Source organism: Botryllus schlosseri, chromosome 2 (genome assembly GCF_051294905.1).
Source record: "Botryllus schlosseri isolate E-star chromosome 2, Bs_hap1, whole genome shotgun sequence".
Taxonomy (NCBI): Eukaryota; Metazoa; Chordata; class Ascidiacea; order Stolidobranchia; family Styelidae; genus Botryllus; species Botryllus schlosseri.
The window spans coordinates 3,193,072-3,254,019 of NC_137237.1; the positions used below are offsets into that span (position 1 = coordinate 3,193,072).

At 39.7% G+C, this 60,948-nt stretch overlaps 4 protein-coding genes across 5 annotated transcripts; 3 read left to right on the plus strand and 1 right to left on the minus strand.

The window, feature by feature from the left end:
- Nucleotides 1–2,049: 2,049 nt before the first annotated feature.
- On the plus strand, nucleotides 2,050–2,481 carry LOC145460009 (adrenodoxin-like). Its single transcript, XM_080338433.1, has one exon. The coding sequence runs from the start codon at nucleotides 2,050–2,052 to the stop codon at nucleotides 2,479–2,481; it is 432 nt and encodes a 143-aa protein (XP_080194559.1).
- A 1,169-nt stretch (nucleotides 2,482–3,650) lies between these two features.
- On the plus strand, nucleotides 3,651–12,937 carry LOC145433040 (uncharacterized). 2 transcript variants are annotated; one of them, XM_080309938.1, is made up of 7 exons: nucleotides 3,651–4,555; nucleotides 5,256–5,312; nucleotides 5,373–5,471; nucleotides 7,456–7,521; nucleotides 8,048–8,128; nucleotides 10,902–10,967; nucleotides 12,707–12,937. In XM_080309938.1, exons 1-7 carry the CDS (start codon nucleotides 4,547–4,549, stop codon nucleotides 12,770–12,772), a joined length of 444 nt encoding a protein of 147 aa, XP_080166064.1. In that variant the 5' UTR covers nucleotides 3,651–4,546; the 3' UTR covers nucleotides 12,773–12,937. The 2 variants fall into 2 exon arrangements, with proteins under 2 accessions (XP_080166064.1, XP_080166065.1); XM_080309939.1 differs by lacking the exon at nucleotides 8,048–8,128 and having other exon boundaries at nucleotides 3,667–4,555.
- A 17,691-nt stretch (nucleotides 12,938–30,628) lies between these two features.
- Nucleotides 30,629–44,747, minus strand: LOC145433038 (protein rolling stone-like). The gene is made up of 3 exons (XM_080309936.1): nucleotides 37,980–44,747; nucleotides 35,664–35,886; nucleotides 30,629–32,400 (listed from the first exon to the last, which is right to left on the minus strand). The coding sequence occupies exons 1-3, from the start codon at nucleotides 38,064–38,066 to the stop codon at nucleotides 31,877–31,879; spliced, it is 834 nt and encodes a 277-aa protein (XP_080166062.1). The 5' UTR covers nucleotides 38,067–44,747; the 3' UTR covers nucleotides 30,629–31,876.
- Nucleotides 44,748–53,044: 8,297 nt separating this feature from the next.
- Nucleotides 53,045–58,945, plus strand: LOC145433025 (charged multivesicular body protein 5-like). The gene is made up of 6 exons (XM_080309901.1): nucleotides 53,045–53,203; nucleotides 53,487–53,638; nucleotides 54,150–54,315; nucleotides 56,999–57,107; nucleotides 57,734–57,843; nucleotides 58,234–58,945. The coding sequence occupies exons 1-6, from the start codon at nucleotides 53,135–53,137 to the stop codon at nucleotides 58,282–58,284; spliced, it is 657 nt and encodes a 218-aa protein (XP_080166027.1). The 5' UTR covers nucleotides 53,045–53,134; the 3' UTR covers nucleotides 58,285–58,945.
- The last annotated feature ends 2,003 nt before the right edge of the window (nucleotides 58,946–60,948 follow it).

The following is a 60,948-nucleotide window of genomic DNA, read 5'->3' on the forward strand; positions in this document are numbered from 1 at the left end:
TTAAGAAATGAGGATGATTTGGTCTCATTTTCAGCAATTTTGGTCTCACTGATGAATTGAGGTCTTAAAATTGAGACCGATTCAGCTTTTTAAGACCATATATAATTGTCACAATTATTTGGTCTTAAAAATAAGACCAATAAAACGCATCTTATAAGACATATTGTGCTTATTAAGACAATTTTTGCTGTGTCAGTATTTTTGGTCTTAAAATTGAGACCGATTCAGCTTTTTAAGACCAAATATAATTGTCACAATTATTTGGTCCTAAAAATAAGACCAATAAAACGCATCAAGACCAATAAAACGCATCGTATAAGACATATTGTGCTTATTACGACAGTTTTTGCTGTGTCAGTATTTTTGGTCTTGTTTTCAAGACAAATTTCGCTAATCAAGAAACGACATGATTTGTGGTCTTAAAAATGAGACCGGAAAGTTGACATGGGCCAGGAGTTCTAAGACGTAACTAGCTTATTGAGACAGTTTATGATGTCTAGCATATTGAGACAGTTTATGACGCATCAGTTTTTCTGGTCTTGTTTTCAAGACGAACTTTGCTAATCAAGAAACATCATGGTCCGTAGTCTTATAAATCAGAATGGAAATTGTCATGAGCCCTGAGCACAAGACGTAGTTAGGTTTATTTGACAAATTTTGATCCGTCAAAGGTCATTGCAAATACAATCTAGCAGTGACTTGAGATCGGAGAGCCAAAACGTATTTGGTGGTGCCATGTTTGTCCATTTCTCGTTGATCACATGTCACACTTCAAATAAGTCAAATACAGGATGCATTTGCACCAGAACAAAAATTCAAAGTACTGTACCTTGTCACTTTTCACTGACACAATGGTGTTGGCACGTCGCACTCACCACAAATACTATTATATACTCAAACTACACTATATATTGTTTGGAGGATTGTATACAAATTGGTAAGTGTTATATAGAATGATAATGATATATAATGGGTAGGCTATATAATGAACTACGAATTCTGGTATATGTTATGCTTCCCTTCATGCAGAACCTAATAATGACATGAATACCCACACAGCACTCGTGGGCGACAATGGTCTTATTTTTCAGCATTTTCAGTCTCAATTTTGAGACGAAAAATCATTGTTAAGACCGATCAGTCTTTAAGACCGATTGGTCTTTAAGACATTTTTTTTCTAAAAAGTCACTTTAAGACCATAAGACCAAATTTGTCTAATTATTTTTTGTAGTGTGGTTTTCCTGAAAATGCTACCGGACTCAGAGTCCGGGACTCTTATATGAGAACCGAGCCAAGGTGGCTGTACATAGTACGGACATTCACCATCATCATGCTTATGATATGATAATGAACTCTCGTTTGGTATGGTATGAAGTATGAACTGAAATTGGTTTCGCAAACTCGGTAATTCTAATCTATTTCAGAAAGAGTTGTGTAGCTATAATTTTAATTCTAATCTGTGTGGCTATGTTTCTAATTTTAATATATATACAATAATTTGAAATCTGGAAAGGCTGAAAATCTTTCAGCTGTCCAACTCTTATTCTAACCCTATTTCCCCTACTGGTCTCAACAAAATTTAGTAGGCCTACAATTGAAGTTCTTTAATGCAGCTACGTCATGTGTAATTGTCAAATGTCCGCTATAGAATCGTTTTCACGTTATCTGATATGAATCCAGCCGCGTCTAATGCAGTATTTACTAGCTTCTAGAGTTCTAGCTAAAGTTTTGAGGGTGGCTAGTAGCTTGAACCCAACAATTACCGGTATGCAATGCCTGTTATTCAAGTCTGTAAGATCAATTGAGCGAGATTTACTAGTAGGGCCTATAGTAGATTCCGAAAAAGATTAATTCCTTTCCTTGATGATGTGTTAATAATCTCTGAGATTGCATCTCTGTTCGCAGCGTAGAAGACTCCTCTATCCATCAATCTATATCCAATCTTATAGCAATATGTTAGCACCACGGATTATGCACTGTCGCGCACTCAACTTTTTGTCCCAGAGAAGTATAACTCAAACCCTTCACAGATGCAAGAATTTTTCGTCGATGAACTCTCCTTTTAGCGCCTTCACGCTCAAAAATCAACTTCCACATAGCAATATTCCTCGAAGAAGATGCTACTCTACGGAGAAAATTGAAATCAATTTAATCAACCGTAAAGGAGAGAGGCTAGTTTTACAAGCTGCCCCCGATGATACCATCCTGGACGCTGTCATTGATAGTGGGATGGATATTGAATCTTTCGGAGTATGCGAGGGAACTTTGGGTTGTTCAACTTGCCACGTGATATTGGACCAACCAATTTTCGAAATCATGGAGAAAATATGTCCGCCTACTGCCGAGGAATTTGATATGCTTGATATGGCTTGTGGTTTGACGGAGACTTCCAGATTGGGTTGTCAACTGGAAGTTTCAAAAGACATAAACGGTTGCACGATTAGAATACCTCAGGAGGTGTCAGATGCGAGAAACCTCTAGCTTCAGCGATACACAATGTTGTATCGTTCACTTATGCAATTGCATCTGTTCAAAGCGGCGAATTTTACTATTTTTAGTAATATATTGAATTGCATTGTGTTAACATATTACTAGGAATTTAATGATTCCAGTGTAGTAGTGAGAGATGATTTTTTTCCAGTTTCGTTAGTGAGATTGTACGTTCCGTGCCAGGAAGAGTAAATTTATCAACAATTATAGTTTCTACACTATTTTGTAATGTTGAACGCTGTAAACCTCAATTTGTTGTATCGCAGTATATGAAACTCTACAAAGCTACACATGTTTCTGGAAATGACATATCTGTGAAGTTGTCATCAACCCACAAAATTGTCATGGAGTGCAATGAAATAGGTATGGTCGAACAAATACCAAATAATCTTTGATGTGATGTGGAACTGTTGTCGGATATAAGGCATATATTTGAATATTGAACTTTCTGCATCATTCATACCGTTGCACTGTTATATTGAGCAGTGTTGGGATGACTCGAGTCACCTTTTTCGTATGACTTGACTTGACTTGGCGTATCATAAATGAGGATTGACTCGTGACTCTGTGCAAAATTCACGAGCCAATTCGAAGTCGTAAAGTAATCGGCCTAGATAAAATCACTGTATCTTGCATATGTTCGGATCGTTCGCAAAATGCTGGTGTAACCCGTGAGTGTGATCAATCATTCAATGATCGTTTTATTGAGGCTCCTTTGTTCTCTCACAAATAAATTGACCACAAACGAAGTGTTCGAAGCTTACAGTTAACGTTGTCGTAAACAAGTAGTAAAGTAATTTAATAGCAAAATATCTATTTCTGTTCTCTGTTCTTACCTTAACCAAACCTCTTGTTTTATTGCAAAGGAATTCGAATGTAGTTTATATACTCCTCAACCATTGGCGCAGACTCGAATTGTATCATATCAATATGTATAAATGGATGGGTAATGTAGGCCTATTGCATCTTATCAATTCGTTTCTCTATTCTCTATTTTGGCAGGTAACTAAACTGAAGCTATGCAATTACGTAGTTTAACGGTTCTACGTATATGTGAGCGATACAACACATTCTTGGGTGTATATTTAACTCAATTTTCGTTCATCGGATTGACTTGACTCGAATCTAAATGTGCAAGGACTCGTGACTCGAAGGTAGTGACTTGATCCCAACACTGATATTGAGTGATGCCCGAATACTCAACTTCAAAGCCTAATATTCCATTCAGAATTGAATCATTCGGGGACTGGATTTTGTGCAGCCTTACTTATTACGTGAGGTCATGATTAGATTGAGAAATTGCTCCAAGCAATATATTCCGCGCATGTCAAATGGCAATATGAATCTGTCTTCTGTTACGTCTTTGAAGCGTAATTGATCAAATTAATAGCCCTTTGCTACAAATCCTCATCTCGGTTTGCACGATTTCATTGTAAAATAATGAATCACAACTGATATTTGTTTTATATGCCGTGCGACTTATTTTGTGGACTTCTGTAAACTCGTTTGCCCACCAATGCTAATGCTTTGTTTGCTGATACCACTCCACTTTTAGATATTAGATAAATAGCTGAAAGATGAATGTTTCCCTAATTTGCCATGAATCACCATATTGCTTTGTCAGTGTGATGTAACTAAAAATCTGCACTGTCATCTCCACTTTTACAAAGTAGTATTGATAGCTTGAAGATTGGCAGTGTTTGCTTTATAGACGAGGTATCTTGGGAGGATTGGCTTAGTTTTTGAGCTGTTGGATGTATTTTAGTTGTCTGTAGTACAGCATTATCAGTAGCCTACTGACTTGCTTAATATTAGGCGGTAGACTTGAGCTGATATATCAAGATCGACGCATGAATTTTGTTGCAATTTTATCAATGCATGCATGAATTCGGTTGTAATGGGATCATTTACGTCAGATTGTCGAATATTTATACGGTATGCAGCTCATTTTGTTGGACTACTCTCCTAATACCTGGTATGATTTTGCATTTGTAACGTGATGATTTTGAAACACAATAACCACTTCAACGCATAATTGTAGTATAACAAAGACCATATGGTGAAGGTGATATATTGTATTGTGTTATTAATTCTCAGTAAATATTAAACCTTTGATTCGGAGATTACATATTCACCAATGGTAGTGTGTTAATTTTCAAAATCAGTTACCTTCTTGGAGACAATGAATGGATGTGTTTTAACATTTAGAAATCTAGTCTGTTAGCTTATATTGTTACTTTACGTCAACCTTGTACAATGCACATAGGTTTCCTATTTAATTAATACACAGCATGTTCTTTTAGGTTATTGTGCTGATACACATTTAGTCCATTGTGCCATCCTGTGATTGATTATTGACACAAACAATTTAGCAAGACGATGCATTGGAATATTCTTTGTCATAACTCATAAGCAGCATTGTTTTCTTCATTACTATCGTATACATATTCATGTCTAGTGCCTTCTGTTTGCGTGTTGTGATGATTGGTGCTTGGTGGGTTTATTTTTGCAATGCCATATATAATACGGTAATTGTGTGTGGTTCTGTGATTGGTAAATAGCCGTTCCCTGTAAAAATAGTCCGATGTTTCCTGTATATTGCGAATGTTACCATAGTGAAACTATTGGCTGTTATATTGAATTGAGATAACGTTTTTGGAAAGTCGGTTCATAACAAATTGATTTAGATAATGGAAATATAGCTACCTTTCTTGATGAATTATCTTTTTTCATACCGTATGTAATACTCTTTTTATCTCATATAGACATCTCATATATTTCTGTCAATATCATCAATAATGGTGAAAGAAATCCAAACCAAGGTAATGCTAATGCGATCTGCAAGTCATTCAAAAACAATTACGTTTCTGTTACTTGTTCAGGCTGAATATGAAGAAGCACTCGCGAGCAACGATATAGTCGTCATTGACTTCTCTGCTACTTGGTGTGGGCCGTGCAAAATGATTGGCCCAAAGTTCGAAGTAAGTGCGGATCACGGTACCTGGGAAATGTTCCAAAGTCTTCCCGTGTCGATTTGATGCCAGCTGATGAATTGATCGCAACTCGCAATTTAGTTCTGGTCGACTAAAAAGTGCTATAGCATTGCCCTATGCGTTTTTGAAATAATGCTAGTAATTTAACTTCATGTCTAGGAATTAGGTTTGGAACAAACAGTGCCTACTTTGAACAATGCTAAACAATAAACGAAGCAGTGTCAACTTGGAGAAAGGTGGCGCAACTAGCCCAGCAACGAGAAGTCAAAATAAACATTGTTTAGACCAGGGGCTGCCAACCTGTGGCCCGCGAGAAGGTTTCAAGTGGCTCGCGAGGTAACTCTCGAAATTAGTCATATTTGTAGAAAATAAATTACCCAGGTAATTTATTTTGAACTTGCAAGGACAACCAAAAATTTGATTAACCTGACTGCGAAATTTGGGATGTTGATAACTAAAATACCGGTTCTGACGCATTGGCGTAGCCAAGGGGCCAGCGATATACAGACGTGACCAGCAATATATATTCAATTAGCAATATCATTGACCAAATTCATTCATTGATTTCGAAAAATACCCGGGCCTTGCGCGAAATGTTCGCACACCGAGTTTTCATCACATAATTGTTAACGATTTTGTTGATGCGTAGTCAGGTAAGTCTAGTTTTCACCGTCCCCTAATCTGGTTCGCTTCTATCGGACAACTACAAATGGTCATCAACATTCAAATGGTGGCCCGTACAATGATTCGTAAATCTCATGTGGTCCTTTGACCGAAAAGGTCGGCCACCCCTGGTTTAGACCAATGGTTTCTCACCCTGGTGACCGTGGAACCCCTTGTCGGTTTGTGGACTAGTTCTAAGGGGTCTATGAGAGGCCAATGTTAAAACTACTATAAAACTACATTGTCCTTTGTATGTGAACTGTGACTATTTCTGACATACGTCGTGGTGAAATCAAAGCAGCCGATGTCCACTTCTTCCAATTGATAGAAAATTAATTTTTTATGAAATTTAATCTGTTTTCGGCCATATTTATGTTTGGCTCATTGTTTCAAAGTTCACCATAGACATTGGACAAGATACAGCCGAAAGAAAATGAAAGCTTTATATAAAGTTAATTTTCTCGAAATCTCAAAAATGGACATACTTGCTTTGATTCCATAGTGACAATTTTGTCTAATTTTCAATGCTCACCGTTGGTCACAAGTGGAGGTGATCGCTACGCTAGTAAAAAGGTTGAAACATGGGTTTATGCCTTTATGCAAAGAAGAATAATTGTTTCAAGACAACTTCCATTGCAAAAATACATTTATTATAACTCAAAGACTTTCCGGGTACCGCAGAGCACAGCATGCAACATTTGAGTGGGAATCTTTCTTGCGCGGAAAGCTATAATGATGAAATGTTCGCTGTCATTGAGAGAGGGGTAATCCATAATTCATTGAAAAGTGTCGGAATCAACATTTATTCAGTTGACTAATCCCAGATTATGCAAGCGAAATGGTTTTCCGTTCAACTTACAAATCTCCCATTAGTTTGCTTTGTTTTATGTTGTCTGTTGATATATCTTCAGTTTGCTGTTATGATACCTTATGCTTCAAAGTATGTTGTTGCGATTGTTATAAGGCAAATTCCATGATCCATAATTGTGATTGTATGCTCATACTTTGCCATATTGATTTCACTTCTGAATCAGTTTGAATCGTTCCAGTGTTCCAATAACTATCGATAAGAGACAACCGAAAGTTTTTGAGTTAAAATATATGAAAGCAATCTTCAATATATTTTTTCCGGAGCCGTTTTTGGGATATTCGTATCCAAATCTGGACTTTTTGAATCCAGAATTAGGTAGAGATTTGTTGGGTTCATAAGTCTATACTTACCTTAGGTTTCAATATGACCCTTATATTCATTTGTTTCCCTGCACAAGCTAAATGAAGATACTGTAACTGCGTATTATCTCATCTGCAGGCAATGTCGCAAGAAGCTGAGTTTTCAAAGATCAAGTGCTTCAAAGTAGATGTTGATGAAGTTTCGGTAAGTGGGCCCGAATCTCTATAGGCAGGGGTCGGCAACCTTTTGCTAGTCGCGGGCCAAATCTCGGGTGAACAACCTTTTGGCGGGCCGGATTTTTTCTTAGTACTATATTTTACGCTCACTTCGGTATATTATCCTACATTGCTGCAATCTCAATCATACCAATCCGAAGACACCTGTATTTACACTTCAACGACACAGAATAATTGTAACAATTGACGCAGCTTGCTTTGTGAAAGGTTTTCAACTTCTGGTAACAAGTTAGATGAAACAAGAATCAGACCCTATTCAAAATGGACGTCCGAAATACGTGATCTTAGCTTGCTATTCGTGAACTATTGTTCACATGCGTACGTGCTTCCAAAAATTGATGCAATTTCTTTTGCATTGCTGGTCAAGCTGGGATAAAGACCAATTTCAAGAACGTACTCTTTGTCAAAGTCATGCAGCGATATGCTCTTTGTATGAAATTTGTCATTCAATTCAACTGCATCGCATTTCAGAAAGGCCCATTTAAAATTTTCAGGCAATGGTATTGGCGTCCACATCGAACAGAGTACTGAATAGTAAGAATTCATTTTGTAGAGAAGGAATGTCGGGAAAGCGGGTGAATATTCAGTAGTTAATTTTCGTATCACAGTTACAAATGTAGTGTTGGTACTAGGTTTTCTCTCCTCCAGTATAGAAAAGTGAGTATAATTTTCTTTGTACTGTTGACATTTCCAGAGTCACAGATTTGTTTTGAATGCGCCTCAACATCTCATGTATGAAGTTGTTTTCCCCTGAAGTTGCAAGTTCAATTTGTTCAGATGTGACGTTAAATGTACCAGGAAAGCAAGATGAGATACCCATTTTCGATTACAAAATTATGAGTCGGCGATATTTGTGTTTTCGAGGAAAGTTGCAATTTCATTTCTCAATTCATACACTCGTGTAAGCATAGCTGCTCCACTCAATGAGCGAACATGACAGATATAGGCCTACATGACATCGCCATATTGATTCTCTGCTTCTAATAATATCTGGCGTAACTGATTCAGTTGATGAGACAGTTTTCACCATTGTTGCCAAAACACTATTCAGGTTTTTTGTCTTGGCACACAATGCCTTCTGGAAAATCAAACTATAGACAGGCTAACTAACATACGGAGGCTAGTTATCTATAATTTAATAGTTCGAGATTCCGTCATTGCGTCTGAGATGCTCCAAGTGTTTTTTGAAGCAAAGGAAGAACACCTTTATTGTCACACCCCGTTAGAGTGATTAACCCTTTAAAAAAACATGGAACACCTTCGGTTGCGAGATACACCCGATTGAAATAAGCACTGGTCCAGTCTAGTCCATCTCCATCTCCTACTTCAACCATCTTCGTTTTATGGCGTAACAATAGACTAATACGATGTAGGCTACTATTATATCGTAGCAATGCCGCATTTTTTTCATGCAGCGCTGCACTGCAGATTGAAACTCATTATGAAGCGGCGGGCCGTATTCTTGTGATAACTAACTATTATGTCGCGGGCCGGACGATTTCGCTTGGCGGGCCGGATCTGGCCCGCGGGCCGTAGGTTGCCGACCCTTGTCTATAGGCAACAAGTTATTGTAGTGAAGTCAAAGGCATAATTGTTTTATACTAGGTCATGTAGATTTCATCATAGAATGGAGCTAGGTTAGAAAAGTTTTGAATGATATATTCGTATTCAAATAAACAGGATTATTTTCGGCTGACACTCCTCAAGGGTAACCATCAGCAACTACTAGGGGATAATGTGATGTATCTTTTACCGGACTTGGGACGACTAAATATTTCTAGTTGTGGAGTAGGGTTATCATGTCCTCCTTTTTGACAATTTGTCCTCTTTTTTAGCCTAAAATGCCCCAAAATACCACGAAAAAACACGAAATATTGGTCTAAAAAATCTGAAAAATTACCTTTTTTTTGTCGACACTGATAATATAAGGCAGGGGTGGGCAAACTTTTGAGCTCGCGGGCCGCATTCAACATCGGAATCCATTCGCGGGCCGCACTATATAAAACAGGGATTTTAAACAAAAACGCAATACTGGAATTTGATTATATAGTGAGGACATAGAGATGATATGTATGCTTATTTAAAACAAACCAAACATTGCTCTGATGATATCGTACACGCGTCAGAAACAGTGGCGAGATTTCATAGGCTGGTCGACCTCAATGACCAATTTGTCAAAACTACAGAGATGAAGATCGGCTGTCCCGATTCTTAGAATAGGATTGAAATTTAGATCTCTGAGCATCGATCTGTTCATAGATTAACTCAATTCACTTTTAATTCAGTTCCAGGACACACAATGCTGACGGCATCATAACCATGTTGGCTTCAAACACGCTTCTACTATATGTGTATATAAAATATAAATGCCCTAATTCTACGAGAACGAATATACCTAAGTCGGGCGCGAATCGTTTTTATAAGCACATCACTGAAACAATTAAAACTGGAGTGGCTAATCTGAAATCACACTCGCGATCCGAATTATCTCTACCTCGTTTAGGATTTCTGTGTTGTTTAGCAATTGAAACCTTTCAAACTGCCTGGGCCTTGAGATCGAGCTGTGGCACCAGAAATTAAACATAAAAAATATAGGAAGTATTTACCTTAGAACAGTGGCTCTCAAACTTTTCAAGACACGCCCCCTCCTTGTGAAGATGAAAGATTTCGTGCCCCCCTTATCGTCATATCACAAAACGCAACCAGGATGCTAGCAAACCTAACGGATAGTTTGATGGCATGGAAGGTTACGACTGTGGATGATAGATTTTTAAATATGAAATTTATGCTAAATACATAGCAACCATTATGAATTGGATGTAAATCGCGCGTAGCGCAAATTTCTTTTTCAGTTTGACTCAGATTCGCACCCCTTTTCACGTGCTTTCACGCCCCCAGTTTGAGAACCACTGCCTTAGAATCACCAGTTTAATCAAGTCCCTGCATTAATTTGATTTTAGTACATATTTTATCAATATTTTAAATAATTTTCATTAGACTCTCGCGGGCCGCACAGAACGGTGTTGTGGGCCGTAGTTTGCCCACCCCTGATATAAGGTGAAAGCAGGTATTTCCGTAGTCGAATCGAAAAAATGTAAATATTCCGAAATCAGCTGTTTTCAATTTCGGTAAACAAACTTTTCTGATTTGATAAAAGAATAGACATTATCAGATTGAACTCTGATTTGATGGAAGTGAATTGGATTTTTGTCGTATTTCTTTCCAATTCGGAATATATTCAATTTTCATTCCCACATTCGCTAATTATTTATTATCATTCTGATTTGGAAAAGCTGAAAAGTTTCTAGTCGTCCGACCCTCTCGTTTACACTGTTTCTCCGCTCGCAGGAACTCAGCGAGGATTGCAACGTGGTTTCCCTTCCGACATTTATCGTCTTCAAAGCGGGTAAAGAGGTGGGTTGACGAATAGCTGAGCTGGCGATGTACATCGCTATCGATGGTTTGTTTTCTGTCTTCTGGAGATTCGCTGATTAAATTGTTGCGTTGCTTAACAAAATGCTGCCCACCAAATTTGGCTCGGTTCCAACTGTTCGACGTGAACGCACAGGATTTAAATATTTTAAATTTATTTTTAAAAAATTTCAAATTTTACCGTCAACCCCATGAAATTGTTTGGTTGTCTAGAAAAACGATGCAAAACAAATTTGACGTGATTCCAACCCGTGGAAGAGAAGTGATTTGAATTTTGCGTTCGTAATTCTGGAAGTACCCACTGTCCAGGTTATTTTTGCGAATCCAAAAATTTTCAACTGCAATAACTTTGCTTCTACCGGTCAGAGGTGAGAAAGAAATTGGTAAGCATCGTTCTTTTAGACAACTTGACAATTTCGTGGGGTTGAAAGTAGAATACGAAAGAAAAATAATTTTACTATAAATCAAAATTTTTTCAACTTCACGTTCACATCTACTAGTTCAGTGGTTCCCAACCGGGGGGGGGAATCCCCCCCTTGAGGGAATTTTGGAATTTTTAGAGGGAATCTGGCTTTGGCATTGTATCGGAAGATACACTGGGTTCACAAAGGTTTTTAGATATTTATGGTATAGAATTGTTAAGTAGAAATTAGTTCTTTACAATTGTTTAAATGCCTTCCGTAGTTATTACACCCCCTGATAAAGTGTGGCTCACGAGACAATTTCGTTGGGTCCGCGACAGCCTCTCGACCGAATTGCTACTAAGCAAGAAAACGTCAAGTCAAATTCAGCACAAGGCCGCTAGTGAAATTGTTTGACTTTTTGAGTCAACATATGAGCTAACGTGAAAAACATACCAAATTCATCGATTCAATTCAAGTCCATAGCAAGCGGACTTGGTGATTTTTTTTTCGTCAGCGGCTACCCGGCCGGTCAAAAACAGGTCAAATTTGAGTGTACTTTACCAAAGTTTAGTGTGGTCCGCATTCGCCATAGTTCGGACATATCTGAATATGTTTGGCCATTAATTGCTCAGTCAACAAATGGTTGCGCGTTAAAAAGCACAGTTTTTTAGTCACAGGCCACTTTTTCATTGGGGGGAATTTTAGCTCAAATATCGGCAAAGGGGGACACGAGACGGAAAAGGTTGGGAACCACTGTACTAACTAAAACCGAGTCAAATCTGGTGTGCAGCGTTTTTGAGGCGACCTAACAATTTCATCGTTGATCCATGGAATCCGAAAAAAATAAACTTGGAATCGAGATCCAGGCCTACATTATTGTTGTACTAGAGATAGAGCGGATTATGCACTGATCAAGGATAATCCCATAATTATCAAAGAAAAACTCAAATAACTCCGCTTCTACGTTTTGCAATTGAGTCAAATTTGTTTTGCATCGTTTTTGAAGACAGCACAACAATTCCATGGGGTTGACAGAAAAATTTGAAAAAAAAACAAACTAATTTTGCATTTTTTAATTAGTTAAAAATTTTCAAACTGTACGAAATCCGCGATAACCGTTTGGAATGAATTCAAATTTGGTGTGAGTCGATTTTCAAGGCAACCTAACGATTTAATCACCTAGCCAGCAAGATTCAGGAAAAACAGTTTTTTTCGAACAGCCGTACTGAACAAGAATAAGCCGTGTCGATAACTGTGAAATGGGCCGATTTCAATTTTGCGTCCGTCTGGCACTCGTTATAACTGTTCCCGGTTTAGGCCAACAGAATGATCGGAGCGAGCGAGAGCAAATTACGGGTCACGCTGACGAAGGCTTTGGAATAGCATGTACGTCAAGGCGCAACACTATCGATAGGATCGCGGTAGAACATTTCAAGAAGAGTTATGCATGCATTAATGATGTGTCCTGCAGCAATTTCTGTTTGTTATTTTTTAAGGATTTGATGTCAATGTACTATCATCATAACGAATCGTCCGAATCTCACCGTATGTTGAGTGTCTTAACTTAGAGCAGCCGTTTGTCAGATAGACGAGTCAGATAGACGCAGTGTATCCTCCTATACGACATTTCGTATCTAGAATATGACAGTGCACCTCATTGCGTACGTTGGAAGGGAAACTCTTTCGGTGCAGTACTACCGGTCTTGTGGTGATCAAGCGCCCACGTTGTGATCACGTTTATAAGTGTATTGCTTCAAGCTGTTGCTCAGCGTGCGTCCTCGTCGGGTTACCATATGTTCACCACTGATTACAAGTAGTACAGAAGTCTTTCAAACGGCCCTCCATGGGAGACTAGCGGTACCCTTGAGGTCAATACGCATAGGCTTACCATTAGGGCTGGGCACAATGATTCGAGTACTCGAATCTGAATCGAGTATTAATTTTAATGATTCGAGTCGAGTAGTAAAAGACGATTTTTTCGAGTACTGAAATTGCACGCTCCTCGCAACTGAAAGTTAATGAACCAGCGAGAATTACAGTTTTGATAATATTTCCCACTGAGGAAGCCTTGAAACCTTGATTGGCCGTGTCGTAGCATGATAGACATAGTACAAAGCTACGCACGTTACTGGAAATAACACATTTCCGAAGTCATGATCGTTCCACAACATTGTCAAGAAGTGCAATGAAGTCGGTATGGTCGAAAACATACCGAAGTATCATTAATGTGACGGGTAACAGGCATTATGTTCTTCTCGGTGGCATAAAAGGTACATCTTTGAACTTTGACTTAGTACATTCTGTTGTGACGTCATAATGGGTGATACTCGAATACTCGACTCGACTCGAAGCATTTTACGTGATTCAGAATCGAATCACTCAGGTACTCGATTTTGCCCAGCCCTACTTACCATACGTCCTCTTTTAAGAGAATTTGTCCTCTTTTTTGACTTTTTTGAAAGTGTCCTCGGAGGACGGCCTTTTGTCCTCTTTTTTGAGATTTTGTCCTCTTTTTTGAAAATTTTGGTCAGATTTAGAGCAAATTGCGAGTGATATGCCGTAAGTTGGTACAGAAGTGACGCTCCGGAGGGTTTTTCGGAGCGAAAAACGCTATATTGAGCTCCGAGCGGAAAGATGACCTTTTTTTTTAGTCAACCGGTCACAAAGTGGGAAAAATTCACCGGTTTTTGAGAATTCTACTCCAGTTTTGCAAGTCTCAAATTTCTGAAAAAGTGTCCTCTTTTTAGATTTCCAAAATATGGTAAGCCTAAATACGCATACTCAAGTTGAGTAACTCAACTGATACAAATGATTTGTGATCATACGCCCGTCTTGCTCATCATTGGTTACAGTATAGAATGTAAACGTTTACATTCCATAGTTACAGGTAATTTGGCCCGTACAGTAATTATACAGGGAGGCTTGGGTACGAAACCGAATCCCCTTCCTTCTGAAATTCAAATTCTATCTTCGATCTTTATGAGATAATTTGTGAAAGAAATTGGCGTCGCACTGTTCCTTTCGACCGGATAATACGATTAGTATCAGTTTAATAATATTTTCATCATCGCATAACTGCGATACAATGAAAAGATGGAAGGTGTCGAAACGACTTGGAGTAGTCTTTGAGGTCAGACACCCACCTTGGCCTAGGGCAGGGGTTCTCAAAGGGTGGGCCACAAGAGCATTTGGAAATAATGTAAGTTAAGTGAAATTTGTTGTGTTAATCGCTAAAAAATAAATTCATACTAGTTGATTAGGCTACATAAAGCTTTTCATCCGACTCTGATGAGACGTAGTGGTACGTTTGGAGTCAGCATTTCAAGTCAAAAATGGGAGGCAGAAACGGCGGCTTTTTCCACTGGCTATGACTACCTATGGCTATAACAGCAACTGAAATAATTTCACGTATAATACCTGGAAGGTAATGCTGAAGTAACCAAGTAATCCGGCAGGGTCATAATGTCGTATGCCGTTGAAAGGGGTGTGCAATAAACTCGGAATGAAGTGTAATTGATGTATAGATTTACTGTACTTCGGCAGGTCATATTATTGTAAGTTAAAAATGGCCATAATTGCAAATTATTAGCAACTTCTGGTGGAGGTATACTGCACCACCGCAACGATTAGTGCTGGATTGAGGATTCAGCGGGGCGCATTAGTATTTGGAGACTGTTTAAAATGTCATGCCTGGAAATCAATGTACATAATGTAAGAGTCACATGAATTGATAGTATCACTGGATTGAATATTCCGAATCGCAACTTCAGTTGGTTCAGTACGGGACATACAATGTGCATTGTACAGCATGCACAATAAGAAAATCTTTCTCCACTACTCTGTAGTACCCCATTCACCAATGAATTGTTTGAAGCTGGTCCAGAATGATTAGGCTATATACTATTCCCTCAATAGTGGAACTGAAATCCCAATTACACAGTGTATGCGGGAATTCGATCATTGTGTTTCGCGAAGCGAATGGAGCAGCGGACGATCATAAAATACTCAGAAGTTTTAGCATATGATCTACCAGAGCCGTAACTGCCGCACCCAAACCCCCAAATTTCGGGGAGCTAGAAGGGGCCCAAGATTATTTCGTTGGTCGTTTGTTGGAAGATATTCATTCAACTTGAAAATTCCTGCCCCGAGTTGTCTATAGTTTCATCAGTCAATTGGGAGAAAAATGCGCATATTTTAGAGAAATAGGCATATCAGCGCCATCAATTACCACGCATTGAACAGGATTATGACTTTAAGATTATGGGGGGGGGGGGCTGAGAAACCCTGGCCTAGGCCTAGTAGGGTTCTGGTTTAAATCAGGCCGATTTAAATCATTGTGATTTAAATCAGGTTTTTTTTCTTGATTTTTGATTTTAATTTCACCAATATTGATTTTAATGATTTTTTTGATTTTTTCAAATTTTCTGACGAGATGCGTGAATGTGGTTTATTATAGGACAATCATGTGCGTTTTATATAAACCGGACGTAATATTTCGTCACCGGCACCGTTATGGTTCAGCTATTTGACAGACAGGCGGGTAAAGAGCAAAGAGCAGTAGTCAATCAATTACTTCGTTTCCATGCTCGGCCGACGGTCGGCCGAAAGGCCATGACGCATGCGTTGTACATGTCGGCCGTGTTTCCATGACCAGGCGTAATCCGACCGTGACTTGACCGAACTAGGTGGGCGAAGCGATCGCAATGACGTTTTTGGATTACTTTATGTAATAATTTCATAATAATCACAAGATTGCGATAAAATGACTCGGTAGGAATGAGCCGAGATGATTTGTAGCGGTCATTCAGTCGAACAACACGCTTTGACCTTGAACACGTAGGCCTAAATCCATCCAACATGTAAAATGGTCATGATGAACCAATTGCTTAAAACTAACAGAAGATAAAATAAAATGGAAAAAAGGTGAAAATTGGTGGCATATCTTAGTATGTGGGGGATATGGATATGGGATATCGTGGTCCAATAATTTCGAGCGCAGAATAGTAACTTGTCCAGTAGTCTACCGGACTGTTTCTAGACTGTTTCGTCGTCATGATTCAGACTTGAACTTCCAGTGTCCTGTTGATGATTTGCTTACAAGGGGAATGTGAATAAGTTCACCTAGTTTGTGGTCAAACGGTATAGTTTGTATTGTACCCATGCACCAGAACACAAACCCTCGAATTGTGGCAGCAGCGTATGTAATAAGATCGCGAAGATTTCGGTAGCCTACGAGTAATTCGTAGCAGTACCGGTACTACTAAATTCCATTGCAATGGTAATTAAATTCCGGGTTTTTCAAGGCGTCCAAGATCCGTCCGGAGTGCAGCCATAGTTAATTTGATACGAAAAGTGTATTGTAAGTAGCGAATACCAATTCGCTAATCCAAGACACAGCGCAAGCATGGCCGAAGGGCTAAGCCGAAGGGTTCACTCGATGGCCGACGAGTCGGCCGACGTGGGTGTGCAATCTGTAAATGCGCAACAAAATTCTCTCGTTCGTCGGCCGAATCTCTCCAAAATGGGCCCATCGGCCGTGCATCGAAACGCAGTAATTATGTTAGTGGTTTGCAGTGGATACTGGATAGTTAGTTGTCTACGACATGCTGCTGCTATTTCTGAGGCACTCGTGCGATACCGAAAAGGAAGCACAATCCGGGGTCTCTATCGAAAGATTCCCTAATCTCTGATGCCTAAGCGTTGCAAAAATCAGTTTGCAGTCATTGCAGACTGGAGCGATGGGCCAACTAGCTGTGGAATGTGAACACAAGTAAGATACTATGTCATTATGTGTGATTCATATTTATGTAGCTGCTTGAATACTGGTTATGGATTGAAATAGAAATGAATCTGTGTGTACCGTAAACAGGAACGCATACCGTAAAACACCATATCCCTAGATTTATCAGAACACGCGCATGACGTTCGGTGAAAATCTCACCCTCGACTCATCCCCTCAAGCTCGATGCTGAAGCAATCAAGGGCCATAACTTTGCCATTGGCAAACATCTATTGGGCAATCCCGCTTGTATATGTTAACCAAAAATATGGTAGCTCGTAAGATTGCCATTTACGTTTAATTTTACTTCAGAAAAAGGGAGACAATACGGCACTTGGTTTTTGACTTAAACATGCATGCTGTGCTCAGAACAAGCAAGCTCCAATTACATAGAATAACTGTAAGCAATGATAGCGACATCAAAACATATAGAAAGAAAAGATTTAGACCAGTGGCTTCAAAACTTTTTTTGACTAATCGCATGTCTGAATTAAAAATCTTGCATTTTTGCAGCGATCTCTGGACAATACCTCTGCTGCCCTTCTTTTATCAAGCTGGATGTGGCTCAAGCTCGAGATTAAAAAGACTATTGCTCTTTGTGCGGACAATAAAGTCTAATGTTGTCAAAGATGCATCTACAAGAGCAATAACTCATGTCGGGGACCATCATTTAGTTTCATGGATTCTAGATCCTCGAGTTATAGGATGTAGCTTGGACAATGGACATTAATCGCAAAAGAGTTGATTGAGACCTGGCAAAATGAATATTTTCAAAGATGGAACCAAAATGCAATGATTAGTCTGCTGGTAACCTATAATCGAACAATGAATTGGATTGATTATGATTGTAAAGTTGGTGAGTATAATTGTGTACACTCCACACACACTGAATGTCCCTTATCTTCCCTTGATTTTTAGGAATTTTCGATGCAGAATCGAGTATCTCGGTACCATATCTAATTCATCAGCCAGCATTATTCTGGATGGATCATGCTGGTGTTCTCCAAAGCTTTCAAGACTCGCCTTTCGTCCGTTGCACATGCTGCATCTTGCGAGGGGCATCAGGCATGTGCAGCCGCAACTGCAAACAAGAGTCGTGATTGCCTGCCACTGGCAAATCTTGAAGTGATGCTGCGAGTGAACGATCACTTCATGGACTATGCTACTAACAAAGCAGATGAAGAGTTCAGGAAGATCAACAGTTTGCTGGCAGAGACCAATCCATCAATCAAGATGAAGATGCAACTATAATGGATGTTCCCGAGATAAATCAACATGTTCCTCGCTACTAGATCAGATCAGTAATGATTCCAACGACCCATCATTACCACATAGGTTAAACGTTTTCAGCTATGTGGGTGATGATTCACAGCCCCACATTATGAAAGTTTAAGCGTTATCCTTCATCACCTTGATTGACAGTGTCGTCATTCATCGCATTTTCTTTTATTCGTGTTGTCGTTGTTATTATGAGTAAAAAAACCAAAAAAATCATGATTTGAATTAATTATTCGATTAAAATCGATTTTAATCAGAGGCAAAATGATTTAAACCGGAACCCTAGGGCCTAGGAGAATTAGAGAAGAGGCATGCACTTGCACACTGAATGAAAAGTAAAGCAGAGGATAAAAGGCAAGCGACAAAATGATGGGGCATGTGGTGGAAGGCGAGATCGATGTTAAATCGTGGTCCGGTAATCCTGATGGCTGACTAGTATTCATTTAGAAGAAATTGCTTGTATTTCGACTTGAATGCGGACATGCTCGACGACAGTGGGATAGCCGGTGAGATGCTGTTCCACAATTGAGGTCCGGTAGGCTATACTTGATAGACTGATAGAGCAATGCGTTTTCTTGTATTCCGTCCTGATAATATGGTAGTTGTTCTTCGTTGACGAACGTGTGCCGTAGGCCTATACTTGTGCGCTTTTGACTCGGTTTTCGGTTTATTAGCAATTTTTATCAGTTCAATACACCACACAAAAAATACGATACAATGAAAAGATAGTCAGGTGTCGAAACGGCTTGGAGTATTCTTTGGAATCAAACACCCACCTTGGCCCAGGCCCAGGGTCGGCAACCTACGGCCCGCCACGCGAAATCGTCCGGCCCGCGACATCATAATTAGTTGTCGCAAGAATGCGGCCCGCCGTTTCTTGTTGAGTTTTAAACTTCAGTGCCAGCACTGTTTATTTAGACAAATTGTAGCATTGCTAAGATATAAGTACGTTTGCTCTATTGTTACGGCCTAAAACTGGTGCGTAGGCGGAATTCTAGTATAATATATCGTACTAACCACAGTGCGAGATTGTCCGTAGAGTTAACGATAGTTGCCAAGAAGAATGCTCTTCAACCGAGTGCGTACACCCAATGGTGTAACATATATTTTAAAGCGTGTACCAATGTTAGGGTGACCATATTTTGGAAATCTGAAAAGAGGACACTTTTTCAGAATTTTCAGACTTGCAAAACCGGAGGAAAATTCTCAGAAAATGGTAAATTTTTCCCAGTTTGTGGCCGGTTGACTAAAAATTTAAAAAGGTCAACTTTCTCGCTCAGCGCCCAACAGTTTTTTCCTCCACATTGTCAGGTGATTGACTAAAAAAAGGTCAACTTTCCACTCAGGTCCCGAAATACCCGCCGGAGCGTCACTTCTGTGCTGATTTACGGCATCTCAGTCGAATTTTGCTATAAATATGACCAAAATTCTCAAAAAAGAGGACAAAATCTCAAAAAAAGGGGATAAAAGGGCGTACTCTGAGGACACATTCAAAAAAGAGGACAAGTCCTCTTAAAAGAGGACGCATGGTAACCCTAATCAATGTAGCATGTACCACTCTGATGGGTTGTACCAGATATCGCATTACATTCGGCCGATGACTATAGCTATCACAACAATGCATATGCAGGCTTTCAGAAAAAGGTCGACTGGATGTAGAATACGGTATAATCATAGTGTCCTATATGGTGTGGACACAAGCAAATCTCACGGCTCAGTGAAAACGGTCTTCGACACACTTTCCATTTGGTCAAACGCAAGTTTATGGCCATTTTTGACCTGCTGGCCGAGCCCGAGCGAGATAGTGTAATGGTTATGCGAACATGCGTCCGGCTTCTCGAGCGGTAGGTCGTGGGTTCGATCCCCGGCCGGGTCATACCAAAGACTCGAAAATTGGTATCCGCAGCTATCCTGCTATAGGCGCTCAGCAATCACGGATAGCATGAAGGAGAAAAAAACGGGGGCGCAGACTAGATGACCTCATGGGGCCGTATCGCAACTCCGTCGTCAAAGCATCTCGATGGTGCAGGTGAAAAAGAATGCCATATCTCTCTCTCTCTCTCCTAAATTCCATAAAACGGGTATTAATGGAAAGCTGCTGCTATACTCATTACGAAAATATAAATTTTATTCTGCTCACGGTCCTGGACCCCCCCCCCCCATAACCAGCCTCGAATCTCGCATTGTGATCTAGTTTTGAATTGTGACGCAACAATACTGCCTGATTCTTTTTTCATAGCTTCAATCTCGTTTTGCCAGACAGAATTGTTGCGTCACAATGTTAAAACTCGATCACAATGCAAAATTCGAGGCTGATTTTGAGGGGTTCCAGGACCATGAGCAGAATAGAATTTATATTTACGTAATTGGTACAGAAGCAGCTTTCCATTGATACCCGTTTTATCGAATTTAGCGCTCGGCAAGCGGGCCAAAAATGACCGTAAAGTTGCCTTGGACCAATGGAAAATGTGACGTAGAACAATTTAACTGAGTCGTGAGTGGGGAAGCGAGTGGCGCAGTTGGTTAAGCACCAGCGTCGCGACACCAATGGCAGTGGTTCGAATCCCGGCTCGGACCAACTTCTATGTGTCGGAGGTTTCTCTGGGCTCCTCATCGCCGACCTCACTGCAGTCGCCTTGATATAGGTGAGCCGCGCCAAAAGTCGGCAGTAAAGATGAAGATATACGGGCATGAAAATCGAGGGAGGCCGATGGTGAAAGAGTGCGAGTGTGAAAAGTCGCCCGGAAGATGACGATAAATCAAAGACAATGAAATATTACAAATGTTACTGTCGTGGCGCACATGCCCTTACTAGGCGAAAAGCACCACTGTTGTTATGTCAATAAAACAAACAAACAAACTGAGCCGTGAGATTTTCTTGCGTCTTCACCATATAGGACACAATGGTATAATGTTCGCAACTTGTAAATTACATTCTATTCGGCATGCCATTAATGGCTCCTTTTGGAGTAGTTGTTTGTAGTATTTGTGGTGTTTTCCGACTGCAATGGTCATTTACACCAGGCCGATATTCCTTATTTTGGTTCTGTAGAAGCCGACTTGTAGCACGGACCACTAATTTTATTATTGAATTTTCTCACGCTTTCCGACATTCGTTCTCTACGAAATAAATTCAGGCTATTCGGTACTCCGTTTGCTTTGAACGTCAATACCATACCCACAAAATTTCAAATGGACCTTATGTAAATGCAATGCAGTGATGAATTGAAGGAAAAATTCCATACAAAGAGCATATCGCTGCTTGACTTTTACAAAAAGTACCTCCTTGAAAGTGGTCTTCATTCCAGCTTGACCACTGACCAGTGACCAGCCATGCAAAAGAAACTAAGAGTTAACTAAGATCACGCATTTCCTACGCCTATTTAGAAAACGTTCTGGTTCTTGCATCATCTGACTTGGTACTAGATATTGAACAACTTTCAAAAGAGAAGCAGCATCAAGTGCCACATTAATGCTGTGCTGTTGAAGTGTGAATGCATTTGCTCTTTTTGTGATTGGTATGGTTGAGATTGCAGCAATGTAGCGTAATAAACTGAAGTAAGCGTGAATTGTAGTATGAGAAGTCCGGCCCGCCTGTGAGTTGTACAAATGTACACTCGATATTTGGCCCGCGAGTAGCAAAAGGTTGCCGAACCCTGGCATATACGATGTAAAGAGGAGGCATGCACACTGAATGAAAAGTAAAAGAAGATAGTATAGAAAAAGCAAGCGACAAAAATGGGGTGGCATGTCACGGAAAGCGAGATCGATAGGTAAAGTCCTGGTCAGGTAATCTTGTGGGCGGACTAGTATTTATTTAGTAGATATTGCTTGCATTTTGACTTGAATGTGGACAATGGACAATTGGACATGCTCGTCGACTGTCGGATGGCCAGCGGGATACTGTTCCACGTCGGGTCCAGCATATTTGATAGAGCGCTATGATCTTTTCGGTCGATCATATATGATATTTGGACGACGTGGACGCGCGTGTGTTGTACACTTGTACATGTGCGCTTTTGATTTCGACGTAAAGAAGTCTTAAACACATTCGGGTCAATGACCGCAGTGGAACTGATACATAAACTTGGCAATTTCCAGTTTCCTCATATCTTCTATGTTTAGAACACCAAATTTTTGAGTGTGATGACTTGGGCCATTTTTATATGACCTTAAAAATAAATCATATAACTTTATTTTTTGGAAAATATGACTTTATGTGAAAATTGTGTATTTTTACATGCGAACAACGTCACTCACGGAATTAAAGAGTAAAACATACGCAACATAACAGTAATACACATCCACTTTTGATTTAAACCACTGTTGTAGTATATAGTTTCATGTAGTGTTGAATGTTATAGTCTTTGAAGTTACGATTTGGACGAAAAATGACTGAAGTAAGGAAAATGAGCGCTCCACAGACGCTGATGTGGGTTGACACCTCTGCAGTTTTGCATAATGCGCTGGTGAAATGTCTTGTGTTTGTAGCTCCATAATTTGCTTCACATCGTTTTTGTTGAATCGCTTCATAATGTAATTTCTGAGCTCAAGCGGACCTTTTCCGAAATCAAGGGCATTTAGCTCAGCATGGGCCTCTTTGATGGTGTACGTACAACTTTCCATTTTGAGTATTGCGGTAAGTTTGAAATGTTGTTACAGTGGAGGCATATTTCTGTTAACTGACTAGTCAACTTTGGATCGTTGACTTAATTTTCGACGATCTTTACAATAACTCCTTGACCTTCCTATGCATTCAGTATTTCGTCAACTTGTTGCGAGATAGTGTAATGGTTATGTGTCCGGCTTCTCGAGCGGTAGGTCGTGTGTTCGATCCCCGGCCGGGTCATACCAAAGACTTGAAAATTGGTATCCGCAGCTATCCTGCTAGGCGCTCAGCAATCACGGATAGCATGGAGGAGAAAAAAAACGGGGGCGCAGACTAGATGACCTCATGGGGCCGTATCGCAACTCCGTCGTCAAAGCATCTCGATGGTGCAGGCGAAAAAGAAGATCATCTCTCTCTCTCTCTGTTGAGGTCTCTCGTCATCATATTGAGCAGCATTCGACCAGCTACCCCAACGAGTAACTACCTTACTTCCCTGGTATCAATTGCTTCACCGCTTAAATTAATCTTTTATATTAAAGTATACAACGATATGACTTTTTAACTCAAAACTATGACTATATAACTTAAAAAACTGATTTATGACCACACCAGGAAAATATGACTTTATAACTTTCTTGATATACCTCATAGGGATGCGGTTTTTGCGTTGAAATTGATTTCAAGACTTACTGATGCATAGAATAAAATATGACTTTAATGACTTTAAATGGCCCCAATGATGACATTGATGACACTTTCCAAGGTGAAGCCTCGCATTTCTGAGCTGGTAACTGCAGAGGTGGTCAAAGTAGTTACTCAAGTAGAAGTAGAAGTAGCGACGCAAAAATCTACTCAAGTACGAGTAGAAGTACTTATTTTAGGAGCAACCTAAAACTACTTGAAGTTGAAGTAGAATTGAGTGACTTTGAATCTACTCAAGTAAGTAAGTAGTTGTAAAAACGGTCGTAAGTCGTTCGCATGGACTGTCAAAAGCTGCAAATGGGGCAATGCGGAAGGTGTAGAGAGCTTGATTCATATTGATGCATGCCAGGAGGTATCAATTTTTTGACAGCATAACCATTCGTCCGCATCATGTGATGCAAATGATAGTGTTGATATGGAAATGCCATACTAATCCTTTGTTTACTCGAACACCCCGTTTTAGAACATATCACGGCATGGCGCCCTCCCCATATTATAAGGCCCGTAGTTTAGTCGAAGAGCAATACGGAGAAGTTGTATCGGATACGGTGTTAACACTTTGAGCGATTGGTAAACGTTAATAAAAATATATCAGATCGCAAAAATGTCATATAGTGTAGCTGTATTTTCGAAAAATAGAGGCATTACTACACTTGCTTTTATACTTCATCATGCATGACCTCCAGAAAAAAAGAACTGGGAATTGTAAGAGAAATATCAATACTACGTCCAAAAAGCGGAAAATATATTTTATGTCTTTTGTCCAGAAAGTTTCATCGGTGTTCTGCTAAAACAAGTCTAACGCACAAAAAAGTCAGAGTCAGCACGTTTCCAGATTAGGACACACGCCATGCCCTGCTAGATTATGATATGATAAGTAATTGCTAGATTACGAAACGGTAGTTTCAAACGTATGGGCCATATTTACTATGATGGAATATTTCATATAGGCGACAATGCGGCGTGAACGGAACCACACAACCCGCTACCTAAAGTATATTCACCGGTACTTTCGTGAAAACATATTTGTCACTCCATATATGTACCGTGCGCGAAGCGCGACGAAAATTCTGGATTATACACTACTTCTACTTGACAAACTGAAAATAGCGAGAAGTAAGTAGATCACAAACTTTTACGAAGTAGAAGTAGCGTAAATTAGATTTACTTGAGTAAGTATCGCAAGTAGCGGAAAACTACTCGGGTACTTCAAAAAAGTAGAAGTTCTTCGTTACTGACCACCTCTGCTGAAAGGTAACATCAGGAGTCGCACTGATTTGCAATAAATATTCATCATAATGTTTTCGTTTCGTCTGGAGACTATATTTCATTGTTTTTAACAGTATGTTGATGCGCAATTCATTTTGTGCACCAGTATTCTATAGTAAATAATATATTAGATGTGGATTTGTGGTAGCCATATACACATTTGTTTTCATAAATGAGCGAAAGTTAGGGGTTCCTCGAATACTTGTCGATTAGAGCAAGCGATTTCCCCAGGTTGGTAAAGGTCGAGAACCACCTGATCTAGTATGACGGACAAAGACTATGGAACATTAATTCGCCGCCAATCAGACACTCGTAGAGCATGTCATGTCCGCATTCAAGTCGGAATACAGGCAGATTCTACGAAATAAATACTGGTGTGCGGTCAAGGTGACCGTAACACACGATCTGATATTTCTTTTTCGTCTCCCGACAGATGCCACTTCACCACACAACTTTAGCGCATTGTCGATTCACATCTAAAATACGAGCTAGCATCGTAGCATGTATGAATAATGAATATAGGGCACCGAACTGCTATAATGTCACATGGAAAGGAAAGTAAAATCACTTAACTTGAATACGGCAGAAGTAAATGCGATTGATATTCAAGACAGAAGACTGAAAATACAAGGGTAATAGACTATCATCATGTTTTAGAGTTAGACCATGATATAAGGTTGATCTGCCTCTACGGCACTTGCTATTCTTGAAACATGAATTGAATGGATTTTCTGAAGTAGAAGACCTGGTACGGTTAGTATGGCCATCGCTAGATGGCGAGAATATATTACTAAGCAAACTTGGATGTTCGACTCGAGTCGGGCAGGAAGATTTTTTTTAACAGTGTTGGGTTTATACGCCCCTTCCCACCACGAGTAATTTTATCAACGAGAACCGTAGTTCACAAACTTCCCTCTTGCCGTAGCAACCTTGAAACCAACATAGCGTCAAAATCGTGCTTCACAAGGCTGCGCAGTGCGCACGTTGGCACGTAACAATTCCTATAACTGAAGCGATTTTTTTTACATGTCAAAGTAAGTCAAAATTTTGTCAAATTTATAGCATTAGGTCAAAAAATTGTCAGAATTGTTTACAAAGTCAAATTTTTTTCCAACCTGCATTTCGTTTGTATCGTAGATGTTTGCACTGTCGATGAACCATGCCTATATAAAGGTTATGGATGAACTTATGATTTAATATTTTACAGCTTGTAGCCTACTCTATAGGTCGTTGTAGACGGCCCACTGTCTGTTTATTGTAAATCACAAACCGTCGAATGAACCAAATAGGTTGACATTGTGCTATGCTCCACGTATCGCAATATCCTAACTAAAGCAAGACTGAGTGGGCATTGGTTCTTACATCGAGAAGCGCATGATGAAAAATTGTGATGTACACAACATTGTCACAATGCAGCAACACGGTGTGTCACCAGCAGTGTACGCACAACTTCAGTGTTGCCAGCCAATAACTGCTGCTGTTGAACGTTCTTTCTTCATTCTTGGCAAACTGCTTAGTAAGGACAGACAATCTCTACCCGATAATGTAGGAAATTATCTTTTGTTAATACTACAACAAATTTTAATTATTTCTACCATAATGCGTGATGTAACTATTGGAATTCTTCATAGGTCCAGATTTCGTTAAACTACCGTAAAGTTTTTTCATGTAAAAAATTTGTCAGTATTCAATTCAAAAAAGATTTTTCAGGCCAGACTACTTCGTAAGGACAGACAGTTCCAACCAGAAATGAAGATATAGATTAAGTAGTAAAATTCTAACATTATGTGGGAAAACACCTAATTGGCATACATGAGGTCGAACTTCAGTCAAAATTAAGTTTTTTAATGTCAAAAATTTGATTTAGTAGGTCAAAATCTTCCGTTTTAGTTAAAAAAATCGCCCTACTTATAACTTATAGTAGGCCTGGTGGGTGTTTTATTGAAAGACATCTCCAAGTTGTTTAGACTCCTTTGTGATCATTTTATCGCAATCCTGTGGTGTTTTGAAATGATAACATTACTAACAAACTGCAATTATTTTCCTCCGCGGGCCAAATGAGAAAAATAAATACGTTGGCGGGCCGAGTGAAAAAATTTAGCTATATTCTGCAGCGTTCTCAGACGTTTATAAGGCACGCCTCCCTTCATGATAGTGAACAATTTCGCGCCAAGATATCATGATATCACAAAATATTAAAAAGTGCAACCAGAATGATAGCAATTCCAACGGATAGTTTGATGGCATGGAATGGCATGGATTTTGGCTGTTTCTGAGAGAATTGTGAAATATCAAAGTCGGACAATATATAGAGCAACAAGTACAAGCTGGGGTATGTCGCGCATAGCGCTAAAAAAAAATCAATAAACTTCGGCCTTGCGCCACCCTTGTGATGCTTTCACGTCTCCCAGTTCGAGAACTACTGCACTGAAGTGTACTTGTACAAGTACATGCATCTAGAGGCCGCCGCCGCTCTTGTTGGCCTCCAGATCAACGCTAAGAAGACTGAGGTTCTGGCCATACCAGCTCTACCGGAGAACGCGACACCAATTCGACTGGGAGGTATCGATCTCAAGTATGTAACGAGTTTTGTATACCTCGGTATTGACGTCGCTGACTCTGGAAAAGCGCTCAAGGCGAGGCGAGCAAAGGCCTGGGGCGCGGCAAGACGGCTACATAGCCTCTTCCATTCAAGTGCCTCAACCCAGCTCAAGACCCGCATCTTCCGTGTCACTGTCGAGCAGGTTCTTCTCTACGGAATAGAGGCACTCACGCTGACAGAGAAGCTGGCTAAGACGCTCAACGCTAACTATGACGCACTCCTCCGCTATGCACTCGGCATTCACCATCCGGAGCATATATCCACGAACGCATTGCGAGAACTCACAGGAACGGCCCCATGCCGTCTACTGGCAGCTGAACGACGCTTCCGTCTAATCGGCCATCTAGTGCGGCACCAAGACGAGCAACCAGCCGCCGCCATCATTAATCACATTCCCACGGAGCCCTGGCGCTGAGGTGGCTGGAATCGGAGAACATGGCGCTCGACAATGGAGACTGATCTAGCGCAACGCGGGCTTTCGCTTGAAGGCGTCCACGACCGCCCACGTTGGAGACGCTTAACACGAGCCCAAAACTGATTATCTTATGTTCTTTTTGTCTCCTGTTTTCTTTTGCCCTTTTTTATTTTATCTAATTGAAAAGTCGATATATATATATATATATATATATATATGTACATGCAATATAGTACAAATCTTCTATTCTTCGTCGCTGCCTTGCGAGAAGTGTGCAGGTTAAATAACCTTATGTTGAGCGAAGCTTGCAGTTTATCTGAACTTCGCCCTCCCTTGACCGAGAGTTTCGTGCTTTTTTCATAAGACCGACTTTAATTAAAATCCTTAATCTCGGCGACATGGTCGGCAAACCCTAAAAAGATGGGTCGGACTCCAGTATGCGAATATTTAGTGCTCTAAATTCTAAACCTAAACCTTCTTCGAATTTCAGTTTTCGGCTTTCTTTTTTTGGCATGTCCGTTAATCCTTTGTGGGTGATAGAGTCATATAGTAATTGCGAGCACTGATTGATTTGTTTTACGAATTATAGGGATTTGGTAACATATCACGTCACAAATTGAAACACATACCGCGTATAATGCGTAATGTGGCAGTTTCAACAAGAAAGGTTTGAACTAAACTATATGGAAAGAGTGATTTCATGTGACTTCAATTGCTACTCATACTTTGCCACATTGCCTTTATTTTGAATCTGGATTACGCACGCCAGGTACGAGCGTAATCGTGGCATATTAATGAACAGGCTTCAAAGTAAACGAATTTCATGTTCATTAGAGGTCGACCGATATTGATTTTAACAGGCCGATACCGATACCGATATATCGGCCCCCTACAAGGCCGATAACCGATATCATAGGCCGATATTAATACGGAAGGAGCAGAGAACAATTTCACCCAAAATGCCGATAATTGGGAAAAGCTCTAAATATCGGCCTCGATAATCGGCCATTTCGATTATCGGTCGACCTCTAATGTTCATTTGATACAGCCTATGGTTTAGTCATTCAAAAATCAAGTGTTACGTTTTCAATTCCAAGCAATCTTTCGCGGGCCGCCCAGAAGAGCTTCGCGGGCCGCATTTGGCCCGCGGGCCGCACTTTGCCCAGGTCTGAAGTAACCTATACTGCCTAGTTCTTGTTCTGGCACGATTCAACAGGTCCACGAGATGTGTCCTAGTTAAAAAACTCTATATGCGAAGAACATCATATCGATATAGCGGTAGTGGCTGTCTAATGCTTCAAGTAAAACAGGGGTCACCAACACGCGGCCCACGAGGTCATATTTTGCGGCCCACGATTTGATTTGAGATAAGAAAGCATGAAAAAAACACATTTTGGAATGCTGAAATTGATCACAGTTTCAACACATCGTTATTGCTGTTTCAAAATAAACTATTCTCCTGTCCCTAACATCACTATTCGTCACTAGCTAAAACGGGTTTGGCGATGGCAACAGCATTCCATCGAGGGAGAATAATCAGCTGACATGAATGGGCTGGGCATATTGCCTTGACGTGCAATGGCCCAAACACTGCCAAGACCGAGACGCTTAGAAAGCGGCATAATATGGCAGTGGTTTTCAAACTGGGGGCGCGCCCCTCTTGTGGGAGCGTGAAAGCATCTGAAGGGGACGCGGAGCTGCGGTCAACTTAAAATTTTCTCGCGCTCCGCGCGATTTACGTCGAGTTCCAATTTTGTGTATAGTCCGAAATACACATTATAAAATTCTTTCATCAACAGTCATAACCTTCCATGCCATCAAACTATCCGTTGGCATTGCTAGCATTCTGGTTGCATTTTGTGATATGACGATAAGCGTGGAGCGAAGGTTTTCGGTATCATAAAGGGGGGCATTAGGGGCATGTCCAAAACTTTTTTAAAACGACTGGCTTAGAGCTTCCCCACCAGATCAAGCTTTACGTGGAGATGGTCGTTCAGCTAGTAACGTATCTCGCAAGCCCAAATATCGATTCCTTACTCCCTGAAAAGCGTTTCCAGATATCGTGCACAGCTCAGAGTTCAAAATAAAATGAAATTGAGGATAATGATTTTTTGTTGTATTTGTATTTCTTTAATAAAATATTACTTCTATTGTGGTCACTATGCCCATCGCCTATGTTAGGTAGCACGGCGTTGCACTGACGTAGAGTTTTATACGGTGGTTGCCTAGTTTATATCGATATTGAATTCATGCGGCCCGAGGCCGCTACGAAATTTGAAAAGTGGCCCGCGACTCGTTTTGAGTTGACGACCCCTGAAGTAAAAAGACACTCAGGTAATAACTTGCATTCACAGCGACTTATGCATCATCGCTGAGAATATAGAACTAGATCATGAAGAATGGCGACATGCAGCGTGCAACTCGTGAGCATGTGGGTTAAGCTTAACGTACGGGTTGCCTTCGATTCTATCTATAAAGTCACGTAGCTGTGTTGCTCAACTTACAAGGAACATCCACTCAAAAGAGATAGGTCGACTTTTGATCACTTGATTGCATGCCAGTAAATGAGCATAGTTGAACAACAGGAACGTGTACGAGAGTTTATTTTTTGAACGATGAAATAGGCCTACATAATTTGAGAAAATATAAGAATATATAAGCGAAATTGCTCGATGCATGGAAACAATGACTTAATTCAGATGGTTCTCAACCTTTTTTGTCTTCATGGACCTTTGGATCGTCACGGAGCCCCGCGGACCCTTCCCCCAGTGTTAATTTCAAAGTTAGCTCAATCATCGTGCAACCGTCATCTGTCCTGTGGAGATATCAACTGTAGGTTTGTGATAAACAGCAACAAAATGAGTTTTCCTGACAATAACATCATACTATGTATGTAGAAATTGGGAAGACTTTTATTATTTCAAAGCGAATTTTGTAGCTGCATTTCTTTAAATAGGCGGTCGTGTCTTGAAAATCCGCGTCATTGATTTGACATGAACGAGTGCCGAAAATCCATTTCTACAAAGTTACATGACACCATAATTAAGAAACAGATTTTTATCGAACATATAACGCCCAGCCTCTTCACTTCTATCACGCAGCTAATATTGAAGTCATTCTGGAATATTCTGTAAATATTCTGTAATGTCTATCTCAGGAGAATATGGATTATTGAAAACCTCAACAAAACATCTCCAATCGGCAATATATTTGCATCAGTAGACTCTTGGCAATTTGCCAATAAAAATAAGTTCGCGCAGTATAATATTTCATTTCAGATAGCCATTCTGTTAATGTCAGTCCTGAAGTTTTAGCAGTTTTGAAGGGAGTCTTCCTAGTGACTTCTCTAATGCAAATTTGGTTATCAATCATTTTGCAAATTTGGAGATTTCGCGGACCCCCTGAAAATGCTTCGTGGACCCCCGATTGAGAACCGCTGACTTAATGATACGCGTCGAAATCGAAATGACATTTCGCGTGGTGATTGCTATTCTCTGTACAACCATATATCTTTATTTTAAGTAGACAGACCGTTCTACCTATCTCCAAATATCGATACTACTCTATAATTGGTCAAAGACATATATCAGAAACACAGGGAAAACTCAAATTGAACGATATCGCGTCTGTCGATACAAGCCTTCAGGTCAATCCCCGATTCGCTGGCGGATTTATTCAATTAAATGCGCCCACATCTTACAAGATGGCTTGCCAGTGATAAATAATGTTCGTGAGGTGCACGGTGATATTCTGCACAGCGAATTATACCCCTGCGCTATTCTCTCAAGACTAAGGATGTATAAATGATCACATCCCGATATATTTACAAGTCATCATACATTGCTATCGCAACTACTCCGACCATCTTTTATATCGTCCTCAGACGGAACATCCGAAACGATTCTTCCTCGGCCAAATTCTGATACGAGCCCCACTTTGGAAGCGAGGTAAATTCGTATGTGATATAACAAAAAAGCGATGGAATGTAACAATGGGGATATTATTACCACGACGCTAGTAAACACTGCGATCGATATAGCGGGATTCATTTCCCAGTCGACAACCTTGTGATAAATGCAAGATGTCACCCCGGACCAATGCAATACGAGAGTAAATACTGCATAAATGACAAAATATAGAGACGGGTATAAAAAATGCAACAATCGCACCGGAACTTTCGATAAAAACAAGTCCACCGTGTGTAAGACAGAACATATGGCGTGGCGATGTACGCTTGACGCGAGACTGGTTCGACTCTGCACTCCAACGCTATAGAACATGATAGTCACCAGGTAGCTTGACACGATGGATGCGTCCCGTATCATCCACGAAGCCTTGTACCACCACGGTAATCGACCTATGACAAAGGCAACACTAAGTCCTTAACGCTTCGGTGGGGTTCATTCTGTAATAGGTCGTACGATTATTTGTTTTTACATAAAAAAACGGAAGATTTTGACATTTTTTCACCATAAACTTAATTTTGACAAAATTATGACCGCACGTATGTAAATTGGGTGTTTTCGCACATAATGTTAGAATTGTACTACTTGTCTTCATTTCTGGGTGGAACTGTCTTTCCTTCAGAAAAAGTTTGGCCTGAAAAACTTTTTGACTTAACAATTGACAAATTTTTACGCGAATTTTTTTTAATTTTAACATAATCTGGACCGAATTCCAGCAGTTACATCTCGCATTATGGTAGAAATTATTTAAATTTGTTGTAGCACAACAACGAAATATACTTTCCTACATTCTCTAATTGAAAGTGTCTGTCCCAACGCCTAAGTAGCTTGACAAGAATGGAGAAAGAACGTTAACAGTAACAGTTGTTGGCTGGCAGCACTGGTCACTGGTGAGTGGTGACACACCGTGTTGCTTCATTCTGACAATGTTGTCTACATCACAATTTTTCATCATGCGCTTCTTGATAGAAAAACCAATGTACATTCAGTCTTGCTTCAGTTAGGATATTGCGGTACGTTGAGCAGAGCATAACATACCATGGCAACCTATTTCTTTCATTTGACCGTTTATGATTAACAATGGGAAGACGATGGGCCGTCTGTAACGGTGGGCCTGTGAAGTAGGCTACAAGATGTAAAATGTCAAATGATAAGTTCATCGACAGTGCAAACATCTACGATACAAACGAAATGCAAGTTGCAATCAAATTTTGACTTTGTAGTTAATTTTGACAATTTTATGACCTAACGCTACACCTTTGACGAAATTTTCTCTTTTTGTGACCTGTTAAACAATCGCCCCAGTAACAAGGTGTTGTAGGCTACGCCAGTTTACAGTTTACTAAATCCGAAGAGTGAAAATTAACTAGTTTTGCCTAAAAACTGTCAAGCGGAAGAGGGAATAATAAAAAACCATTACCATTTGATCAAGTAAGTATAGGAAAAACCGACTTGAGCATACGGAAACAGAGTACTTCGCTATTGGCCCATCTAAAGCAGTGCACAGCAGTATGGCTGTTATGTGCAGCGGTAACACAGTACACAGACGAGTAGGTCTACAAACCAACGGTCAATCTTTTGCGTCAACGAGATTAATCGATAGATAATCAGAGTGCACACTAGCTTATCACATCAATTCGTCGTGCACGGATTATCCTCCGATTCCGGAAGGTTTTCGGGTATCAATGCTACTCAATTGGCCCATTTTCAGAATCTCTGTATTCAGATCGCTGTCGCTTACGTAAATCTCAAATCTAACGAAAAACATTACAACAACTTTGAAGGTGCATATCTGGACTATCAAACTACAACGATTACAGATACGGTTAAGATTTTCCGTAAAACACATGGCCAATATAGCGTAGCTTGACAACTAGATAATTCTAACTGTCTAATTAAACTAATTAGAGTGAAATGCCAGTAATCTAATTAATTCGTGAAAGGTTTGTTTGCTCTACTTCGAATTGTAATCTGATTTGTGAAATGTTTCTAGGCTCTGATTACAACCTAATTTTTAGTTTTACTGAATATGCTACACGAGAGCTGAATAGTGCGAAACAAGCCAATTTTGCTCTACAGAGATTTGCAATTCTCGTGCTTATGGGAATGAACTATGATTTCATAAGAACTGAACTTCATGCAATTTCAAGTCATTCTAATTTTAATCTAATTTTGCAAAACCTGGTAATCTAATTTGAAATGCAAACAGTGTAAGTATAATTCCAATTCTAATCGAATATAGAAAAGCTGAATTTATTCAGTAGTCCATGTCTGGCTTAGTGTAAATCAATATAGTCACTAATATTTACTCGACAATGATCAGTCAAGTCGCGATATCAATTAATGTCAGTCTCTAAAGACGACCCAACCAAATGCTTGCGCGACATAGTCTTTTCCCAACGAACCACAATCTTTCGCCACGGAATTGATTTTTATAAGAACTGTTACTTTCAACTAGTGCTATCCCGCATAGACTCCACATCTGACTTAGATGCATAATTTACGGTTGGCCTAGGGGGCGGGAACCGTTTTCCTCAAAAGAGCCATATTGGTCCAATATTTCCAATTGCAATTCCCAAAGAGCCATACGGCGAAGCAAAACAACTGTGACGTCACAATTGAAAATTCGTGATGTCATGATGGCTCGATATCGAAGTTCACTACGTGGGACTTGAGGTTATTACACCCACACCCGCACTAATCAAGCCGGTTGCCAAAGATTTTAGCATGCAATAAGTTAGCTTAGCTATATAGGGGTCGGGAATCCTTTGGAGGCTATATATTTTAATTTGCATTCCCTTGAGAGCTATATGATATTATTCGAAACTAATTTGACTTTCTAATTGGGAATGTCACCTCCAAGGAAGTTCATTTCTCGCCGATTAACATGAAGAAAATCGGGCTTTCAAAACTGCATTGTCTCTCCCATCAATCAACACATCGCGCAATCCAATATTTAAAAGCGTGAGGCGATGGGTCTCCGGATTCGCGTGTGGCTTGCAAGTATACAAACTTTGTAGCGAACTCGACGGATTAAATTTTCCCGCTGTAGACCAATAAATAGCTTGAAGTTATCGTTGTTTCCCTATTATAGAAAACAAAGATCATATTGAACTAATTCAGCGGGCAATATTGGACACAAATTTGAGGAAATTGAGAAGGGGTGGTTCCGAGCCCCCCTCCTATGGATACGCCACTGTCTCGACCTCACATATACTTGTCGATGTCATCATAAGAAAAATGACTCGGGCCGTTGTGAAAATTTACGAAAAGGTTCGGGCAAAATCTACGAACAAAATGCGAATCAACTGCAAAATTGTAAATTTATCAAATAGTCATATCATATCATCAAAAGAGCCATATATGGCTCGTGAGCCATAGATTCCCGACCCCTAGCCTACAGTCTACACGTTATTTAGGATCTGTTGGGCTAAATGAAATTGAACAGCTTCAATTACAGCCTACAGCCTTTGAGATGATTTTAGTTGACTCATAACGCAACTACAAATACAATAATATCTGATTTGCATTCATGGTATGCGCTTTTTACATCAGCAAGCTTTTCTCCAAGTAATTCGTACCTCATTAGCTCGAAAGACCTCATCAGGTGCGTGCTACTATATGTAAATCTTCAGACAATATTGACCAGCCTTACCGAGAATTGGCATATTTCCGTTCTTCCATCCATGTATTGCCACGAAGGCAGACGCAATAAGGTAGATTGACAAAGCCCAATCATTCCAATGCGATAAGTACACGTAATACAGGTGACCGGTGTCAAGGTTGCTATACTCTACGACGCCTTCAATAGCCCACGCGGTCCAGTAGACGCAAACGATGATCCTGTACAACGCGAATTTCCATCTGCTCGTACACCACTGAAATATGAGTGCGCGAGTAAATATTAAGCCGATTGTATATATTCGATCCAACGAAATGACTGTTTTACGTACGGGCGAGAAGTTGCATAACAGGGTGGAGTGAAAAATCAAAAATTTTGAATTTCAAAACGGACACTTGATATGTGGTGCCAAACTTCAAAAAAATTATTTCTATAATAATTTTGGGCTCGTGCACCCTCTAGTGGTCGTGCAATTTCGCCGAACGAGTCAAAAATAGCTAATTTCGCTATTTATTGATGACCGCCTGTGCTAGAAAGATGATTTTGGGCTTAAAAGATGCGGAAGCAACAAGTTTCTATCTCACTTCCATAGAACTTTGTTTTAAAAATGAACAGAAAAAAAGTAACAAGCAAATTATTGATTTTTAGACCATTTTTCAGTAAAATTAGGCACTGAAGCAGTGGGTACGGTGCCAAAAGCGTGTAGTGATTGATCTTATGACTAAAAACTCCATGTTGAAAGCACATAAATTGCAAATCCATATTGATAACACAAAAACATCAATTCTATATTGAAAAAAGATATATTTCGAATCTGTACAAACTTTAAAATCTTGTTTCGTATTAATGGATTTCATCTGCTTTTGAGACTTCATTTTTCGTCTGATGAGGCCATATCTACGTTTAAATCCCGACACATGGGCAGATGCTTCAGTCACCACTTTACCGTCTCTTTCTACTGCCTGGTTGTGCCAAGGAAGATTGAGCCTTAATGGTGATGACCTTAGATTTTCCAGCTCGAGATATGACGAGTTTTTGATTGCTGGTGGCTGTTCCATATCTTTTAGATTCAAGTTGACAATTTGGTGGTATGATTCGGCCCTGATGTTTATAATTGGGATTTTAAACAATCTGATTCTAGTGTCAACGTTGTTTTTAGGTTTCGGTTCATTGACATATCCTCCTTCAAAGTCGCCAATTGGAATCTGGTACTCTGTTTGATCTGCTGATAGTTGTAATCTTGATAACTGCAAGTCTTTTGAGGCCTTCATCATCATCACCGAGCATTCCCAGAAAACATTTTCCGGATGTGCAAAATAGGCCTTTCGTTGTAGCTCAGATAGTGCAAGGTTCGAAAAGTTAGATTTTTTTTTTCAAGTTTTAAAAATGGACCTATAGAATTTGAAAACTGGACATAAGCTAATTTGATTCCACTGCGACGATATGAGTCGAGTAACATAACGATATCACCGTAGCTACACGTTATGAATATAACATCCGTCTTTCAAACTGATAATAATTAATTTGGTACGCGAGCTTTTGCAGCATCGCTCTTTCAACTAATTCAGAATGTCATAATACGCATCGCGTATCTTTGAAACGAAAATGCTCTGCTTGCTTCGCTTTCGCTTTATTACGTAACTGATACAAGAGCGTACGCTCGAAAGTATCGTACGCTGGGTATCTTTCATTGAGAGTTGAGACTTACTTGTAGCAAACAATACGTTCATATTGCAAATTTATTCCACTCGAAGCTTTTCGACTGGCCCTCTTAAGGAGTGACCGCCAGTAAATGACGTTAACCAAGTTCGAAAAATAGAAAGAGTTCTGTCGTTGTGACGTAATAAGGACAAGTTCACAGAGTTGCGAACGGGACTAAAACGCACGGTTACGGTACAACGCACACAAAATCAGCTGTAAAGCAGCCGAACGACAAAATAACACTAATGGAAGATTCCCAGCGTGTAAGAGATGTTCTTTTTGGCGACAAAGGATCGGCTTTTGCAGCTTTATGATAGTTGATTCAAGGACCTTTAAATGAAAAAGAGAACGACCACGAACAACGATGGAAAACTGATTGTTATTGTAATGTTTTGCACACTCTGGGTGTTTCAAGAGGTGCTGTCCGATGGCAGAATTTCATGCTGTTACTTGGTCATATTCACGCATGGTAACTAGGGACTGTAATGATGGAGAAACCATGTCATCACCCTGCGAATTCCTAATTTGACGAGGGACGTGTTGGCCAGTCGAAAAGCTTCGAGTGGAATAAATTTGCACTATGAACGTACTGTATTGTTTGCTGCAATATTGACGTTCTGTACTCCGAAAAGCCTACTTAAGACTTACTTGTGATTCGGTGAAATCGTGGGCGTTGACATTGACGAATCCGAGGCTCTTTCGCTGTAGCTCGTCATAACAACACCCAACCGCCATTACTAGCTATTCTAATTGGCTGAAACAGGTTGAATATTCAATTGAAATCGTAATTAATGGCGAAGGACACGGACCTTTTATGCAACCACAAAGTATATGATACAAGGTCTACATCACATTAAAGATAATTTGGTATTATTTCGACAGTACCTATTTCATTACACTTTGTGGCAATGCTGTGGGTTGATCACGAATTCAGAGAAGTGTCATTTTCACAAACGTGCGTTGTGCTACGTTTGTCGTATGCTGTGATACGACCAATCAAGGTTTCAAGGCCCAACAGAGGAAAGTAGTATCGAAACTATTATCATACCTCACGACTCGACTTAAATCATCAAAATTAATGCTCGAATCAGGTTGGAGTGCTCAATCATTTTGCCCAGACCTAAATCATCACTATAATCAAGACAATCCAAGATCCAACAATCTTTAACAATATTACGTTCGCAGCGTACATTACGTGCCTTTCGCGGCCCAATGAATAGTGATAGATTTGCAACTGTACTTACAAAATAAATTGACCTTAACGCAACACAGCAGTAATATCACCGAGGGTGCAGTAGATTCCAACCATTCGCCCGGTCATCATGTGCATCACCCATCGCCACGCATTCTAGATGTATTAGGTTACATAATATTCAACTTTAGAAACTATAATTTACGTTAATTGTTCTTAGACGTGAGTATTTTATTCTCGAATTCAACGTTCAGCGCGCTTGAATGAAGTGGCAGCTATGATTTTATCAATTTGATTTGCTCACTTTCCACTACTCGCTGGGATCAGTTATACTTTCCGCCTCGTTTGTTCATCTGTTTCATTTAGGACAGTGGTTCTCCAACTGGGGGCGTGAAAGCATCTGAAGCAGGCGCTAAGACGCCCGAGAGAAATGATGTTTCTTGAACTCGGAATGAGTTTAATTTGTGCTGATACTTGCAAGTTCCAACAATGGCAATAATCCTAACAATATCACGATTTTAAAAGTTTGAACAAGTGACAATGACAAGTTTGAATGTCGCGCGGCCCGCGGTATTGTTTTTTTATTTAGCTTATGCTCAGGTACCTTCGAGCCGAGCTCAAGTTCGGTAAAAGGTGAGGCTAAAATACGTATATGTTACTTGCTACCATTGTTCATGATTATTTTTGACAATTTATTTAGAAAAATCCTTCACTTCTCATATTTATTGCATTGAATGGAGTCCGAATTTCATATTTGAGAAGTCTCTTAACACTAATAACCTCCCATGACGTCAAAATAAACTATGCGTTGGGATTGCAGACATTCTGGTTGCTCTTTTTTCACTATCATCAAGGCGGCGTGTATAAAAAAGTTTGGGAATCAATGATTTATGACTTATTAATTTGCTACACCGACTGAGTCCTCTCTGGTTTCCTTCAAAATTTACACTCAGTTGTTCTCTTTCAGATGCAATACTCACAGGTGAGGATTAACCTACTGATCTGTTTTGCGAATTACATAGGTGCACACTGAATACTATCAAATACCCTAATTGTCATTTATGGCCATACAGAGTTATGACGACCTCTATTCAGAATGCAGACAAATTGAATCAGTGCACGCCACCTAATTGAACATTAACATTCTGCACAGAGGGTAAAGGCAATCCGTCAAATATGGCCGATATACATTTCGCAGACGCTTCGACAGGCAGTGTAGGCAGTATTTTCTCCCGAGGCTGATGACTGATTATTTGGTAAGATGACCAACTGCAATAAGACAGTCGGTCTTGGGTACCGCGCAGTGCAACCATAAGCTCGCTGTTATTATCACTAAAGGACAGTGGTTTCCGAACTGGAACACACGAAAAGCATTACAAAACGTTCGCCGCACAATCACTAGAGACGTGAGATTACTAGAAATTTAGTTTCACATGTTTATGCGACGGATGTGCTGGTTTAAACGAGCATATACAACGGAATCGAAGTTTCGATGTTGACAAATATACCGGCATTACGTCGTTAATTCCGAGCCGCCTTTCTCGTTTACGGTATTTAATATCAGTCTAATCAGAAAAGCGATGTTCACATAGTCATAAAGATGCAAATGACAATGGCAGACAGCCTTAAACAGTCTTAATGGTTAAGCTAAGCGTTCTTAACCGCCTTGTCTGCCTCGACCTTTAGCAGGGTATGATAATCCCACTTCCAATCGGGCTGTGTCAAGATAGTAGCCCAATAAGAACGTGCCAACTACGCTGCTGTGAGGGCAATGTTATAATTGGTTTCATTGTTACACGTGTGTAATGTGTATTTATCGGTGATTGTTTGAAGCAGTTGGACTTCGAGAATATTTATTCATTTACCCAAATCCCAAAACGATACGCGGTAGGCCTACACAATTTGGGAATCACTGATTTATGACTTATTAATTTGCTACACCGACTGAGTCCTCTCTGGTTTCCTTCAAAATTTACACTCAGCAGTTCTCTTTCAGATGCAATACTTACAGGTGAAGATTAACCAACTGATCTGTTTTGCGAATTACATAGGTGATTTGAATCATCCGGAAAAAGCGCACATGGGATGATAAGTATATGCGCAGTATGGTTTCACGAGTGTTACCGAGAAAGCTGGAACAAAACACCATCATTGTGTCCAATTATAGATAACTAGCATAGGTAGGTTATCTATAGCAATGCTTTGCGATCTTTTAGGTGCGGTGAACACTTGGGGTTGTTGTGGCAAACTCAATTACCCTTTTTCAGCGCGGACCCACTAAAGCAGCGGTTCTTAACCTTTAACCCGGGGAACGCTTATGCTAAGCTGCAATCCTGCAAGCAGGATATCAACCACTGATTTAGAGTTTCATATTTCTCATGCACCCGTATGTTCACGGGCCAGATATCACTCATCGATAGTACAATGTAGCTAGTAAATGAAAGAGCTTCTTGGAGGTACAGAACGTCAATATTCAATTAAATATTATATTCATATTGAAATGAACCCGAATATTTTTGGTTGAAACACGTCAGGGATCATCGTCAGCAACTAGTAGAGAATTGGAACGAATATTGTATATCAACAATAGCATCACAAAATATGATGTCGCCGGCACGAAATTTCGAATAATCGGGGCGAAGAGAGAGAGAGAGATCTTAAGCCTATTGTGGTATTTTAGATGCTATACGAAGTCCTTGTGTAGGCACAAACTTAGTTGACGTATTTTGATAAAAGTTGACTCCAAGGCACTCGAATGTAAGTGTGAACGGAGATCGGCGATAGCACAAACACATAAATATATATGAAATGTCCACGTGGACCGGTACATCAGTAAAACAGTATATATAGTTATAGATACCCTACCCGTAAATCGGTATATTTGTAAAAAGATAAATTGAAACATCAAAGGAAGAATTTGTTTCTTCCAGTAAGGTTTCGTCAATATTTTCATTTCCACTACTTTCCCGTGACTCATCCCAGCAGAAACGAACCGGCTTATCATCAAGTTTAGTGTCAGTTATCAAAATATTTATGCTAGAACCTCGTTTCTTCTATAAATCCCTAAGAATTTCCGTCGTCGGCTCCCAGAAATTAGACTATAGTTGAAGCGAAATGGCGGCAATTCTAATTTGTGAAATGTTTCTACGCTCCAATATTAATTCTAGTATAACGGCTGGTTTTCCGGAAATTGCTGCAGGAGAACTATGTCGTAGGAAACGAGCCAATGGGAATGCTGTACGTATGTACAGTGCACAGACATTCGCCACCCTCACGCTGATGAGGATGAGCTATGATCTGATATGTACTGAACTTGTTTAAATTTCCAAGTTTTCGCGAATTCAGTAATTCTAATCCATTTTGGAAAAAACTGTGCAGCTGTAAGTGGACTTTTAATCTAATTTAGAAAAGACAGGAGTTTTCAAGTCGTCAAAGTCTACCTAAAAACAGCTTACTTATCTCATTCTCTGGTTTCGATGCATTTCAATTTATAAATTTGCACTCTGTACGCTGATCTAGAAAGCATGTTGACTGCGATAGCCTTATTACGCCATAGCGATTTGTATATATCCGCCATCGTACCTCAAATTGGTCATTCACCAGCGATTATCATTCGCTGAGCTGCTTACGCGATTGTTATCTGAATATGATTCTGCTCACTACGATTGAGATTCTCATGGATTTTGGCGCGTCGCGTATCTGATACTATAATCCAAATGTGTTTTTGTCCCGGAGCAATGAGCAATGAGCATTCCACGTTCAGACTTCTGCAAAAATCTCTCGTATTCAATGATAGCGCCACACGTGAGGTATCGTTATAATAAGGTAGGCAAGACACAACGCCTCGCCGTCGCCGCACACAAATCTGACTGACAAGTAGATAATTCTAGTTGTCTAATACTAATTGGACTAATTAAAAAGATATGTCAGCAATTCTGATCTAATCTATGCTTTTATTTTAATTCTGAACTAATTTCGGGGTTCCTTCAAAAGGACAACTACGGGACAACAGTAGAGTGCGAAACAAGAGGCGCTTGGTGTACTGTACAGACATTCCCCATTCCTATGATTGTGGTAATGAACTGTAATTTGATATGAACTGAGCCAGATGTGTTCTAGTGCTTTCAAACGCGGACTTTAATTCAATTTTCAACATTTTGCGAATTCATTAATTCTAATCATAACACTGGACAACAAAATGAAAAAAATATTTTAGGCAGAACATCTGAGAGCTGTTTCTGGGGTTTTCGAGATTGCTGATTACGAATATCACATTAGTTTTGTCAGATTGGCTCATTGTCAGAAGATATTCACACCTCTAGAAAAGCACAAAATTACTGAATTTACCCTTAAATATTTCACTTGGTATGAAGAAAATCGTCTTTTTTCAAATTTTATACTGCCCATAAATAACTAATTGGCTACGAAGAAGCCTCATGTCATTCTCAGTCATTCTATCATTATTAACATGACATGATGCGAAATATTTGTTTGTCAAAAAACCAGTTTGTCAAGCCTGAAAATTGTACTTTTGCACAACGGAAATATATATTCTCTTGAATCGATTGGTCATTCTACCAAGATTAAAGAGGAGTAAAAAACTATAAAATTAGTCCTTGGAAGGCTTAACTGCAATACTCATATGCGTCTCCTTTTTTTGACTGGAAAATAGATTATTTTCCGCTGAGACAACAAAGAGGGTATATAATTGGAAGGTAATGCTGAAGTAACCAAGTAATCCAGCGGGGTCATAAGTCGTATGCCGTTGAAGGGGGTGTGCAATAAACTCGGGATGAAGTGTAATTGATGATTTACTGTACAGATTTTTACTGAGCAGATTTACTGCACTTAGGCACTTATATTATCCCCCACAATAGTGGAACTAAAATCCCAATCACACAGTGGATGCGTGGATTGGATCATTGTGTTTCGCGTCGCGAATAGAGCAGCGAACGATCATAATATACACAGGAGTTTTAGCCTATGATATACCAGGGCCGTATGCATGTATGTATAGGGGGGAGGGGTGCTTCTCGGCTAACTGAGGCCTTTTGCGCCATGCCTGTCCTTTTCATTAAAACAACTATAAGTCTCTAGTGGACAATATAACAGAGTCTAACAATGGTTATACCGTGTAAGGACTTTTCAATAGCGAACTAAGCGAAAGTGGAATATTGTGTCTATGAGTCCAGTGCCGTAACTGCTGCACCCAAACCCCTAATTGCGGGAGCTCGAAGGTGTCCAAGATTATTTCGTTGGTCGTTTGTTGGAGGATATTTATTCAGCTTGAAAATTTTCATAGGCCGAAAGGTCTACATTTAAATATCATCAGCAAATTAAAGAGAAAAATGCGCATATTCGAGAGAAATAGCCATATCGGCGCCGATTTCAAACCGGAAAATGGGCCACGGCCAAGAAAGGGCTGAGAACCCCTGGTCTAGATGAAGAAAAAACTGATCATGATCAGGTGCGGATGGCAAAAGTCTATGGAGACTCTAGGCTAGGCGATTAGTCTGTGGATCTGTATCAATTCTTTCTCGTTTAACCCTGTATTTGAAGAATAGTTCTCATACAAATAATCAACCTGAACATCTCAATCTTACTGACCTAAAACCATGGTATTTACCGTATACAGCAAAGTTGTTAGGCTTTGTTCAACGTCACCTGAACGTCGTACCAAATACTGACGGCAATGACAATCGCTGTGCGGTGTATTAGCATTACTCACTATCACATATGAAGATCTTATCTCACGTCCATAGTAAACAATTATGAGCTTTACCGAAAATAACACCCTGTTATCTGACTGCAGTTAATTCGCCAGGTTTCCGCATCGAATGTTTTCACAAGTACGATAATAACACAACCACAATGGGCACCGTTCCGCTTCTTGGTAAAGGTACAAATCTAGAACGAGAAATTGGGTGAATATTCAACTCGGGGCGTCATCTTGCTTAAAGGATGTGCGAAAATTCTTGATCATATTAAAGGTATCGGATTCCGCAGGCCTGAGCTCGTGGATTTCCTGAAGCTTCACTTGAACAACAGGAAATTAGGCGAACTTCGTTAACCAGAGATAATTTTGCAGCCTACGAATCATGGCGTTGCATTTGTACCTGATATCTAGTGTCAGATTTAGTACCTCACCTTATTTTGTACTTGTTATCTTATTGATAATGTTTAGAACTGGCTAGCCAATCATCCGCAATGGATGACACGTATCCCTTACCGTGACAGTGGCACACTTGCACATGCACATGCACACTTGCACAGTGCACACGTTACGCTGCAGAAATCAGGCTGAGTCTGCTAAGCGAGTTTCTCTAACCTGCCGCCTCATGCAATTCTTTTTCCCGCAATCAACGGCTTGTACGCGGTCGGTAATAATGTAAGGATGCTGGCTCAGCCGGAAAACCGTTTCAGCTTACTTCCTTAATTGATACCGAGTATGACACTCTCGCGTGTCAAGTTAAACTATTCGACCAATAACTTGTTGCACCTGAGTAGACGAAAGCGGCCGGCGTGCAGCGCGTTGACTGCGTCTGCATAACTACATATAAAACTAACCGACCGGCAGACTTGGTCAACGAAATATTTCTAGTTGTTTCATTACACTAATTGGGGCGAAATACCGCTTATAATCTAATTCTAATTCCAATCTGATATGTAAATATTTTTCATGCTCTAATTTTAATTCTGATCGAATTTCTGGTCTTCCCGAAAATGCTGCAGGAGAAATGTATAGTGCGAAACGAGACAAGCTTGCTGTACAGACATTTGCAATCCTCAAACTTATGAGAATGAGCTCTGATTTGTATATGGAGAACTAACTTGATAAAATTTACAAATTTTCGCGAATTCTGTAATTGTAATTCTTATCTAATTTGGATTAAGTTGTGTATTTATATTATTATTTATATTACCTGACCGCTGCGCCCGAAAATGCGATCGAACGATTATGCTGGGAGGAATTATTGAACGCGCGGAATATAGTTGTGTTTACACTAAGCAGTGAAAACTGATCATGCCTTTACAACGCAAATGTTCGAAACAGGACATTGCTTAGAACATGATTTTTTTTTAACAATAACGACCTATATTTGAAAAAATAACATATAAAATCGCAATATTTGGTTCATATGTGTGTGCAGCGCTATGCACGACATGGCTTGATTAAAAGTTGTGCTTTACTCTTATTCAATAAATGATTTGTTGTGAGAAATCACTGAGGGCGTCCGTGCACTGCAGGCTGAAGTGCATTATGCGACTGTCGCACTTTGCCTTCAATGTTACCCATAAACAATTCCTTATCTGACGTCACGATTGGGGTTGCATTTAAAAAAAGTATCAATTTAAGACAAAAATGTTTATGGCTCTTGCTTAAAACATTTTTTTAAATTTTTCTTCCAAGCCACGACGTCACGAATCTTTAATTGTGTCTTAATTGTGTCTTCACAGAGGAATGACGTTGGAAATCGAAAATATAGGGTAGATATGTCTCGCCTTTGTCGAAAAAGATCTTCGATCCCTAGCCAAAACGGACCAAAATTATCTTTGACCGCAGGTATATTCATCGTTATGCAGCATTTTCAAGCTCCGCGGTTATCACCAGAACATCCATAACTACGTGCTATAACTGTTACACCGACACGATGTCGACGATAACTACCATTCAATTCCGTATAGGTTGACGATATCGGGTCCAAATCGTCCGAAGGCTCATACCACATGTTTTTTCGAAAGTAATCACACGATTATGGCAGGGGGTACATTTCATATTCTTCAAGACGAATGTTCATGTTCACGCACGTCGCCGTGGGAGGGGATAAAAGTGGCTTGCCTTTCCGCAGAAAGTACCAGCGTAATCATCGGCATAACGATGCAAGTGCTCGGATCCGATTCGTGTATTAATGGATATGATTTGAGACGAGTGGAGATAGTTGATTTTTTTTCTTCTGTCGCTCCACCGTGATTCCGGTACCAGAACAAGTTATAAAAAATTTAAGCAACGAGCTTTAGTTGGCGGGACTACTTCGTAATAATCGTTACATTATATTTCCATCCGCTCAAGTCACACACGATGTACAATGCGATACACAAGATACAATGCGATGCAATAAACAGATTTCATGATGTCGAAACCTGTTACGGTCATTTAATCTGGCATCCACCTCGGCCTAGTGCCGGATGTCATTAGTTCGGCTGTATTTCTCTGTTTGTAGATAGCCAACCTACGTTGTGTAGGTGTTCGTGGAATTGCAAAAAAACTTTTCAGTTCCTACCTGAGAAATCGATCCCAATTTGTTGAAATCAATTCAATCAAGTCATTGGAACTACCAGTAACTACAGGTGTTCCACAAGGCTCTGTGTTGGGGCCACTATTATTCATCATATTTATAAATGATATTGTCTACTCCTCCCCAGGAAATATCACACTCTTTGCAGATGATACTAGTATTGTCACATCTGGATTTGACTATGCATCTGCCATTGACAATACTAACTCTGAACTAGCCTCTGTTAGCAATTGGGTGTCTTCGAATAAATTACATATCAATCCCCTCAAAACCAAAATACTAGTATTTGACACTAAAGGATCTCTCAACAATGCGATCGCAGAATTCAAACTAAAGGACTCTTTGATTAAAACCAGTCAATCTGTCAAGTATCTAGGTATTATTATCGATGATAATCTAGTATGGGACCATCACATCAACTACATAGCAAGCAAAATATCTCGTGGCATTGGTGCACTCTATCGCCTGAAGAAGCTGGTTCCAATATCACTTCTCCTACCTGTTTATCATGCGCTCGTCCACTGCCATCTTACATATGGAATAACAGTGTGGGGCTGCTCTTACAAGAAGCATATCAACAAGCTCCAGGTATTACAAAACAAAGCCATTAGGATTATATCTAATATACCTGCACGTAGCAGGGTCAGTCCTGAATTTAGAAAATTGGGCATTCTCAAGGTCTCGGATTTGTATGAATTTGAAATTGTAAAAATCATGAAACAATATAATGAAAGAACATTACCTGAATATTTCGACAACTTTTTTCAATGCCCCAATTCAATTCACCATTATAACACTAGATTCTCACAGAATCAGTCCCTATTTGTTAAATTGAATTCATCAAGACTGTCAAGAAATTCCCTATCTTATATAGGTGTGAAATTTTGGAACAATGTACCAGCTTTGTACCGTACTCTTCCTTATCATACATTTAAAGCTCGCTATTGCAAATTTATATTATCCAAGTACTAAGAAGAACATATCTCATGACCACAGTAATGTTGTTTGTTGTTTTGGTTCATTTAATATGCTACAATAATATTACCACTGTGTACATGGGTCAAATTGTTATTTTCTGATCACACTGTTAACTATGGTAACCGTCCTTCACTAGTGTTGCTGTCTTTTATTTACTTCTGTTTATTTCGTTACTCTTTGCGGTGCTACTTGACTGAGAGAAAAAATTGATCCATATTATAATTAATACTGCCAATATGCTTGGGTGACTCCGGCCTAGAAGACTTCGGTCATATCGGGTCTCCCAGTCTATACCGTGCAAATTATAGTGAGGAAAAAATTTAAAAATGTATACTATTGGACGTGAATGTTTGTGGACATTGCCTTTACTATATTTCATGGTTGACGAATAAAAGAACTCTCTCTCTCTCTCTCTCTCTCTCTCTATTGTCTAATCTTGCTCTTTCCATTCGCTTCTTTGAGTGCCTCCCTCGATCGTTACTTCATTATTTTTTGGGCTTTTTGTCGCAATAAGAAGCACGTAGACTTGGATCCGCGAGACTGGACAGTGGCTAATGATCATGCGATGTGCATGGTGTCTGTGATGTGCTTGGCAGGGTGGCAATTCTGGCCCGTCCGGAAGCGGGTAATGTAGCCTACTTACAAATCATTGCTTCGACACGCCATCTTCCGGCTGCGTGTACTAGATGATGCTTGTCATAGCTCATAATTCGTTTTGTGGTTGAAAAAGGGGTGCAAAAAGACGAAATCTTGAAATGTTTAGTATAATTTCTCTTTTTGATTAGAGACTGGAGTAATAAGGGTTGCTTTTGCCTTATTGCGGAAAGGCTTGCTCGCTTAGCTCGTCAGAATCATATAATTCAGAGTCCGGACGAAACGAAATTGCTGCCAGATCTTTCGTCCGAATCAATTTTCAAATCCTATTTCAGTTCAACCAGAGTGTCCTATGGGGTGGGCACAAGAAAATGCCAGGGTTGTAACCAAGTCACATGGTTCCGAGTCACGAGTCAATCTTACTTTTGTGGTTTTGACTCGAGTCAAGTCGAGTCATTTTCAATTCAACGCCGAGTCGAGTCCGAGTCCAAGTCACCGTTTATCGGGTCAAGTCCGAGTCATAGTGTTATGACTCGAGTCCGAGTCCAAGTCACACTATTGAAGCCATGTTCATCCAATGTTTTCAATCCTGCTTGGGTGATATCGAATTCCTTGCTTGCCTAACATGCTTATTTTGTCCCTACCAGAGTCTTGACACATGTTTATTTAGGTAGATTACGGACAGTTCCTGGCCTCATTTACCGATGCTACAGATAGACGAGACAGGCCGCCAATATGATAACTTTACTAATCTTAGAACTTAGAATCAAATATCTGTCCTGTCAGTCTGATACATCACAAATACAAGCATTCAGTTTTTATTACGACCATCATCGACGACAGCTCACAACTAGCTGATTGAGAACCAACGAATTCAAGTCTACATACTAGCTGATAGAGAACCTACGAATTCACGTCGACTAATAGGGTGATGGAGAATCAACAGATGCATTTTTATGTTTATGTGAGGGTATTTTCGCCAGGCCAGCATGCTGTAAAAGCATGCATGTGCACTTGTGCAGTGACAAAAACAGATACCTTTTGATCTTACTAAAGGTTTTCCAAATTGCATTACAGACTACATCGCAGTTGCAGCATTGGAGAAATAATTCGGGCTGTTAAAAAACATTTTTCCTATTTTCCGGCTACTTCTTAGAATTGTTAGATTGCCTGAAAAAACTTAAATTTGGCTCAATTCCGACGGGTAGAAAGCAATGCTCTGGGAGAAAAATTTGGAATAATTACGAATAGAGATTTTCGAATTTTACTGGCTACCTCATGACATTGTTAGATTGTGTAAAAATATAATTCATAGCAAATTTGGCTCAATTCCAACAAGAAGAAGATAGGTTATCAGAATAGGATATTTTGGATATGAAAAAATAGTCGGCTTACCACTAGTATGTACTTATATTATATGAAAGAATTTCTCACTAAAAATACTCCATGAATTTTCAAATCCAAAATTTTCTCTTCTCATATCATTGATTCTACTTTTTAAAATTTAACCAGATTCAGTGTTCTTTTAATACAACATATCAATTTTATCAAGTAGCCATCAAGTAAAATAAAAAAGAAGTTATTCTTGAACAGCCCTAATTACTGTACAAACATCACACAACATTAGCCATTCACGTGCTCATTATTACTCACGTGCATAATGCACATAGGCCTACCTAATAAAACGTCAGATGGACGCAGGGTATTGTGTGTTTTCACAGACGGCAGATCAAATAAATGATGAATTACACTTCAAAAATACCAAAGTAGAGAGGAGATCCTCAGATATATTGAAGCGGCGTGGCCTTAGAATAAATCCACATTTACTGAATACACTTTCCACTGCATGGTGCACTATAGATGCAGGAATTGACAAGCATTTTTGAACCTCACTGAAGAGCGTTGGATACTCATTCTTTCTAGTCGACAAAAAATGCAACATAATCATCGCCTTCAAATCTACACATGAGCTTATCAGTCTCTTCCAAGTAGGCTACTTGACGATCTGAGTCATTGCATTGGCTCTAATTGAACTTTGCTTGTATAATTAAAAAGTCTTGAGTACGGTACTTTGATTGCGGAGGATTTATTACCTCTTCATCACTGGATGATTTTGTACAATGCATTGCTACTATGTACCATTGTCTGTTGTTTTTACGGCCGCCTATCTGATATCAGACCAGTGCAACAAAAGCTGTGGTGACAAATAGCGATGTCGGCAGAATTCGTCAGATGCGTTGATCTAGCCGTTACGATTCGCAAATTTCTTCGTCTTCGAGTAATATAAAATAAACCAAGACAGTGACTAGGGTCAAGTCATGCGTAATGACTCGAGTACAAGTCGAGTCAATCCAAATATTGACTCGAGTCGACTCGAGTCATTTTCCCATTTCAAGAAAATGACTCGTGTCAAGTCGAGTCACAAAAAAATCGTGACTCGAGTCATTACAACCCTGAGAAAATCTCACTGCTCACAGCGATTCGTTTATGTCACACTTTCCATTTGGCAAAAGGCAATTTTACGGTAATTTTTGACCGACTTTGCCGAGCGCGAAAATTGATAAAATTGGTATCAATCGAAGCTACCGCGGTACTGATTGGGACAATATAAATTTTATTCTGCTAGTGTTCCCGGAACCCTCAAAATCTGCCTCGAATGTTGCATTGTCGTCTGAGTGCAGCTGCGGAGCAGCGGAAACCGTAGCGTATTGGTCATTGTTGCGCAGGCGATTTTGAGCATTCACGCTGTCACTCTCGTGAGGACTTGCTTCTCAGCTGCGCTGTAATATTTCAGACGGCATCGTTGCGTTGCAATACCGAACTCCGTTACAATATAACATTCTAGGCTGATTTTTGGACGTACCAGGACCACAAGCAGAATAAAATTTATATTTTCGCAGTCAGTAGGCCTACCGTGGTAGCTTTCGACTATCAATTTTTGCGCTCGGCTACCGTAAAATGGCTCTTGACCAAATGGAAGTTTGACGTTGACCAGTGTCTCCCAAACTTTTTTGAGCCACCGCCCCCATGGACATCGAATAAAGTGCCAGCGCCGCCCGCCCCCCTCACCACGCCTAAATCATAAAGCGAAAGTTGTTCTGCATTTATTACAGCTAATAATGAGATGGATGAAGCTGCTGGTCTATTATCATCATCATCAATCACTGTCATATTGGGTTTGAGATTTGATAGGAACAATCTCATTCTAAAATCTCCAGTCTGCACATCCCGTACTGTCAGGTCGGATTTTGCTGTGATTCAGAAACTTTGTCACGGCACTGAATACACGTTTTATCAAATATGAGCGGGGAAAGGTAACGACGAAAAAGTCAACCCGACTGCAGTGAGAGTATTTCTATCTTCTATTTTACTTCTTGAGATTTTGTCCTCTTTCATAAGAATTGTGGTTAAATTATAGAGATTGTAGTTTAATATAGGGCAAAAGATACAGTACATCAGCACTGAAGTAACGCTCCGGCGGCTATTTCGGGAGCTGAACCGGAAGTTGACCATTTTTTAAAGTCAACCCGCTGATAACGTGCGTATTTCGGGGGCTGAGCGAGAAAGTCGACTTTTCTTTAGTCAACCGATCACTAAGTGGATAAAATTTACCATTTTTTCAAGATTTTCCTCCGGTATTTTAAGTTTGAAAATTTTGAAAAAGTGTCCTCCTATCCCGATTCCAAAATATGGTAACCTTAAGTCTACCCCTTTCAATTCATACCTCAAACGCATATTATTATAGGGTGATTCAGTTAAAATGCATTATACTACATAAACAGAGGATGCAGGATGCAGCAGTGCCGGGCACTGGAAAAGATTGAATATAGGCTTACCATATTTTGGAAATCAAAAAAGAGGACACTTTTTCAGAAATTTGCAACTTGCAAAACCGGAGTAAAATTCTCAAAAACCGGTTAGATTTTCCCACTTTGTGATCGGTTGACTAAAAAAAAAAGGTCATCACTTCTGCTCAGAACTCAAAATATCGTTCTTAACTCCACATTGCCAGGTGGATGACTGAAAAAAAAGGTCATCTTTTTGCTCAGAGCTAAAATCACCGTTTTTCACTCCGATATACCCGCCAGAGCTTCACTTCTGTGCTAATATGCGGCATATCACTCGCAATTTGCTCGAAATCTGCCTAAATTTTCAAAAAAGAGGACAAAATCACAAAAAAGTCAATAAAGAGGACAAATCCTCTAAATCTGCTCTAAATCTGCCTAAATTTTCAAAAAAGAGGACAAAATCTCAAAAAAGAGGACAAAAGGGCGTCCTCCGAGGACACTTTCAAAAAAGTCAAAAAAGAGGACAAATCCTCAAGAGGACGTATGGTAAGCCTACTTATGAACGATCACGGGATTGGCATATGACTTTGCGTCATCAAAATCACGTGATGTCACGCGTCAATGACCATCTGTCACAACTATTTATTGTTTTTGATCTGGAATCGGCTTTTATTCTTGTTCGCGATTTTATTCAGTATTGTCCTACACGGAAGCAGATAAGGTGGAAGTCAAGAAGATCTACTAGTAAAAGCTGGACGCTCTAGCATTGCGGTATTGCTATTTACTGAGCTTTGCTCGGTGCTACCGTTGGCTTCTTCAACATATCTGATCGGTACCACAGTTTTCCATTGAAATTAAACGAATGTTCTTTTATAGAATTACTACCGGTATACTACTACAGTGGGTACTTTTAAATTTCGTATACTCTTGATAATTCCGGAATATTAATAAGGAATGGATCGACTATTCGGGAGATCGAAGCCAAAGCAGCCGGCTCCAAATCTGACCGACTGTATTTCAAATGTGAGTAAGCTATAATTGTTAACCTCACTAGGCTACTAGATGTGAAATAATATATTATGGACTGTGGTCATGTTGGGATATTGTATTAGATTAGGCCTACATCCTGAATGTTTTCACTAGGTGGGTATTGGGAGGGTTTATGGTTTACATAGTCATCCTCATCCATCACCCCCATAACGCAATTGATTAGAGAAAATGTATCAATCCTCCAGTTGAGACAATAATGTTCATGCAATGTCCAATATATTATGCTAGTATTATAACATGCTTCCGTTTCTGATAGGTTGACGGCCGGGGAGAATCCATTGACAAGAAAATTGCAAAGTTGGACGCCGAGCTTGTAAAAATCAAAAATCAGATGAGAAAAATGAGAAATGGGCCGTCGAAGAATATGATGAAACAGAAGGCTCTCAAAATTTTGAAGCAGAAGAAAATGTATGATTTAAAACTATATTTATATTTGTTTGACAGTTCACCTTGTATGTCATCATTGTTGATTGTAAAGTGTGTACAACACATTGCAATTAGTTTGAATATTGGTAATCCATGTGGAGTGCTGATAGTACGATGGTAACCTTGATCGCCTTACATATCTGTACAATCTGACCGTAGTGAGTCGATCACAATATGACCATTTCTCAGCTGGGCAAAATCTATTACCGGTAGGTCTTGTTTGACTGATTCAATTCCAAGTTGAGTAGGCCTACTGGTTGTGTGTCAATTAGATGTACGGTACATAATTGCAGATAGTTTTTTATAGATGCCTAGGCCATCAAAAATATGATCTTGGATGCATCATCCTATATATTATAGCATACACGGTAACGATTTGAATTTACTTGTTCTGATCATGAATTGAAAATCGCTACCACGTGCACTTGAATAGAACAGCATCATTCACAAGTTTTACCAAGATAAACAACCACCTCCGACTGTGTATTTCCAGGTATGAAGGGCAACGAGACAATTTGATGCAGCAATCTTTTAACATGGAACAAGTCAACTTTACCGTCAACAATTTGAAAGACACGCAGACCACAGTTACGGCGATGAAAACAGGCTTGAAGGAAATGAAGAAAGAGTACAAAAAAGTTAACATTGATAAAATTGAGGTGATGTATCATTCCAATGTTCTTGCATATATCATGATTTTGTGGTGATTATGTTCGGTTGTGGTCAGTAACAAATTATCGTACTTCTACTGTTTCGGAGAACTTAGTAGTTTTTGCCTACTTACACTACATACTGTAGTCAAGTGGCTATATTTTTAGACTACCATATATACTTCCATTTCCACTTCTGTTTCGTCAGAAAAAATACATACTCTCTACACTTTATGGTTTTTGAAGAGCTTCTTGGAGATACAGAACTTCAATATACAATTGAATGTACAAAAGTACAATGTAGCTTGTAAATGAAAGAGCTTCTTTGAGGTACAGAACGTCAATATTCATATTGAAATGAACCCAAATATTTTTGACTGACACACGTCTGGGGAATCGTCAGCAAGTAGTAGAGAATTGGAAATAGTTGTAGGCTATATCAACGATCGTCATATTTTACGGATGTTATCAAGCTCTTAACTCAGTTTGTTACCTGAACAATGAACATAATACCAACGCTCTACGTACGAGAGGGTGCCTATGAGGTTGATTTTTCTGCGTGTAGGACTAAATGAACTCCGACATAGGTATTGATTGACCTGTGAATGTGAGTTTCCTTAAGATGGATGTTTCACATATTTTGTGATACGGTTGTTGATATACAATGTTCATTCCAATCCTCTACTGGTTGCCGACGATTACCCCTGACGAGTGTCAGCCGGAAATATTCGGGTTCATTTCACTAAGAATGTAAGCCTACTATTCAATTTATCTAGAAAGTAGTTTGTCAAAAAATTTACATCCATTTTGTGAGTGAAATTGTCATATAAATAGCCACTGTATCACAGTAACTAGATATCTTTTGATTTTGTTCCTATTTGTAGTCAAAGTCATTATGCGTAGGCCTTGAAAACAATCTTGCACTCTTTTTGAAGTAGCCACCCCACTCATTTACTGCTAAAAGCATGCATGGGATCTCTTGATTAAATCTAATTTTGGAAACTGCGTACTTGAGTACTTTCAACTTTCAAGGTACCTTAATTTCTACTTTCACTAAGAAGTATTTTTGTCATGTCGTGGAAACGGCTACCGGTACTTCCACTTGTAATTGAGTAAAAATTTACTGCGGTACTGTAAACCGGGGTAACATTGGACAATTCTCAACAATTCCGCTTTGTATCTTGGAAATGCTAGGGTGTAGGGGAGGCAAGTTTTGTGTTTTTTTGGAGTCATGGAGCAGAGATTAGAATTAACTAATCCAAAATCTTCATGGTCATAAATAAGTACCTTATTTTTGTAAATTATCCGTGTCCAAAGTTACCCCTGCATGTGGGGTAACTTTGGACAATGTAGTTTTTTGCATGCCTTTACCCTCTATTGTTTATGAAACCTCGTAAATGAGGCTTATTTGGCAAGAGTTGATGAGAGCAGTGACTAAAACTGAAACAAAATAGTATATGTCTGGCCTATTGCATGATTTTTACCTAATCCCCCCCCCCCCCCAAAAAAAAAATAGGTAGTTTATGAAGGCTAATGCCCCCTTATTCATCCCTTTACTCAATTTTCCCTCATGCCTTCGCCAATTGGGACTTATATTAACGTATGGTGACAATGGGGTGTCCCACTGGCAGTGTCAGCAATCGACAGCAAACATTAAGTATGTTAGCGTGATTTATTGCCGATTTCGAATATATTACTGTTCTAGAAAAGATATATTTTCCCTTTCCTATGTCCTCTGATGGATATATTTGTCGTAATTTACGATATCCCATATTCAGCAGGCACATCTTTAGGAGTATGTGATAAGTTTTTCAAGTAGCTTACACCCAATTATAGTCTCTCAGCTCATTGCCTACCCATTTTTTCATATTTTGGCAAACTCTTAATTTATTAACCTCCTCATTCCATTTCAAGAAGCCATCAAGCCGGTCATAAGGAATATAGTTGACGATACCCTTTGACACAGATGAAGCAGCCACTTTCCAGAGCTCTAAATATCACATTTGTCACTGTCCAAAGTTGCCCCGTTCTGATAAAATTTGACGGGGTAACTTTGGACATCACATTTTCTTGTATTGATCTAAGGGTGAGCCCACTGAGATTTTGGCCATGGATTAAGACTACTTACAGGTATCTGATGCCAACTTTTGAATCTATGAATCACATGCTATCTATGTTTGGCTGTAAGAAGTTTATTGGTCATCAATTTTGACGAAATTGACCCCCTCCATTAATTTATCGATGTTGGGTCAAGTTTATCTGGTAGTGAAATGAATCCACCTTTTATAGAGACTACTTGTAGTACTGTTGCCTCATGAAAAAGAATTGGACATCCAGCGGCAACCCTTTTTCATCAATAACCATTTAAATCTTTTACTGCTTAGTGTCCAAAGTTTCCCTTAAGTCCAAAGTTACCCCGGTTTACGGGTATTTAAACTTCAATTTGAGTATCAACGTTGACTACTTTGATCCCCTCTCTGTTGGTTAACCACTGTTGGTATATCTTGGTAGTACATAGGTTAAACCTCTTCAGGTATTTGATATATTTTTAATATCATGAATTTGCAAAGTGTGATATTCTGCACAATTGACACAGTTGTGAATCCCGATCGCACATTTCTTCAAAGATTCTTGCTTAATGATTTTTTTGCTGCGTTAAGTCGTTTTCATAACATGATGTAATTCTATGCAGGATCTTCAAGATGACTTGACAGATATGCTTGAAATGGCGGACGAAATTAACGAGTCACTCGGGAGGAATTATGCGATGCCTGATGTCGATGAGGAAGATCTGGAAGCCGGTGAGTGGGTCAAGTTTGCTTTGAGTAGGTAATGCGTCGCCTGCAAAATCTTTGTTTTGGCAGGGATGTCATGGCACTGATGCTTTATAAAAGTGTTTTTTTTTGACACGCCCCCCTTTGTCACGGTCAAAAAGTTTGCGCCCCCCTTATTGTGATATCAAAAATAATGAAGAGAGCGATCAGTACGCTAGCAATCCCAACTGCGGCTTTGCGCCCTCCTTCAGGGGCTTTCACGCCCCCCAGTTTGAGAACCACTTCTTTCTAATGAGGTATTGATTGAAATTCATATATGTGAGGTCAAATTCGATGTGGAGCTTCTCGTACCATATAGGCCGGTGCTCTTCAGCCACTAGTACCGCTATGAAAAGTTATACAATGGTACAACACAAATTTGTCACACTAAACCAGGGGTAGCCAACCTTTTTGCTATTCACAGCCGCATTTCGACCACTCATGTAGCCTAGACCGCATTCCAGGGCATAGTCATAATGAACTGCACGCCAAATACCCATGTAAAACTGTCCATGTCCATTTCCGGTTCCATCACCACCTTCAAAGCATCTCGATGGTGCAGGCGAAGAAAATATCGCTCTCTCTCTGTTATCGAGATGTTATTACATATTCAGAATTTGATGCGCTCGGTGACGACTTTCTTGCGGATGAGGACACATCATATTTGGACGAAGCGTCGTCTGCTCCAGAAGTACCGGAAAACGAACCCATTGGCGCTAAGTCTGTATGTATCTTGCCTGAAATTTCAAAGCCATGTTCAATAGGCCTATGATAATACCGCAACACGGTTGCCATTTGAATGATGCTATCGCGATTTCTTCATCAAATCCTACCGCGAAATATCATGAAACTTTTCTCGATAATGAATTAGGCATACTGCATGACTATTGACTTTTTTTGTCGACTTTGTCGACACTATTCATCCACTGTCAGTCACTGATGCATTGTTGAATTCGGCTAGCTTCTTCACCACTCACCCGACGCAGAAAGCTCACGAAAGTAATTCCTATGTGTTAACCATGCTACTCTGGCCAATGAAGTTGCGATCTCCTCTTTTCATCGTGCATTGTACTGCAGTATGTGCGACGCATGATTATTATATCAATATTTTCAGGAGGGTGGCGTTGCAGTCGACGAATTCGGACTCCCGCAGATACCGTCGTAGGAATCGGTGCCGGTTACGGATTGATTCCACTCCTTTGTACAATCTCGATGCACTTTTTTCTCAAGACAAGTATAGACTGGAACTGCAGAATGCGAACTCGGACGCGCGTTGACTTGCTTTGCCACATCTGATCTGGACTATTGCCTGACAGATGGTATCAAGTCGATGTCGCCATTCGAGCTCAAAATATCAGCTGTTTTTGCTGCGGTACGAAATCGTAGTAGGTAGTCAGAGAACTATAATCCACGACAGCTGAACTTGGAATATTGATGTATTTCTGATGGCTTACAGCTGTCCAGATAGACCCTGTCTAGTTTATTTCATGTCCAAGCATAGCAACGGCTGTAAAGCTGTTCAAATACTTGCTCTGAAGTTTTGAAATTGTGCCTTGAGCTAGATGTGATATCTTTTGAACGCAGGCTGAATATGTCATGGATATCGGTGAAGACCTAGTTATCGTTTACGTCCCAAAAATCCGATATCAGTCGGGTATGAGAGAGATGCTGCAAATACTCTGTCTCTGATCAGTATAAAGTCTTTTGGACCTTCTCAGTCATTTTTGTTGTGTTTGTGTGCGCACTGCACACGGTCACAATATTTCGTGAGCTTTTGGCGTGTGATGGATTGCATCATGATTAATAACCCGACTTTGAACGTCGCATTTAGGGATCTCATGCGTTTTCTGACCGCATGGGTGTAATTTGCGATGTAGTGGCGGTCACGAATTGATCGCATGCTTTCTGTACTGGTTTGCTTGTGAGTTATATAGTAATTCCGTAAATATATGTATTTGGCATATAGAAATCGGTCTGGCGTGGAAGGGAGGCTGCCGTAGACAGAGACACATTCCAGACATGATACTTGAGTGTTGGACAGACTTGAGCACGCTCCAGATGTAGATGTTTGGGTTTCATTTCGATGGGAATTTTTCCGTCTCTCCGAATTCTCCATACAAGTGCAATTTACATATCTGAAGCTTTGTGAACTCTACCATATATCGTCTCCAAGATCTTAAAAAATGAATAACGTCATTTGAGCCAGATAAGTATACTATACAATACTATAGGGAATTGTAAGACTAAGAATTCAATACTTCGTTCCAGTCAGTTTCTTACCAACGTTTTTCGGAGATAATATCAAATCAAATAACAGAAACAGCTCTCGATAAGTAGTGGTATCTAGGACGGAGCGAATCGCCTGAAAATCCGCATCAAGATGATATTCGCAAATAAATACATACGGTAACACATATACCGCCGTTTACTGCCGCAAACAACCGAAATCAATAACTCCAGTCCAGAGGTTCTCAAAGGGTGGGCCACAGAGCATTTTGAGGTGGGCCACAACCACAAGGCTATTTAGAAAATTTTAGAATAAATGCAAGTTAAATTTTATTTGTTATGTTAAACGCTAGAAATACATTCATAAACTTTTCATCCGACTTTGATTAGACGTAGTGGCACGTATGGAGTCAGCATGTACTTGTACAAGTCGAAAACGGGAGAGACAAACAGAGACTTTTTCCACTGGCTATGACAACCTACGGCTAACAGCAACTAAAGTAATTTCGAGTAGGCCTATATGATAGCTGAAAGGTAGTGCGGAAGTAACCAAGTAGTCCGGCAGGGTCATATGTCGAATACGCAGGCGCCGTTGAAAGGGGGTGCAATAAACGCGGAATGAAGTGTAATTGATGTATAGATTCACTGTACTTCGGCAGGTCGTATTATTGTAAGACAAAAATAGCCATAATTGAAAATTATTGACAACTTCTGGTGAAGGTATAATGCACCACCGCAACGAATCGTAATTGATTGAGGATTTAGCGGAGCGCATTAATCTTTGAAGTCGGTTTAAAATGTCCGGCCTGGAAATCATTGAACATAATGTATGAGTCTCATGAATTGATTGTATCATTGGATTGAATATTCTGACATTGCAACTTCAGTTGGTTTGGTACAAGACATACAATGTACATTGTACCGCATGCATATTAAACAACTCTTTCTCCACTTCTCTGTAGTACTAGCACCCCATTCATTAATGAATTGTTTCCAGCAGGCCAAGAATGATTATATTATTCCCACAATAGTGGAACGAGAACCCTAATCACACAGTGGATGCGGGGATATTATCATAGCGTTTCGCGACGCGAATGGAGCAGCGGACGATCATAATATACACAGGAGTTTTAGCCTATGACCTACGAGGGCCGTAACTGTCGCACCCAAACCCCCAATTGGGGGAGCTCGAAGGGGCCCACGATTATTTCGTTGGTCGTTTGTTGGAGGATATTTATTCAACTCGAAAATTTTCATGTCCCTAGGATTCTAGATTTAAATATCATCGTAAGGCGATTTTTTTTTTACATGTCAAAAAAAGTCAAAATTAGGTCAAAATTGTAGCGTTAGTTAAAATTTGTCTGTTTTTGAGTCAAAAACGTTTTTTCAGGCCAATCTACTTTGTAAGGACAGACAGTTCCATCCAGAAATGAAGAAAGTAGTTCAATTTTAACATTATGTGCGAAAACACCTAATTTGCATACGTGAGGTCAACATTTGGTCAAATTTCAGTTTTTTTCGGTCAAAAAAAGTCAAAATTTAGATTTTTTAGGTCAAAATCACCTGTTTTTTAGGTAAAAAAAAAATCGCCCTAATCATCAGT

Bases quoted from the DNA above. Each gene is read 5' to 3' on its own strand.
- LOC145460009 (XM_080338433.1), top strand. From the start codon at position 2,050: ATGAACTCTCCTTTTAGCGCCTTCACGCTCAAAAATCAACTTCCACAT.
- LOC145433040 (XM_080309938.1), top strand. The intron at 5,313-5,372 runs GTAATGCTAATG...TTACTTGTTCAG, and splicing joins TGAAAGAAATCCAAACCAAG to GCTGAATATGAAGAAGCACT. The intron at 10,968-12,706 runs GTGGGTTGACGA...TTCCCGGTTTAG, and splicing joins TCTTCAAAGCGGGTAAAGAG to GCCAACAGAATGATCGGAGC.
- LOC145433038 (XM_080309936.1), bottom strand. From the start codon at position 38,066: ATGGCGGTTGGGTGTTGTTATGACGAGCTACAGCGAAAGAGCCTCGGA. The intron at 35,887-37,979 runs GTAAGTCTTAAG...CTCATATTTCAG, and splicing joins ACGATTTCACCGAATCACAA to TGGTGTACGAGCAGATGGAA. The intron at 32,401-35,663 runs GTAAGGCTGGTC...CCTTTGTCATAG, and splicing joins CGGAAATATGCCAATTCTCG to GTCGATTACCGTGGTGGTAC.
- LOC145433025 (XM_080309901.1), top strand. From the start codon at position 53,135: ATGGATCGACTATTCGGGAGATCGAAGCCAAAGCAGCCGGCTCCAAAT. The intron at 54,316-56,998 runs GTGATGTATCAT...AATTCTATGCAG, and splicing joins TTAACATTGATAAAATTGAG to GATCTTCAAGATGACTTGAC. The intron at 57,108-57,733 runs GTGAGTGGGTCA...TTACATATTCAG, and splicing joins TGAGGAAGATCTGGAAGCCG to AATTTGATGCGCTCGGTGAC.